Source organism: Nerophis ophidion, linkage group LG04, assembly GCF_033978795.1.
Source record: "Nerophis ophidion isolate RoL-2023_Sa linkage group LG04, RoL_Noph_v1.0, whole genome shotgun sequence".
In the NCBI taxonomy this organism is placed as follows: Eukaryota; Metazoa; Chordata; class Actinopteri; order Syngnathiformes; family Syngnathidae; genus Nerophis; species Nerophis ophidion.
The window spans coordinates 83,612,747-83,684,835 of NC_084614.1; the positions used below are offsets into that span (position 1 = coordinate 83,612,747).

General features: G+C 41.2%; 3 protein-coding genes across 3 annotated transcripts in view; all 3 read right to left on the reverse strand.

Annotated features, from left to right (window-relative positions):
- rpl23a (ribosomal protein L23a) overlaps positions 1-1,341 on the reverse strand; it is an 8,825-nt gene extending 7,484 nt beyond the window's left edge. Inside the window, exon 1 of the mRNA XM_061899389.1 lies at positions 1,224-1,341. Within this exon, the coding sequence (XP_061755373.1) occupies positions 1,224-1,248 (25 nt within the window). The 5' untranslated portion in view covers positions 1,249-1,341. The remainder of the gene's footprint in view (positions 1-1,223) is intronic.
- Positions 1,342-5,797: 4,456 nt separating this feature from the next.
- ddx52 (DEAD (Asp-Glu-Ala-Asp) box polypeptide 52) lies at positions 5,798-53,018 on the reverse strand. The gene is made up of 15 exons (XM_061899383.1): positions 52,865-53,018; positions 50,769-51,009; positions 50,578-50,705; positions 50,324-50,509; positions 30,041-30,184; positions 29,844-29,955; positions 24,376-24,448; positions 15,742-15,945; positions 15,595-15,685; positions 15,417-15,539; positions 15,189-15,339; positions 12,229-12,304; positions 6,305-6,376; positions 5,989-6,236; positions 5,798-5,922 (listed from the first exon to the last, which is right to left on the reverse strand). Exons 1-15 carry the CDS (start codon positions 52,976-52,978, stop codon positions 5,882-5,884), a joined length of 2,004 nt encoding a protein of 667 aa, XP_061755367.1. The 5' UTR covers positions 52,979-53,018; the 3' UTR covers positions 5,798-5,881.
- An 8,789-nt stretch (positions 53,019-61,807) lies between these two features.
- Positions 61,808-72,089, reverse strand: part of heatr6 (HEAT repeat containing 6) — a 53,697-nt gene continuing 43,415 nt past the window's right edge. The window contains exons 18-19 of the mRNA XM_061899390.1: positions 69,662-69,866; positions 61,808-62,874 (exon numbers count right to left, since the gene is read on the reverse strand). Of these exons, the coding sequence (XP_061755374.1) occupies positions 62,339-62,874; positions 69,662-69,866 (741 nt within the window). The 3' untranslated portion in view covers positions 61,808-62,338. The remainder of the gene's footprint in view (positions 62,875-69,661; positions 69,867-72,089) is intronic.

Sequence of the window (72,089 nt, forward strand, 5' to 3'; positions counted from 1 at the left end):
GGCATACATATATATATATATATATATATATATATATATATATATATATATATATATATATATATATATATATATACATACATACACACACAATATTTGGGTATCATTTCTAATGTCTATACTGTAAACCTTGAGTTGTTAAAGTTGGAGTGCACCTCTCTCAAGTGTGTATGAGCGGATAAGTGCCTGTATGAAGGGTTTGCATGAGCAAAGTATGACTGTTAAATGTAATTTTAAATGTAAAATCTAATATATTTGTTCAAATAAAGGCTAAAAATAGTTATTGACATGTAAATAATGCTGTATAATAAACTATTTATATTATTCACGTGAATAATGCTGTACAATAGACTATTTATATTATTCACATGTGTATAATGCTGTATAATAGACTGTATTTATGTTATTCACATGTGAATAATACTGTATAATAGACTGTATTTATGTTATTCACATGTGAATAATGCTGTATGATAGACTATTATTCACATGAGAGCTTAAAGGGAACATCACCATGTCATTTACCATGAATTGATTAACGTGGACCCCAACTTTAACAAGTTGAAAAACCTATTCGGGAGTTATCATTTAGTGGTCAATTGTACGGAATATGAACCATACTGTGCCATCTACTAATAAAAGCTACAATCAATACTGTAAGTATTGGTATCGCCAATATCAGCCTGGATCTTACTTGGTATCGGCTCGGAAAGAAGATCGGTGGTATCGCACATCACAGAGAATCATAACTATGTCGAACTGGGGTTCATCTGCAGACAAGTTATCTCAAAGTGTCGAATTATGAATGACATTCATCCATTTTCTACCGCTTGTCCCTTTTAACTGCTTTTATTTACCACATGCTAGTAAATAATTGTTTTGTCTTCAACTTTAATACAAAGCTTCTAAACATTGGCAGCTTATCCCAGCTAATATAAAGACTTCAATGTTGTGTTACGGTCTTACAAGTTACGTTCATCTTGTAATGGTTTAAAAGGCGAACATTATATTAGCATTAGCTTAGCATTAGCTTAGCATTAGCATGAAGTACACACACGCCGGTCCACTCGTCAGCGTTTTTATCAACTTACACGGACCACACTCCGAAAACAAGCCTGGACTATCGATTAATGGCATTTAATCATTCTTACATGAGCGTCTGACCACGCTATAACGTGTGTTTAGTTCATTTAGAGCAGAAAATGTTTGAAGATACACGTTACCTTCCTTCTTTGCCTTCGGTGCCATGTTGGGAAAGGAAGACGACACGGGGTTTCCTGGCCTATAACGCAAGGGCGCCTCGCTCCTGCGGAAGTATCGCGATACTTGTGCGGCAGCACGGCGTGGAAAAAACCCAAAACACTTTTATTTTTACTGCCATTTTGTATAAAATAATAGTTTTAGTGGTAGTAAAAGAAAACAACTGATGAAAAAAAACAAAAAAAAAACAGCAAGTATTATCGCCACAATTTCAAACGCTTTCACTCGTCATTGCTGACAAATGACACACGGGGGCACTATTGAGTCCAAACGACCAGAGCCAACTATTTTTTTAATTAATTTTTTTTAAACGAGGCACTTATTTTAAATCTATATGCACTAAAAGGAAACAAGAATATTAAAATCAACAACGGATAAATAAATAAATAAATAAACTGCGAGTATTATTGCCACAATTTCAAATGCTTTCACTCATCTGTCGTTGCTGACAAATGACACACGGGGCACTATTGAGTCCAAACGACCAAAACCAACGATTTTTTAAAAACATTTTTAAACAAGGCACTTATTTGAAATATATATGTAGTAAAAGAAAACAAAAATATTAAAAATCAACAACGGATGAATAAATAAATAAAAAAACAGCTAATATTATCTCCAAAATTTCAAACGCTTTCACTCTTCTGTCATTGCTGACAAATGACACACGAGGGCGCCATTGAGTCCAAACGACCAGAGCCAACGATTTTTTAATTATTTAAACGAAGCACTTTTTTAAAATCTATACGTAGAAAAATAAAACAAGAATATTAAAAAATAACAACGGATAAATAAATAAAAAAACAGCGGGTATTATCACCACAATTTCAAACGCTTTCACTCTTCTGTCATTGCTGACAAATGAGTCCGAACGACCAGAGCCAAGGACTTTTTTTTTTTTAAACGAGTCACTTATTTTAAATCTATATGTAGTAAAATAAAACAACAGTATTAAAATCCACAACGGATTAACAAATTAAAAAAATAGCCAGTATTATCGCCACAATTTCAAACGCGTTCACTCTTCTGTCATTGCTAACAAATGACACACGGGGGCGCCGTTGAGTCTAAACGACCAGAGCCAACGATTTTTTTTTTTTTTTTTTTTTTAAACGAGGCACTTATTTTGAATCTATATCTGCTTCCTAACACAAATTAACTTTTTTTTAATTGTCAGTATTGTAAATTGATGTAAATAAAGTAACACAAGAGATAAATGTCTTTACATTTTAAAGCTCTGGAAATATCTGTTCAGATTTTTTACGGGTCTGTATGGTTTCAAAAAACCCTCATCTAAATAACGTTTTTTTTTTTTACATTGTTACTGAAATAAAGATCACAAAAAACTACGATAACAGTGACGACGTACACGAACAAACCGTCTGTAAAAAGAAGTTGACAGGAAGTGACATTCCTTCGCGCATGCGTCCACTAATCGGGTCGTCTACGTAGCGGCCATCTTGGGTAGGACTAAATTCCCTTCAAGAACAATACTTGAATACTGAAAATAATTCATAACCTGCTCATTTCCCAACCGATTTTAATGCAGTTTATTTTACTGTTAACGTCCAAACACGCATATTATGACCATATGTGAACAGTTATTTCTTAGTTTTATTCAAACATTTTGCCAGGCATAGTTGTTTTTTAATTTTAATGCCTTCTACGAGCACGGAATGACCTGAGTTTGATCCCACTCGCTCACCGTAGGTCAAAAGTGAAATTCATATTCATATTTATCTGTATGCTCATCAATTTGGAGCAATGAAAAATTTCTCATTGGCTTACTTTTCACACGAATGACTGAAACAGACTTTTGACTGTATTTGGCAAACATTTGCGCTCTTTATTCATAAAACGTCCTGGAGATTATAGAACGCACATGTTTAGTATTTATATTGTGGTATTTATCATTGCAATAATAATAGCTGCAAAAACATGAGTAAAGTACATAATGCAATTCATTATTCAAGTACAGTGTTGTATTTCCTGTATTCAAACAGTAGCACTGGCCAAACTTATGAAGTATACTTCATCTGTGCCGTGTTTTTAATGACTACTTAGGCCTTCTGTTTTTCATTACCCTGGGATTTGGAGAGCCGAGTGTTTTCTGAGGTCGGACTTGGCGAAAAGAGCCATATTTGACCAAAAATACAAAAACAAATCCGTCTGGAGCCGCAAAAAAATAAAAGCCATATTACATACAGATAGTGTGTCATGAGATATAAATTGAATTATGAGGACTTAAACGAAACTAAATGAGCTCAAATATAGCTACAAATGAAGCATAATGATGCAATATGTACATACAGCTAGCCTAAATAGCATGTTAGCATCTATTAGCTTGCAGTGACCACATATGTCTGTTTAGCACTCCAAACAAGTCAATAACATCAACAAAACTCACCTTTGTGCATTCATGCACAACGTTAAAAGTTTGGTGGACAAAATGAGACAGAAAAAGAAGTGGCATGAATCACGTCTTAGAAAGTCGGAGAAAGTTATACATGTAAACAAACTACGGTGAGTTCAAGGACCGCCAAAATTAGTGGGACAAAACGGCGCTCGGCAAATACTCGAATCAGTGAAGCATGTTTAGTACAAACAATGTGGTTTGTAACAATTAGGGAGGTTTGTGTCATGTTTGTCCTACGGAATCCATATTTAAAGAAAAAATATGTTTTTTTTCCTCATCTTTTTCCATTTTTTATACATTTTTTAAAAAGCTCCAGAGAGCCACTCGGGCCGTGGGTTGCCGAACCCTGATCTAAATGAAGAAAGGAGTCATCAGAGTATGTTCCATCCATCCATCCATCCATCTTCTTCCGCTTATTTGGGGTCGGGTCACGGGGGCAGCAGCCTAAGCAGGGAAGCCCAGACTTCCCTCTCCCCAGCCACTTTGTCCAGCTCTTCCCGGGGGACCCCGAGGCGTTCCCCGGCCAGCCGGGAGACAAAGTCTTCCCAACAAAGCAGAAGGCTAATTCCCACAGAACACCACTTCCCCTCCATCCTGAAGCCGGATTTAAATGGAAGATGCGAGACTACTGGTCTGGGTAAGGAGTCAGTTAAATTAGAACACGTTTTTTCTGCTTTGATTGTTTCAGAGTTGGACATGTGTTCTACTGAGGTGGCTAACTATGATGCGTGCAGTTTATCAAAGCAACAAACAAACAATCGGAAAATTCCCGTCGTATCAATTCCTAGATATGGTCGTAATTATACTAAATGCACTGGGCATAATAAACACAACATTATTAATATTGCTACTACGGATAATTTGATCAAAAAATCCCTAAAACAGCCCACTACCTATAATATAGTTTTTTTTAAACATAAGATCATTGTCTCCCAAAACGTTGTTATTTAATGATATCATCAGAGACAACAATCTTAACGTCATCGGTCTCAGCGAAACCTGGCTTAAAGCAAACAACTTTTTCGCGCTAAATAAGGCATGTCCTCCTAATTTTACACATGCGCATATTGCCCGTCCCCTTAAAACGAAAACTTTAACCTTAGTCCTAACATAAATAATAAATATAAAATCGTTTGAAGTGCTTACTATGAGGTCTGTGACACCGCTGCCTCTACACCTGGCTGTTATCTACCGCACCCCAGGGCCCTATTCGGACTTTATCAATGAATTCTCAGAGTTTGTTGCTGATCTAGTGACACACGCCGATAATATAATTATAATGGGGGACTTTAATAACCATATGAATAGTAAACATTGATTGATTGCTTGATTGAGTGAACGTGTCCTGGGTCTTCCCCGTGGCCTCCTACCTAGGGAGGCGTTCGGGTGGCATTCTGACCAGATGCCAGAGAATATTAATAAATCAAATAAAATGTGTCATATTTTTATGGTAGGGAAGAGGTTGATAATGACCCCTTTTCTGGCTGTGGTGGGTAATCATTTTGTAATGTGGTCTGCTGAAAATAATGGAAAGCACCACGCGACATGGCAACTAACGTTATGATTAAAGTGGGAATTACCACAAAACATATTCCGAGATATTCGACACTCTTTGTGCGGCGAGAGCCCCCAATTCGTCACGTGTCGTGTGTCAGGTAAACCGTGACGAATGGGACAGTGCGACTCTCCGCCCTTCTGTAAACAAGCATTTCAAGTTAAGTTAAAGTACCAATGATTGCCACACGCACACACTAGTTGTGGTGAAATGTGTCCCCTGCATTTGACTCATCACCCTTGATCACCCCCTAGGAGGTGAGGGGAGCAGTGAGCAGCACCAGTGGCCACGCCCGGGAATCATTTTGGGTGATTTAACCCCCAATTCCAACAGTTGATGCTGAGTGCCAAGCAGGGAGGTAACGGGTTCCATTTTTATAGTCCTTGGTATGACTCGGAAAGGGTTTGAACTCACAACCAGACACTAACCACTAGGCCACCGAGTAGGTCATTGAGTCATTTAATTGCTTAAAATTACCGATTTATCTGAAAAAAAGTGACGACATTATGTTTAATATTAGGTGCACTACTAATAATATTCTTCTGGTATTTATTGACAGAAATATAAACATTGGAATATAAAGTTTATTCTTCAAAAGATGAAATATGGATAGAAAAACCTTTTGTAAAGTCCTCGTCTGTCTTCTCAGACTATTTTGTTTTGTCCTCTGCTTGACCTTTCTTCTTCTTTCCTGCGGAAGATGACAAATGTTTAGTGCATTTGTTTTATAAAGTCCATTTTTTTCTTCCCTCCTCACCCAACTTGGTCACTTTGAGTCCTGTGCCGGCGTTTGCAGGTTTTTCCTCACGTTCTCCGTTTTCTTTCTTCTTTTTCTCCTTCCTCTTTTGCTTCCCGGCGGTGTTTTGTGGCGCTTTTGCTGCCTGAGTCCCGCCCGCTGCTTTCTTGGCTGGTTTGGACTTTGGCGCGTTCTTCATGAGGATGCGAGGCGTGGTGGAAATGCTGCTCCTCTCTGGGGGTTTCTTGGTAAGCCGCCTCCTCGTTTTGCTAAACACCAAAACAAGGCGGTTACTTCCAGAGTGGACTACAATAAGTACTAATAGTAGTAGTAGTACCTGTGTAACTTCTTGAAGCCAATCATGTAGTCTGGCACCGGACAGCCAGCTTGTTTGATGATTTTAGCGATGCTGTTAGCAAAGGTAAAAAACGATCCATTTTGAATTTGATGAAATTATTACAAACCCCGTTTCCATATGAGTTGGGTAATTGTGTTAGATGTAAATATAAACAGAATACAATGATTTGCAAATCCTTTTCAAGCCATATTCAGTTGAATATGCTACAAAGACAACATATTTGATGTTCAAACTCCAAAACGTAATTTTTTTTTTGCAAATAATCATTAACTTGGAATGTCAAGGCTGCAACACGTGCCAAAGTAGTTGGGAAAGGGCATGTTCACCACTGTTACATCACCTTTTCTTTTAACAACACTAAATAAACATTTGGGAACCGAAGAAACTAATTGTTGAAGCTTTGAAAGTGGAATTCTTTCCCATTCTTGTTTTATGTAGAGCTTCAGTCCTTCAACAGTCCGGGGTCTCCGCTGTCCTATTTTACGCTTCACACATTTTCCATGGGAGATAGGTCTGGGCTGCAGGCAGGCCAGGAAAGTACCCGCACTCTTTTTTTACGAAGCCACGCTGTTGTAACACGTGCTGAATGTGCCTTGGCGTTGTCTTGCTGAAATAAGCAGGGGCGTCCATGAAAAAGACGGCGCTTGGATGGCATCATATGTTGTTCCAAAACTTGTATGTACCCTTCAGCATTAATGGTGCCTTCACAGATGTGTAAGTTACCCATGCCTTGGGCACTAATGCACCCCCATACCATCACAGATGCCGGCTTTTGAACTTTGCATCGATAACAGTCTGGATGGTTCGTTTCCCCTTTGGTCCGGATGACACGATGTCGAATATTTCCAAAAACAATTTGAAATGTGGACTCGTCAGAACACTTTTCCACTTTGCATCAGTCCATCTTAGATGATCTCGGACCCAAAGAAGCCGGCGGCATTTCTGGATGTTTTTGATAAATGGCTTTCGCTTTGCATAGTAGAGCTTTTACTTGCACTTACAGATGTAGCGACAAACTGTATTTGGTGACAGTGGTTTTCTAAAGTGTTCCTGAGCCCATGTGGTGATATCCTTTAGAGATTGATGTCAGTTTTTGATACACTGCCTTCTGAGGGATTGAAGGTCACGGTCATTCAATGTTGGTTTCCGGCCATGCCGCATTAATGGTGCCTTCATAGATGTGTAAGTTACCCATGCCTTGGGCAATAATGCACCCCCATACCATCACAGACGCTGGCTTTTGAACTTTGCGTGGATGGTTCGCTTCCCCTTTGGTCCGGATGACTTGATGTCGACTATTTCCAAAAACAATTTGAAATGTGGACTCGTCAGACCACAGAACACTTTTCCACTTTGCATCAGTCCGGCCCCAGAGAAGCCGGCGGTGTTTCTGGATGTTGTTGATTAATGGCTTTCGCTTTGCAGAGTAGAGCTTTAACTTGCACTTACAGATGTAGCGACCAACTGTATTTAGTGACAGTGGTTTTTTGAAGTGTTCCTGAACACATGTGGTGATATCCTTTAGAGATTGATGTCGGTTTTTTATATAGGGAGGGATGGAAGGTCACGGTCATTCAATGTTGGTTTCCGGCCATGCCGCTTACGTGGAGTGATTTCTCCAGATTCTCTGAACCTTTTGATGATATTATGGAGCGTAGATGTTGAAATCCCTAAATTTCTTGCAATGTCACTTTGAGAAAGGTTGTTCTTAAACTGTTTGACTATTTGCTCACACAGTTGTGGACAAAGGGGTGTACCTCGCCCCATCCTTTCTTGTGAAAGACTGAGCATTTTTTGGGAAGCTGTTTTTATAGCCAATCATGGCACCCACCTGTTCCCAATTAGCCTGCACACCTGTGGGATGTTCCAAATAAGTGTTTGATGAGCATTCCACAACTTTTTCAGTATTTATTGCCACCTTTCCCAACTTCTTTGTCACGTGTTGCTGGCATCAAATTCTAAAGTTAATGATTATTTGCATTAAGAAAAAAGTTTATGAGTTTGAACATGAAATATGTTGTCTTTGTAGCATATTCAACTGAATATGGCTTGAAAAGGATTTGCAAATCATTGTATTCTGTTTATATTTACATCTAACACCATTTCCCAACTCATATGGAAACAGGTTTGTACATGACATATTGCAGGTGTCCAAACTATTTTTTAACTGGGGGCTGCACACTGACAAATAAAAAATGCGGGGGCCATTTTGATATTTATTTTCAAAACCACTACAATATATGGATGTTTTTTTTATAACCTTTAAGGCTTCCCGGAGGCGCCTCAGTTCTAGAAAAGTATGTCTACCTCTTTTTGTCTGCCGGTAACGTTCTGCTTTTATTTAACGCTGGCCAAGAATTTAAAAAATGACAGATTTTGAATTATCCGCACTTCGAGCAGGACTTGTTTGCGTTGTTTTTGTGACCCACTAATGTGAAAAAATAGCTCTTATATTATCATCTTTTTTTAAATTCCATTTATTCAACACTTAAGTCAAGATCAACTTAAGTGTTTTATGCCATTTTTGCTTTTTATGGCAAAAAATATGTAATATTTCCCCCCCAAAATTTGTCAAAATTGATTTTTTGATTACAAATTGTCAAATAAATATAAATAGCACTTAAAACTCTCACTCGTGTGTCAAAAATACCGTATTTTCCGGACTATAAGACGCAATATGGCTTGGTGGGTAGAGTGGCCGTGCCAGCAACTTTAGGGTTCCGGGTTCGATTCCCGCTTCCGCCATCCTAGTCACTGTTGTCGTGTCCTTGAGCGAGGTACTTTAACCACCTTCTCCCAGTGCCACTCACACTATTTTAAATGTCACTATGTAAAAGCGCTTTGAGTCACTAGAGAAAAGTGCTATATAAATATAATTCACTTCACACCTAACTTCACTTAAAATCCTTTTATTTTCTCAAATCTTGACGGTGCGCCTTTTAACCCGGTGCGCCTTATGTACGTAATCATTCTGGTTTTTGCTTACCGACCTTGAAGCAATTTTATTTGGTGCACGGTGTTAGGATTAGTGTGACCAGTAGATGGCAGTCAAACATAAGATATATGTGTAAAAAGTGCTCCTCCCTCCGGTCAACATATGAAATAACTATGTAAAAGCGCTTTGAGTCACTAGAGAAAAGTGCTATATAAATATAATTCACTTCACACCTTACTTCACTTAAAATCCTTTTATTTTCTCAAAACTTGACCGTGCGCCTTGTAACCCGGTGCGCCTTATGTACGTAATCATTCTGGTTTTGCTTACCGACCTCGAAGCAATTTTATTTGGTACACGGTGTAAGGATTAGTGTGACCAGTAGATGGCAGTCAAACATAAGATATATGTGTGAAAAGTGCTCCTCCCTCTGGTCAACATAGGAAATAACTATGTAAAAGCGCTTTGAGTCACTAGAGAAAAGTGCTATATAAATATAATTCACTTCACACCTCACTTCACTTAAAATCCTTTTATTTTCTCAAAACTTGACGGTGCGCCTTGTAACCCGGTGCGCCTTATGTACGTAATCATTCTGGTTTTGCTTACCGACCTCGAAGCAATTTTATTTGGTACACGGTGTAAGGATTAGTGTGACCAGTAGATGGCAGTCAAACATAAGAGATATGTGTAAAAAGTGCTCCTCCCTCTGGTCAACATATGAAATAACTATGTAAAAGCGCTTTGAGTCACTAGAGAAAAGCGCTATATAAATATAATTCACTGCACACCTCACTTCACTTAAAATCCTTTTATTTTCTCAAAACTTGACGGTGCGCCTTGTAACCCGGTGCTCCTTATGTACGTAATCATTCTGGTTTTGCTTACCGACCTCGAAGCAATTTTATTTGGTACACGGTGTAAGGATTAGTGTGACCAGTAGATGGCAGTCAAACATAAGAGATATGTGTAAAAAGTGCTCCTCCCTCTGGTCAACATATGAAATAACTATGTAAAAGCGCTTTGAGTCACTAGAGAAAAGTGCTATATAAATATAATTCACTTCACACCTCACTTCACTTAAAATCCTTTTATTTTCTCAAAACTTGACGGTGCGACTTTTAACCCGGTGCGCCTTATGTACGGAATCATTCTGGTTTTGCTTACCGACCTCGAAGCAAATTTATTTGGTGCACGGTGTAACGATTAGTGTGACCAGTAGATGGCAGTCAAACATAAGAGATACGTGTGAAAAGTGCTCCTCCCTCTGGTCAACATATGAAATAACTATGTAAAAGCGCTTTGAGTCACTAGAGAAAAGTGCTATATAAATATAATTCACTTCACACCTCACTTCACTTAAAATCCTTTTATTTTCTCAAAACTTGACGGTGCGACTTTTAACCCGGTGCGCCTTATGTACGGAATCATTCTGGTTTTGCTTACCGACCTCGAAGCAAATTTATTTGGTGCACGGTGTAACGATTAGTGTGACCAGTAGATGGCAGTCAAACATAAGAGATATGTGTAAAAAGTGCTCCCCCCCTCTGGCCAACATATGTAATAACAAGTCTGTGTAAGAAATTTAAATGCACCCCCTTTGCCCAAAATTTATTAAAAAAAATGTTTTAAATATGTAAATAAAACATATTGTAATAACTTGAAGTAAATAATGATTAAAAACAAGTTACAAACCCATCCATCCATCCATTTCTACCGCTTTTTTCCCTTGGAATCACGGGAGGCGCTGGTGCCTATCTCAGCTACAATCGGGCGGAAGGCGTTTTACACCCTGGACAAGTCGCCCCCTCATACAAGTTACAAACAAAAATAATAAAAAAATATGATTGAACTAAAAACTAACTTTTTTTATATTTGCATAGTTTGTGTGTATAATAATGTTGTAAATACAAATCTTTATATATCTAGAAAGGGTGGCATTTTTCAGAGGTCCCAAGAAGGTAAAAAATACAAGGATGTGTGTGTGTGTGTGTTCATAGCTAAAAGTTAAATTACCCATGATTGTCACACACACACTAGGTGTGGCAAAATTATTTTCTGCATTTGACCCATCACCCTTGATCACCCCCTGGGAGGTGAGGGGAGCAGTGAGCAGCAGGAGTGGCCGCGCCCGGGAATCATTGTTGGTGATTCAACCCCCAATTCCAACCCTTGATGGGAGGTAAGTGCTCCCATTTTTATAGTCTTTGGTATGACTCGGCCGGGGTTTGAACTCACGGCCTATCGATCTCAGGGCGGACACTCTAACCACTACGCCACTGAGCATGGCAATATGCTCCAAAAAACACGAGCACATCACCCCAGTCCTGGCCTCACTCCACTGGCTCCCTGTCCGTCACCGCATTGATTTTAAATGACTTTTTAATTGTTTTTAAATGGTCTGGCCCTGGCTTCTGCACCATCATACCTCGTCTAGAGCCCTAAGGTAAGCTGACCAACTGATCCGGGCTAAAAGTATATTGTAGCATCTGGGAATAGTTAGTGCTGCAAGGGGTTCTGGGTATTTGTTCTGTTGTGTTTATGTTTTGTTACGGTGCAGATGTTCTTCCCAAAATGTGTTTGTCATTCTTGTTTGGTGTGGGTTCACATATTTGTAACAGTGTTAAAGTTGTTTATACGGACACCCTCAGTGTGACCTGTATGGCTGTTGACCATAATATCTGTGAAATGCCGCAGATATTATGTGATTGGGTCGGCACGCAAAAGTCATACATTTTACTAATTGAAACCGATACCGATAATTTCTGATATTACATTTTAAAGCATTTATCGGCCAATGATATCGGCAGTCTGTTATTATCGGACAATTCTAGTGATTAGAGTCAACATTTTCTTCTAGCACTTCTGTTTGTTCTTTTATTTCACTTTCTATGTTTTTTTTCCCCAGTGATAAGTAATTTTAGAACACTTTGGACACCCTTTGTGTATTTTTCCGAGCGCGTGGTACCTGCGTATGAGCGGCTTGTCGTCCTCGGTGAAGAGAGTGATGGCCTTCCCTTGACGTCCAGCCCGACCCGTACGACCTTGAGGAAGAGCGAGAGAGACGACAATGGAATCATTTCACGTCTTTTATGAAACTTTGGACTGTTTGAAAAGAATGTCGTTATACGCATACTTGCCAACCTTGAGACCTCCGAATTCGGGAGATGGGGGGGAGTATATATATTTTCAAATATTTCTTTGTATATATATATATATATGTATATATATATATATATATATACACATATATATGTATGTATATATACATACATACATATATATATATATATATATGTATATATATATATATATATACACATATATATGTATGTATATATACATACATACATATATATATATATATACATATACATACATACACATACTGTGTATATATATATATTATATATATATATACATACATACACATACTGTGTATATATATATATTATATATATATATACATACATACACATACTGTGTATATATATTATATATATATATGTATATATATAATATATATACACAGTATGTGTATGTATGCATATATATATATATATATATATATATATATATATATATATATATATATACATACATACATACATATATATATATATATATATATATATATATATATATATACATACATACATACATACATACATACAGGTGCTGGTCATATTATTAGAATATCATGAAAAAGTTGATTTATTTCATTAATTCCATTTAGAAAGTCAAACTTGTAGAATGTATACATTCATTCCAAACAGACCGATACATTTCAAGTGTTTTTTTTGCCAAAAAGGAGATGATTATCGCTGACAACCAATGAAAACCCTGAATTCAACATCTCAGAAAATTTGAATATGATGAAAAGGTCAGATATTGAAGACACCTGGTGCCAGACTCTAATTAGCTAACTCACTCAAAACACCTGGAAAAGCCTTTAAATGGTCTCTCGTTTTGATTCTGTATGCCACACAATCATGGGGAAGACTGCTGACTTGACAACTGTCCAAAAGATGACCGTTGATACTTTAAAGAAGGAGGGCAGGACATAAAAGGTCATTGCCAAAGAGGTTGGATGTTCCCAGAGCTCTGTGTCCAAGCACATTAATAGAGAGGCCAAGGGAAGACAAAGATGTGGTAGAAAAAAGTGTACAAGCAAGAGAAATAACCGCGCCCTGGAGAGGATTGTCAAACAAAAATGTGGGGGAGATCCACAAAGAGTGGACTGCAGCTGGAGTCAGTGCTTCAAGAACCACCACGCAGCGACGTATGCAAGATATGGGCTTCAGCTGTCGCATTCCTTGTGTGAAGCCACTCTTGAATAAGAGACAACGTCAAAAGCGTCTCGCCTGGGCTCAAGACAAAAAGGACTGGACTGCTGCTGAGTGGTCCAAAGTTATGTTTTCAGATGAAAGTCAATTTTCTATCTCCTTCGGAAATCAAGGTCCCAGAGTCTGGAGGAAGACGTTGCCTGAAGTCCAGTGTCAAATTTCCACAATGGGTAATGGTGCCATGTCCACTATTAAAGCAAGCTGGGCTCTCATAACACCTGAGGGTGCAACAGACTGGTGGACTCCATGCCACGCCGTATTGGTATTGCTGCAGCAATTCAGGCAAAAGGAGCTGCAACCAAGTACATGCTGAAACTTTCCATGTTCATACTTTTCAGTTGGCCCACATTTCTAAAAAAATATTTTTTGGTACTAGTCGTAACTAATATTCTAATTTTCTGAGATACTGAATTTGGGATTTTCAGTAATTGTCAGTACTAATCATCCATCCATCCATTTCCTACCGCTTATTCCCTTTCGGGGTCGCGGGGGGCGCTGGCGCCTATCTCAGCTACAATCGGGCGGAAGGCGGGGTACACCCTGGACAAGTCGCCACCTCATCGCAGGGCCAACACAGACAGACAACACTCAAACACACATTCACACATCAAAATTAAAAAAAATAAACATTTCAAATATATCACTATGTGTGTAATGAATTGATATAATATGTAAGTTTGACATTCTGAATATAATTACTGAAATAAATCAACTTTTTCATGATATTCTAATAATATGAACAGCACCTGTATATATATGTATATATATATATATATGTCTTGATTGGATTATCCAGAGAATAGTGCTCGATACCGTGGTAGAGCGCAATATGTAGGTGTGGGAAAAATTACAAGACTACTTCATCTCTACAGAACTGTTTCATGAGGGGGACTACTTCATCTCTACAGAAGTGTTTCATGAGGGGTTCCCTCAATCATCTCCTGATGATCGAGGGAACCCCTCATGAAACACTTCTGTAGAGATGAAGTAGTCTTGTGATTTTTTCCCACACCTACATACATATATATATATATATATATATATATATATACATTCCATTCATGAATGAGTATATCCGTTCGGAGAAGTCCGATCTACAAAATTTGCAGGCAGCATACCACCTTCCCCTTCGAGCTGTCCTGGATGAACGGAAATCATTTTTTCCCAATCATTTTGGAACTTGGAAGCGTACTTCTTTTTCGTTCTTTTGTTTCGTTTCTGTCACGTTTTTGGACATTACTACTTGCCGTACTTTTGAAGCAATGCATGTTGGGAATGCGGATGTTGTGTGCCAGTGTATTAACGTGCCGGCTGGAATAAACACACGCTGAGAAATAGCCCCGTGCCCGCCTACTTTATGGGTTATGGATAACGGAGACATACATAATAGTTAACGCTAAATGGTTGTCTGGGTGGAAATCGGAAAAAAATTCGGGAGGGGCACTTAAATTCGGGAGTCTTCCGGGAAAATCGTGAGGGTTGGCAAGTATGGTTATACGCCATATTTTGGACATTGGCCCAATATCATAGGAGTGGGCCATAGAAAAGGCAAAGTAAATAGAGTGGGGCGTGTGGGGTCGACCTATTCTGTGGATGTATTCCACGGCGCTGGCGGGGAAGTCGTAGTTGAGCACCAGGTTGACTCCTTTGAAGTCGATTCCACGAGCCAGCAGCGCCGTGCAGATCAGCACCCAGATCTTTCCGCTGCGGAAGCTCTGGACCACGTTGTCCCGCTACGGCACAAAAGAAGAGGGTTAGCATTTTAATTTTTTTTTTCGTTTCCTGTGGCAGTCGGCCGCACTCGTCGTACTTGCTGCTGCGTGCGGTCGGCGTGGATCACGTCCACGTTGATGCCCTCGTAGACCAGCTCGTGGAAAAGCTCGCGCGCGCGCTCGATGGACTGGACGAACACCAAGACGGGAGGCAGGACGCCCTGAGGGAAGAACGAGGTGAGGATCGGCCTTGGGCGTCGGGCGGGGAGTCCGAACCTTTTTGATGATGTCGCGCACTGCCACCAGCTTGCCGCCCTCCGTCCCCACGAACAACAGCTGCTGTTCCACCGACTCCACCGCCGTGTTCCTGACACGGGGAAAGACTTAGTGACGTGGCGTCCGCCGCCGCCGCGCTGAACTTACTTGGGTCCGATGTTGACAGAGACCAGGTTATCCAGGTTCAGGCGACACCACTGCTCCACGTCCGGCGTGCAGGTGGCGCTGAAGAAGGCCCTGCGCACCTTGGCGCCGGAGCAGGCCAGGAAGACGGTGGCCAGTTGATCCCTGAAGCCGTTCTTGCCGTCCTCGAAGAGCTTGTCCGACTCGTCCACCACCAGCCACTCCACGCTGGAACACAGGGGGCGCCGGTTCACATCCACAACAACAGGGGGCGCCAGAACCTCCATTTAGCTCAAACCTGGGCTGATCAAGGCCACATTATTAGATTAGATATGACCTGCTTTTACTCTCATATGAACTTGAAGTGCAATCCCACTCCTAACCCATAAGGTTCAATATCAATCAATCAATGTTTATTTATATAGCCCCAAATCACAAATGTCTCAAAGGACTGCACAAATCATTACGACTACAACATCCTCGGAAGAACCCACAAAAGGGCAAGGAAAACTCACACCAAGTGGGCAGGGAGAATTCACATCCAGTGGGACGCCAGTGACAATGCTGACTATGAGAAACCTTGGAGAGGACCTCAGATGTGGGCAACCCCCCCCCCTCTAGGGGACCGAAAGCAATGGATGTCGAGCGGGTCTAACATGATACTGTGAAAGTTCAATCCATAGTGGCTCCAAGACAGCAGTGAGAGTCCCGTCCACAGGAAACCATCTCAAGCGGATCAGCAGCGTAGAGATGTCCCCAACCGATACAGGTTGGGGACACCAAAATATGAAGTCGGTCCAACTTTTGCAGCTACTACAGCTTCAACTCTTCTGGGAAGGCTGTCCACAAGGTTGCGCAGTGTCTTTATAGGAATTTTCCACCATTCTTCCAAAAGCGCATTGGTGAGGTCACACACTGATGTAGGCCGAGAAGACTTGGCTCTCAGTCTCCGTTCTAATTCATATCAAAGGTGTTCTATTGGGTTCAGGTCAGGACTCTGTGCAGGCCAGTCAAGTTCATCCACACCAGACTCTGTCATCCATGTCTTTATGGACCTTGCTTTGTGCACTGGTGCACAGTCATGTTGGACAAGGAAGGGGGCCTCTCCAAACTGTTCCCATGAGTTTGGGAGCATGGAATTGTCCAAAATGTTTTGGTGTCCTGGAGCATCCATCCTATCCATCCATTTTCTACTGCTTATTCCCTTTCGGGGTCGCGGGGGGCGCTGACGCCTATTTCAGCTACAATCGGGCGGAAGGCGGGGTACACCCTGGACAAGTCGCCACCTCATCGCAGGGCCAACACAGATAGACAGACAACATTCACACACTAGGGACCATTTAGTGTTGCCAATCAACCTATCCCCAGGTGCATGTCTTTGGAAGTGGGAGGAAGCCGGAGTACCCGGAGGGAACCCACGCATTCACGGGGAGAACATGCAAACTCCACACAGAAAGATCCCGAGCCTGGATTTGAACCCAGGACTGCAGGAACTTTGTATTGTGATGTTGGCCGAGAAGACTTGGCTCTCAGTCTCCGTTCTAATTCATATCAAAGGTGTTCTATTGGGTTCAGGTCAGGACTCTGTGCAGGCCAGTCAAGTTCATCCACACCAGACTCTGTAATCCATGTCTTTGTGCACTGGTGCACAGTCATGTTGGACAAGGAAGGGGGCCTCTCCAAACTGTTCCCATAAGTTTGGGAGCATGGAATTGTCCAAAATGTTTTGGTGTCCTGGAGCATTCAAAGTTAATTTCACTGGAACTAAGGGGCCAAGCCCAACCCCTGAACTACCACTACAACTACCATGAATTGATTAATTATAGGGACGGCATGGCGCAGTGGGAGAGTGAAGTGAAGTGAATTATATTTATATAGCGCTTTTCTCTAGTGACTCAAATCGCTTTACATAGTGAAACCCAATATCTAAGTTACATTTAAAGCAGTGTGGGTGGCACTGGGAGCAGGTGGGTAAAGTGTCTTGCCCAAGGACACAACGGCAGTGACTAGGATGGCGGAAGGGGGAATCGAACCTGCAACCCTCAAGTTGCTGGCACGGCCGCTCTACCAACCGAGCCGCTCTACCAACCGAGCTATGCCGCCCAACACGAGGGACGCCGGTTCAATCCCCACCTAGTACCAACCTCGTCACGTCCGTTGTGTCCTTGAGCAAAGACACTTCACCCTTGCTCCTGATGGGTGCTGGTCAGCGCCTTGCATGGCAGCTCCCTCCATCAGTGTGTGAATGGGTAAATGTGGAAGTAGTGTCAAAGCGCTTTGAGTACCTTGAAGGTAGAAAAGTGCTATACAAGTACAACCCATTTATCTTTTATTTTATTTATTAGATAGTACTTTATTTATTCCGTCAGGAAAATTAAAATTTTCAGCACAATCCCATTCAAGATCAGACAAACATTACAGGGAGACAGAACAGGATCGCTGACGGGTCTGCCGGCTTCCAGCGCCCCTTACAAAAAAGGTGAGATACAAGGGGGGGGGGAATAGGAGAAAAAAATAGAAGATTAAAATAAAATAAAAAAATCGGTCTTAGCGGCATGTTAAAGTCCTACTGAAAGCCACTACTAGCGACCACGAAGTCTGATAGTTTATACATCAATAATGAAATATTAACATTGCAACACATGCCAAGTTTACTAAATTCCAATTTTAAATTTCGCGCCGAAAAATCTTGCTGAAATGTCTCGGTATGATGACGCGTGTAGAGGACATTTTGTTCCAGCATCGTTCCCATCTATTAAGTCATCTGTTTTCATCGCATAATTCCACAGTATTCTGGACATCTGTGTCGCTGAATCTTTTGCAATTTGTTCAATTAACAATGGAGACATCAAAGAAGAAAGCTGTTGGTGGGAAGCGGTGTATTGCGGCCGGTTTTAGCAACACAAACACAGCCGGTGTTTCATTGTTTACATTCCCGAAGGTGAAGCTTTACTATGGAACAGAGCGGTCGAGCGAACACGGTTGGATTGGACCACACACACAAAGTACGGTGCATTATGCAGCGATCATTTTGATGGATCGTGTTTCGAAGAGGGTCCCTTGCAAAGGGCAGAGATGGGCATCGCCACCACCCGTCGACTGGTGCTGAAGAAAGGTGCGGGAACCGACCTTCAGGTTGTACAGGTACGACCATATAACCTCACTAAAACACTAGAAACACAATAAGCAGATAAGGGATTTTCCAGAATTATCCTAGTAAATGTGTCTAATAACATCTGAACCGCTCCCACTGCCCTTGCCTTTATTTTTATTTTTTTCCTTGTCCTTTACTCTTACTTTCCTCATCCACGGATCTTTCATCCTCGCTCAAATTAATGGGGAAATCGTCGCTTTCTCGGTCCGAATCGCTCTCGGTGCAGGTGGCCATGATTGTAAACAATGTTCAGATGTGAGGAGCTCCACAACACGTGACGTCACGCGCACATCGTCTGCTACTTCCGGTACAGGCAAGGCTTTTTTATTAGCGACCAAAAGTTGCAAACTTTATCGTCTATGTTCTCTACTAAATCCTTTCAGCAAAAATATGGCAATATCGCGAAATGATGAAGTATAACACATAGAATGGACCTGCTGTCCCCGTTTAAATAAGAATATCTCATTTCAGTAGGACTTTAAGCTTTTCAATCGGTCAAGTTTCTTAACGTGGAGATATTCTCACTACCTTTCTTTTGTCGAGCAAAAAGAAAAGAACATTTTAGTTAAATGCAAGTTGTGTCTTGGATCAAAGATCCTATCTACTGGCCAAAACAGCAATTCAAATCTGCTGAAACAGCTACAAAAGCAACATGCTTCGACGAAGCCCGTAAAGAGAGACACACAGCGGCTGGATTTAGAACATTGATAAGAGTCATTGCAGCGTGTGTGCTCGAAGACATGCAGGCTATTTCTACAGTGGAGTCCCCTGCTTTCAGGCAGCTGGACACAGTGGACAGTGAGCACATAAACATGAAAAGTGAGCTAAAGAAAACACTCCAAACTCTGCCTCTGCTCATCATTCAGCACTGAAGGCACCCACACTGTCAATTCTCTTATATACTCTTTCATTCTGGCCTTTAGGGTGTTTGATGATCACATTTCTGTAAATGTACAGACTATAAAGTTCACAGACATAAAAGACGGATCCTAGTGGGCCAGTCCAATCTTTCCTTTTATCTAAACTAAAACTGGGGAAATGTGGAGTGTTCTGGGCTTCAGTACACTGTTGATCTTCTGAAGACATGATTTTATTTCACAATTCCTTGAGGGAAAAAAACCCCGCCTGGTTAGGCTTTGTGTATAGTAGTATGTGTGCTGTTTATAGCACACCTGGGCAAATTAAGGCCCGGGGGGCCACATGCGGCCTGTTAAGCGTTTAAATCTGGTCCGCCGGACATTCCCAAATAAATTTTTTTTACATCTTTAAAAGGATTCTGTATTCATTCAATACATAGATTTCAGCAGGATCTACCCCAGTCTGCTGACATGCAAGCAGAGTAGTAGATTAAAAAAAAAAAAAAAAAAGTTTTTATAATTGTAAAGGACAATGTTTTATCAACTGATTGCAATAATGTAAATTTGTTTTAACTATTAAACGAACCAAAAATATGACTTATTTTATCTTTGTGAAAACATTGGACACAGTGTGTTGTCCAGCTTATGAGATGCCATGCAAGTGTAAGCCACTGTGACACTATTGTTGTTTTTTATTATTTTTATAAATGTCTAATGATAATGTCAATGAGGGATTTTTAATCACTGCTATGCTGAAATTATAACTAATATTGATACTGTTGTTGATAATATTAATTTTTGTTTCACTACTTTTGGTTTGTTCTGTGTGGTGTTTGTGTCTTTATTGCAGTTCTGAGTGTTGCTGGGTCAGATTTGGTTTTGGAATTGGATTGCATTGTTATGGTATTGCTGTGTATTGTTTTGTTGGATTGATTAAAAAAAATTAAAAACATTTTTTTTTTTTTTAAATGAGAATCGATTCTGATTCGCACAACGTGAGAATCGCGATTCGTATTCGAATCGATTTTTCCCCACACCCCTAATATATATATATATATATATATATATGTATATATATATATATATATATATATATATATATATATATACATATATATATATACATATATATATATATATATATATATATATATACATATATATATATATATATATACATATATATATATATAATAGGGATGCACCGATTAATCGGTAACCGAATATATTCGTCCGAATATGGCAAAAAAAGCCACATTCGGCCTTCGGTGGAATGAGTTAAAAACAAGGCCGAATAGTGGCGTGTGACGCAAGTTTTTGACGCGGTGACGCAATCAACCAACGTGCAGTGACGTTGGGATATGTTGTGTACCTGTATAAGTGTATGAGGTTACAAGCACACAATGTCAATTGTTGTATCTGCTGCTTTAATGTCTTTAATGTCCTCTGTGTTCTTTGATGTTTGATGTTTCCCTCTTACACACATGGAAGAGGGATGTGTACCATGGCTATGAGTTTTTTTTTTTTTTCCTTTGGCCTCAGTCTGCACCTCCTCTCCAGGGCCCAGGCTAAAACCGATTTTTTTTATTTAATCTTAATCTTCTATTCCCCCGCCCCCCGCCCCCTCTTTGTTTACCTTTATCTCATCTTTTTTGTAAGGGGCGCTAGAAGCCGGCAGACCCGTCAGCGATCCTGTTCTGTCTCCCTGTAATGTTTGTCTAAACTTGAATGGGATTGTGCTGAAAATGTTAATTTTCCTGAAGGAACTCTCCTGACGGAATAAATAAAGTACTATCTAATCTAATCTAATCTAATTGAGATTTACTTGAGCCTTCTGTTTACATTATTAGCCTGTTGTGTAGGCTACCTGTATAAGTGTATGAGGTTACAAGCACACACTTATTGAGATTTACTTGAGCCTTCTGTTTACATTATTAGCCTGTTGTGTAGGCTACCTGTATAAGTGTATGAGGTTAAAAGCACACACTTATTGAGATTTAGTGGGGCCTCTGTTTACATTATTAGCCTGTTGTGTAGGCTACCTGTATAAGTGTATGAGGTTACAAGCACACACTTATTGAGATTTAGTGGGGCCTCTGTTTACATTATTAGCCTGTTGTGTAGGCTACCTGTATAAGTGTATGAGGTTACAAGCACACACTTATTGAGATTTACTTGAGCCTTCTGTTTACATTATTAGCATATCTACTGTGGCTAAGCAGACTTTTGCCAAAAGGACAATCATTCATTTGTTGTGGGTTTATCCACTTTAATGCACTTTGGTTTTTTTTGGAATGCATGTTTTGTTTGAAGGCCTAATATAAATGAAAAACTTTGTGCTTTTTTTGAAAAGCAAAGGCTACTGGAATATTAAAAAAATGTCAATATTCAATAAAAAATTACTTTATTTGAAAAACATGTCTAAATATTTATTCGAGGCTATTTATGCAATATACATTTTTTTTTGAAAAACTGCATTCATTATTCGGTATTCGGCCTTCGGCCAAGCGTTTAAATTTTATTCGGCTTCGGCCACAAATTTTCATTTCGGTGCATCCCTAGTATTTGGGTTAACTCGGCCGGGGTTTGAACTCACGACCACTAAGCCACTGAGTACGCTCCCAATTTCTTTTTTTTTTTTTTTTTTATGGCAAATCAACATCTGTAGATTTTTTTGGTGCATTACTGTAAATGCCAAAAGGGCACCACAGTTTACTACAGTAAAACAAATTAAAAAAAAATTTTATTTAGAGAAATTTCACAATTTTACCTTTAAATCTATTACTACTTTTACGTTGCACAATTTCATAGACAACTTGCTTTGAAACCATTATAATTAGTATTTACTTCTATTTATTTGTATCATCCCATGAGGTGTATATATTTCATAAAGTTTTTGCACTTGTTGGGGTTTTTTTTGTGTGTTTTTTTTGTTTGTTTTCATTATATTTGGATCTATTTGTTTGATATTATATTCGGTATTCGGCCTTCGGCCAAGTGTTTAAATTTTGAATGAATGAATGAATGAAATAAGTTTATTTCGGTCATATAATCAATCAAATCAAATCAATCAACCATTGTGTGTGATCAGTTTTACAGTACATGTTATATGTATACAATAATGCACATTTACACATAAAAGAAAAGAAAAAGAATGACCAAAAAAGGAATAGGCTGAAGCCAAAGCTTATATTTGCCTATCCTATACCTTCACAGAAAATTAGATTGCCTGGAACATCAACATAAAAAAATAAATAAATCAAAAATCAATGGGATGAAAGTAATTGTGACTATATTTTATCATTTTCAATTATTTCACCTTTCAATGTTTTCTTAAACCTTACCAAAGAAGTGCATGTCTTCAGCTCATCACTGAGCTTGTTCCACCATTTAACTCCTAAAACTGTAATACATTTGTATTTTATATTTGTTCTCGCTTTACCCATTTCAAAAATCGATATCCCCCGTAAATTATAGTTTTCTCCTCTTAAATGAAATAGCCTGCGAATACAAGCTGGAAGGCTGTTGTTCTTTACTCCAAACATAATTTCCATTGTTTTTAAAAAACACAATGTCGGAAAATTTTAACACATTTGAACTCATAAATAAGGGATTGGTATGTTCATAGTAGCAGGCTTTGTGTATTATTCTAATGACCCTTTTTTGAAGTTTTATGATTGGGTCTATGTTTGTTTTATAAACATTTCCCCAAATTTCAACACAATACGTTAAATATGGAAAAATAAAAGAATAATACAACATATGCAGGCATGTCTTATTCAGCATGTGTCTTACTTTATAAAGAATAGCAATAGATTTGGATATTTTTCCTTTTATATATTCAATATGCGGTTTCCAACACAGTTTATGATCAATTATTATTCCCAAGAATTTAGTTTCATATACTCTATCGATTTCCACATGATTTAACTTTAATTTTGCTTCACAATTTGTCCTTGCACCACTAAACACCATAAATTTTATTCGGCTTCGGCCACAAATTTTCATTTCGGTGCATCCCTACTTCTTACCCTTAATGCAACTTCTTGAACAAGTGCGGTAGAAAAAAAGGATGGATGGATTCAAATGCATGAGCATGTTTTATATTTCGAACGTTATTTTTAACACTTTGAGTACAAGTGTAATTATTCATTACTTATTGTGTTAAGCAGTGTCAGCTCAGATTTATCCGAGAGCCAGATGCCGTCTGTTTGAAACTATTGTAGTGGTGTTCTGTACAAAAGGTGCACTTTAATTTAGTGTGGTTTTGATATGTCATCTTAGTGACATCATGCACAAAAGTGCACTTGTTTTAAAATGTCTCTGACAATCTTGCACTTTCTGTTTTGGAAAGGACATGAATGTTTGTGCCACTGTGCCAATAACTGTGTAATAAATACACTTTTGCTCAATTGACTTAGTTGTGATTTCCCTCTCTGCATGAAAGTTTAAAAGTACGAAGAAGAATGTTTTAATGTAGACACACAGAATCATCATACTGCTGTGATTATATGCATCAAGTGTTCATTCAAGGCTAAGGCAAAATATGGCGATATATATCGTGTATCGCGATATATCGAGATATTAAAAAAAGGCCATATCGCCCGGCCCTGATATGTACATCATGTCCGCCAGTAGCCATCTTACCTGCTGAGGTCGATGGCGGGAGGGTCCTGCTTGAGGAGGAAGACGAGTCTGTTGGGGGTACTGATGAGGACGTCTGAGTGGGACAGAACAGGAGAGTCAGAAAACGGCGCTTAAATCCGACACATCTCACTCAGCCAAGCAGCAGTGCGCCGTCATCACGCTACGCTACGTGCCTTGTTTTCAAAGTGAGACTGAAAGTCACTCTACTCAGCCTTTGGTGGCCATGATTTTTATTTGGCATGCAGTCCTGTTCGCCATCATTAGGGTCCGCCAGGCCCATGGCAAAGGACCCTATTGAAGCTGCTGTGTTTTATAATTATTCCGCACCTACGCGCTGTAATTTAACCCCCTTAACATGCTTCAAAACTCACCAAATTTGACACACATCAGTCTGGCATGCCTTCCCAACTTATTAGGCAGCCAAAGCAGAAAAATCAAAATTGCGCGCTGCTTGTAACTTCCGTTCGGAATGTCGTAGAACAGGGGTGCCCATTACGTCGATGGCGAGCTACCAGTCGACCGCGGGGGGTGTGTCAGTCGATCTCCAGCCAGGCTTTTAAAAAAAATAGACCTAAAAATGAGTGATCATCAATCTTCACCAAGACGTCACTTAAATGACATTCACGGTACCCGAGGGTCTTGTGAGATGACGCTGGCTGCTGCAAGATCATTATTATGAAAATATGACAGAGAGGAAGGCGAGAAACCCTTTTTATTTCAACAGACTCTCGCGCCGTACCTTCCGTCAAAACTCTAAAGGCCGACTGCACATTTCCTATCTTCACAATAAAAGCCCTGCTTCATGCTGCCTGCGCTAACTAAATACAGAGTCTCGGAAAACTGGCGTGCACAAGCGATCCCTCAGAAAGCTGGCGTGCACATCACTTGTGCACGCCAGCTTTCTGAGACTCTTATTTTGTTAGCGCAGGCAGCATGAAGCAGGGCTTTTATTGTGAAGATAGGAAACGTGCAGTCGGCCTTTAGAGTTTTGACGGAAGGGACGGCGCGAAAGTCTGTTGAAATAAAAAGTGTTTCTCGCCTTCCTCTCTGTCATTTTTTCCTAATAATGAACTGGCAGCAGCCAGCGTCATCTCACAAGACCCTCGGGTGCCGTGAATGTCAATCAAGCAAGCTACGGAATTTGCCGCCAATGTTTTTCTTGTAAAGTGTATGGAAGCTGGATGAATTAGATGCCAAAAACCAACCACTTTCATGTGGTATTGTACAGAAAGGACAACTTTTTTTCTCCTCCATTTGAAAATGTGGGCGTTATCATCATTACTGTCTGATTCCAATCAATGCAAGTCATCAGAATCAGGTAATACACCAACTTATATTCTTGTCTTTGTGAAAGAAAGACATCTATATGTGTTACACATGCTTGTATTATCATTAAACACATTTAATTTGTGTACAAAAATGTCTCTTTCATAAATAAATAAATATAAATGCTATATATAAATGAGGTAGATCCCCTCGAGTTGGTCAATTGAAAAGTAGCTCGCCTGCAGAAAAAGTGTGGGCACCCCTGTCGTAGAGACATGAAACGAAAACCTCTATATAGGGCTGACTTAGACCTAGATTTCATAATTGTACCTTCTAGGGCAAAAATCAACAAAAATTTTGCAAAAACCCATTGAAAGCAAAATTTTCGCAAAAAATGCTATTTTTGCCTCTTTGAGCTGTAATTTGACCCCCTTAAAATGCTTCAAAACTCACCAAACTTGGCACACACATCAGGACTGGCAACAATTGCCATCTGATGAAAAAAACAAACCCCAAAATAAAAAAAAATGCGCTCTAGCGCAATTTTTTAATAAAACACAGCAAAAACTGCTCCTAGTAAGAAAACACAAACAAAATTGCTTGTAACGTCCAGTAGGAATGCCGGAAAGACATGAAACAAAAAATTCTATGTAGGTCTCACTTAGACCTACATTTTAATAACTTACAGCCTGCAGAAAAAATCAACAGGAAGTTGGCAATTACCCCTTCAAAATAAAAGTTTTGTAAAAACCCGTCCCCTTTTTTCAAACTTAAACTCCTCCGAGTGCGTTTGTCGTTTCGCCTTCAAACTGGCACAGGAGAGAGATTGAACCCTTTTGATTAAAACTGTCCAACAAAGTTTTGATTACTGCTCCGGTTTGGATTTTACGCGCCTTCAAAGAACCCCTGCGCAAAGTTTCCTAAAAAATGTCCTTTTTGCCTCTTTCAGCTGTAATTTGACCCCTTTAGAATGCTTCAAAACTCACCAAACTTGGTACACACATCAGGACTGGCAACAATTGCAAGCTAATAAAAAAAACCGAAGCCCAAAACTCAAAATTGTGCTCTAGCGCCCCCTAGGAATACAACACAGACAAACTGCTCCTAGGAAGAAAACACAGACAAAACTGCTTGTAACTTCCAGTAGGAATGCCGGAAAGACATGAAACAAAAACTTCTATGTAGGTCTCACTTAGACCTACATTTTAATAACTGACAGCCTGCAGAAAAAAATCAACAGGAAGTTGGCAATTACCCCTTCAAAATAAAAGTTTTGTAAAAACCCGTCCCCTTTTTTCAAACTTAAACTCCTCCGAGTGCGTTTGTCGTTTCGCCTTCAAACTCGCACAGGAGAGAGATTGAACCCTTTTGATTAAAACTGTCCAACAAAGTTTTGATTACTGCTCCGGTTTGGATTTTACGCGCCTTCAAAGAACCCCTGCGCAAAGTTTCCTAAAAAATGTCATTTATGCCTCTTTCAGCTGTAATTTGACCCCCTTAAAATGCTTCAAAACTCACCAAACTTGGCACACACATCAGGACTGGCAACAATTGCGAGCTAATAAAAAAACCGAACCCCAAAACTCAAAATTGTGCTCTAGCGCCCCCTAGGAATACAACACAGACAAACTGCTCCTAGGAAGAAAACACAGACAAATTGCTTGTAGCTTCCGGTAGGAATGTCAGAGAGACATGAAACAAAAACCACTATGTAGGTCTCACTTGGACCTACATTTTAAAAATTAACATACTTTAACAAAAATCAACAGGAAGTTTGATATTTTCACTTCAATACAACAACTGCATTACTTTCACAATGCATTAGATTCTCAAAATAGTGGCACCAAGGCGTCTTCTACCGCTTATCCGGCCATGGGTCTCGGGGGCAGCAGCCAAAGGCGGACCCGACCAACGCTGCTTGCAGCTTTAATTTTTCTCTTTGCACCAGTAGTGTAGTTGCTGTTGAAGTATGGCGAACACACTAAACAAGGACGTAAAGTAGAGAACTGCGCGTTTGAAAACCCCTTTTTTCCCCACGTTATTGTTCAGCCTTACTCCAAAATGGAATGAATTCACTCTGTCCTCAAAATTCTACACACATTAACCCATAATGACCATGTGAAAATGTTTTTTTAAAAATGTTTTCATGTTGAATAAAATAAAAGTAAAAGTTCTAGTATCGACAAATTCACAGCCATTGCTCAAAACTTATTGATGCACCTTTGGCAGCAATTACAGCCTCAAGTCTTTTTGAATACGATGCCAAACTTTTGGGCACTTTCAACCATTCCTCTTTGCAGCACCTCTCAGGCTCCATCAGGTTGGATGGGAAGTTTTTCATTCCAGGATGTCTCTGCGCATTGCTGCATTCATCTTTCCCTCTATTCCGACTGGTCTCCCGGTTCCTGCCGTGAAAAACCACCCCCACGGCATGATACTGCCACCACCATCCTTCACTGCAGGGATGGTGTCGGCCTGGTGATGAGCGGTACCGGGTTTCCGACAAAGACTTCAATCTTTGTTTCATCGGACCAGAGAATTCACGATCTCATGGTCTGAGAGTCTTTCAGGTCTTTCATTTTGGCAAACTTTGTACTCAAAAATGGCTTCCGTCGGGCCACTCTACCATACAGGCCTGACTGGTGGTTTGTCCTTTTGGAAGGTTCTTCTCTCTCCACAGAGGAACACTGTAGTCATGACAGAATAATTGTATATAAATTGTCACAAAATTTTGTGTTCCAATGAGTTCCCGGCGAGCAGACAAAAGCTGTCATTCATCCTACCAAGAAGAAGGCTTGTAAAACACCACTGTGTAGAGTGGGGAGCAACATGAAACTGTTCAGTTTCTTTGATGCATTGCAATCCACAGAAACATTTTGTCTTGACCCGAGAACTACAAAGTTCCAGGCACCTCTTCTTTGAACTGTTTTACGACCTCTTCTTTGAACTCTTACAACCTTTTCTTTGAACTGTTTTGTAATCAAAGGCGATGGCTGTTTACGACCTCCGACCCTTTAGAAACGGCAGTTGCCATGTAATCAGGGAGAGTCCAAATAAAAGAGGCGTACAACCTTTCGTCAGAGCGTGGTGACACTGTACAAGGGTACAGGTGTACGCTTTTCTCCTCATAGAGCCAAATTTAGTTCTGTCTCTGTTTAATTCCTTGCTTCTTGTCTTGTTTAATAGATGTCTTTAGTCTTTGAGCCTGACAGTGACCATCAGGTTCTCGGTCACATCCCTGACTAGGGTCCTTCTAACCTGATCGTTTAGCTCTAGGAAGAATCCTGGTGGTTCCAAACATATTTTTATTTACGGATGATGTAGGCCACTGTGCTCATGGGGACCTTCAAAGCAGCAGATATTTTTCCGTACCCTTCCACAGATTTGTGCCTGGAGACAACCCTGTCTCTGAAGTCTACGGACAGTTCCTTGGACTTCATGCTTAGTTTGTGCTCTGTCAGGTGTGGGACCCTTTTATATAGACAGGTGTGAGGAGGGAGGAGCTCAACGTAAAGCCGCTGCTCCTCCACATGGAGAGGAGCCAGATGAGGTGGTTCGGGCATCTGGTCAGGATGCCACCCGAACGCCTCCGTAGGGAGGTGTTTAGGGCACGTCCAGCTGGTAGGAGGCCACGGGGAAGACCCAGGACACGTTGGGAAGACTATGTCTCCCGGCTGGCCTGGGAACACCTCGGGATCCCCCGGGAAGAGCTAGACGAAGTGGCTGGAGATAGGGAAGTCTGGGCTTCCCTGCTTAGGCTGCTGCCCCCGCGACCCGACCTCGGATAAGCGGAAGATGATGGATGGATGGATGGTGTGTGCCTTTCCAAATCATGTCTGATCAACTAAATTCCCCACAGGTGGACTCCAATCAAGCTGTAGGAATATCTCAAGGAATCCAGCTTCGTCGTCCTTGTCACTGCCGTTGTGTCCTTGGGCAAGACGTTTTGCCAAATGCAGCGTAAATGTCGCTGCATTTGGCAAAGCGCTTTGAGTCTCAAGAGAAAAAGCGCTATACAAATATAATTCACTTCATAGACTGCAAAGTGCATCAGCGTATAGATTTTAGGACGCCCATCCATCGCCTTATTTAGACAAATACTGCACCGTACTTGTTTACCGAGTGACGCCATGAACACTTCCTGTCCTTCATTTAACTTAGTACACGACTTCTAGCACTCGATTACAACATTTATTACTTACCGTATTTTTTGTTGGACTGAGGTCTGTATTTCTTGGCGGCCAGGGACGCTTTGTCTATGATGTGGATGCGAAACCCCGCCCCCTCCGATAGGCGGAGCATCTCTCGGTAGGTCTGGAAACCAAATTGTGAGGCGAGGACTTTGGGTGGATGGCGGAAGGAAAGGCAACCATGAAATAATCGGACTTTCACGGCGTACCTGGTTGGCGAGTTCCCGGGTGGGCGAGATGACCACGGCTCTGAAGCCCAGCTTGGCGGGCTGTCGGAGGTGGGCGAGGAGCGGGAGACAGAAGGCCAAAGTCTTTCCGGATCCCGTCGGAGCGCAGGCCAGGATCTCGCGGCCCTGAAGGAGACGCCAATAGTCTTGTTACTGTATTAAATCGCAGCTGGCTGAAAACTGTATCAGGTTGAAGTGTTTTACATCGGTCGATATCGATAATTATTGATATTTTTTATGAATTATAGAAAGGACTAGAAGAATACTATAGTAAATGTAATTTTTTTTTTCAATTTTTGTCATATATATATATATATATATAAATAGATATATATATATATATGTGCCCTGACTATATGTATTTTAATTTATTTTTTTACACTTAAATATATTTTGTCAGTTCATTTTCATATGTATTTATTTTTATTCTATATGTATGTATGTATGTATGTGATATGATTTAAAAAATCCATCCATCCACCTTCTTCCGCTTATCCGAGGTCGGGTCGCGGGGGCAACAGCCTAAGCAGGGAAACCCAGACTTCCCTCTCCCCAGCCACTTCGTCTAGCTCTTCCCGGGCGATCCCGAGGCGTTCCCAGGCCAGCCGGGAGACATAGTCTTCCCAACGTGTCCTGGGTCTTCCTACCAGCTGGACGTGCCCTAAACACCTCCCTGGGGAGGCGTTCGGGTGGCATCCTGACCAGATGCCCGAACCACCTCATCTGGCTCCTCTCCATGTGAAGGAGCAGCGGCTTTACTTTGAGTTCCTCCCGGATGACAGAGCTTCTCACCCTATCTCAATCAATCAATCAATCAATGTTTACTTATATAGCCCTAAATCACTAGTGTCTCAAAGGGCTGCACAAACCACAACACAAACCACTACGACATCCTCGGTAGGCCCACATAAGGGCAAGGAAAACTCACACCCAGTGGGACGTCGGTGACAATGATGACTATGAGAACCTTGGAGAGGAGGAAAGCAATGGATGTGGAGCGGGTCTAACATGATACTGTGAAAGTCCAATCCATAATGGATCCAACACAGTCGCAAGAGTCCAGTCCAAAGCGGATCCAACACAGCAGCGAGAGTCCCGTTCTAAACGGAGAGCCCCGCCACACGGCGGAGGAAACCCATTTGGGCCGCTTGTACCCGTGAGCTTATCCTTTCGGTCATGACCCAAAGCTCATGACCATAGGTGAGGATGGGAACGTAGATCGAGCGGTAAATTGAGAGCTTTACCTTCCGGCTCAGCTCCTTCTTCACCACAACGGATCGGTACAACGTCCGCATTAAAAAATATATTTCCATTTTTACATTATATATATTATTTTCGTGAGATCGACAGGCGGATCGGTGCGGCGTCTTCAGTAATGCGGACGTTGGCTCCTCGGCTTCTCTTTGAGACACTTCGTGTTCACCGCAGCCATAAAACATAGCTGCTTCTTGTTCTTTTTGGCATATTCAATAGCTTGGACCTTAAAGGCCTACTGAAATGAGATGTTCTTATTTAAACGGGGATAGCAGCTCCATTCTATGTGTCATACTTCATCATTTCGCCATATCGCCATATTTTTGCTGAAAGGATTTAGTAGAGAACATCGACAGTAAAGTTTGCAACTTTTGCTTGCTAACAGAAAAGCCCTGCCTCAACCGGAAGTCTCAGTCGATGACGTCACATGTTGGTGTCTCCTCACATCTTCACATTGTTTTTAATGGGCGCCTCCAACAAAAACAGCTATTCGGACCGAGAAAACTACAATTTCCCCATTAATTTGAGTGAGGATGAAAGATTCGTGTTTGAGGATATTGATAGCGACCAACTAGAGAAAAAAAAAATGCGATTGCATTGGGACGGATTCAGATGCTTTTAGACACATTTACTAGGATATATCTGGGAAATCCCTTATTTTCTATTCTGTTGCTAGTGTTTGAGTGAGTTTAACAGTACCTGATAGTCGGAGGTGTGTGTGTGTATACACAGGGTGTGTGTGACGCGTCTAGTGCAGTAATAAATAATAATAATAAATGGGTTGTACTTGTATAGCGCTTTTCTACCTTCAAGGTACTCAAAGACACTACTTCCACATTTACCCATTCACACACACATTCACACACTGATGGAGGGAGCTGCCATGCAAGGCGCCAACCAGCACACATCAGGAGCAAGGGTGAAGTGTCTTGCTCAGGACACGACGGACGTGACGAGGTTGGTACTAGGTGGGATTTGAACCATGGACCCTCGGGTTGCGCACGGCCACTCTTTACTCTGCGCCATGCCGTCCCTAGATTAATAAAGTATGTTTGATTCTGATTTATAAGCGCAGGCCTAAATTTACCGCATGCCTTTGTAAAGCGCCGGAGTGAGAAGAGGTTTTAAAATAATTAGCGCATGTTTGCCTTTACCGCATGCCTTTGGTAAGCAGAGGAGTGAGAAGAGGTTTTAAAATAATTAGCGCATGCTTACTTTTACCGCATGCCTTTGGTAAGCAGAGGAGTGAGAAGAGGTTTTAAAATAATTAGCGCATGCTTACTTTTACCGAATGCCTTTGGTAAGCGCCGGAGTGAGAAGAGGTTTTAAAATAATTAGCGCATGCTTACTTTTACCGCATGCCTTTGGTAAGCGCCGGAGTGAGAAGAGGTTTTAAAATAATTAGCGTATGCTTACTTTTACCGCACGCCTTTGGTAAGCAGAGGAGTGAGAAGAGGTTTTAAAATAATTAGCGCATGCTTACTTTTACCGCACGCCTTTGGTAAGCGCCGGAGTGAGAAGAGGTTTTAGAATAATTAGCGCATGCTTACTTTTACCGCATGCCTTTGGTAAGCGCAGGAGTGAGAAGAGGTTTTAAAATAATTAGCGCATGCTTACTTTTACCGCATGCCTTTGGTAAGCGCCGGAGTGAGAAGAGGTTTTAAAATAATTAGCGCATGCTTACTTTTACCGCATGCCTTTGGCAAGCAGAGGAGTGAGAAGAGGTTTTAAAATAATTAGCGCATGCTTACTTTTACCGCATGCCTTTGGTAAGCGCAGGAGTGAGAAGAGGTTTTAAAATAATTAGCGCATGCTTACTTTTACCGCATGCCTTTGGCAAGCAGAGGAGTGAGAAGAGGTTTTAAAATAATTAGCGCATGCTTACTTTTACCGCATGCCTTTGGTAAGCGCAGGAGTGAGAAGAGGTTTTAAAATAATTAGCGCATGCTTACTTTTACCGCATGCCTTTGGTAAGCGCAGGAGTGAGAAGAGGTTTTAAAATAATTAGCGCATGCTTACTTTTACCGCATGCCTTTGGTAAGCGCAGGAGTGAGAAGAGGTTTTAAAATAATTAGCGCATGCTTACTTTTACCGCATGCCTTTGGTAAGCGCCGGAGTGAGAAGAGGTTTTAAAATAATTAGCGCATGCTTACTTTTACCGCATGCCTTTGGTAAGCGCCGGAGTGAGAAGAGGTTTTAAAATAATTAGCGGATGCTTACTTTTACCGCATGCCTTTGGCAAGCAGAGGAGTGAGAAGAGGTTTTAAAATAATTAGCGCATGCTTACTTTTACCGCATGCCTTTGGTAAGCGCCGGAGTGAGAAGAGGTTTTAAAATAATTAGCGCATGCTTACTTTTACCGCATGCCTTTGGTAAGCGCCGGAGTGAGAAGAGGTTTTAAAATAATTAGCGCATGCTTACTTTTACCGCACGCCTTTGGTAAGCGCCGGAGTGAGAAGAGGTTTTAAAATAATTAGCGCATGCTTACTTTTACCGCATGCCTTTGGTAAGCGCCGGAGTGAGAAGAGGTTTTAAAATAATTAGCGCATGCTTACTTTTACCGCATACCTTTGGTAAGCGCCGGAGTGAGAAGAGGTTTTAAAATAATTAGCGCATGCTTACTTTTACCGCACGCCTTTGGTAAGCGCAGGAGTGAGAAGAGGTTTTAAAATAATTAGCGCATGCTTACTTTTACCGCACGCCTTTGGTAAGCGCAGGAGTGAGAAGAGGTTTTAAAATAATTAGCGCATGCTTACTTTTACCGCATGCCTTTGGTAAGCGCCGGAGTGAGAAGAGGTTTTAAAATAATTAGCGCATGCTTACTTTTACCGCATGCCTTTGGTAAGCGCAGGAGTGAGAAGAGGTTTTAAAATAATTAGCGCATGCTTACTTTTACCGCATGCCTTTGGCAAGCAGAGGAGTGAGAAGAGGTTTTAAAATAATTAGCGCATGCTTACTTTTACCGCATTCCTTTGGTAAAGCGCCGGAGTGAGAAGAGGTTTTAAAATAATTAGCGCATGCTTACTTTTACCGCATGCCTTTGGTAAGCGCAGGAGTGAGAAGAGGTTTTAAAATAATTAGCGCATGCTTACTTTTACCGCATGCCTTTGGCAAGCAGAGGAGTGAGAAGAGGTTTTAAAATAATTAGCGCATGCTTACTTTTACCGCATGCCTTTGGTAAGCGCAGGAGTGAGAAGAGGTTTTAAAATAATTAGCGCATGCTTACTTTTACCGCATGCCTTTGGTAAGCGCAGGAGTGAGAAGAGGTTTTAAAATAATTAGCGCATGCTTACTTTTACCGCATGCCTTTGGTAAGCGCAGGAGTGAGAAGAGGTTTTAAAATAATTAGCGCATGCTTACTTTTACCGCATGCCTTTGGCAAGCGCAGGAGTGAGAAGAGGTTTTAAAATAATTAGCGCATGCTTACTTTTACCGCATGCCTTTGGTAAGCGCAGGAGTGAGAAGAGGTTTTAAAATAATTAGCGCATGCTTACTTTTACCGCACGCCTTTGGTAAGCGCAGGAGTGAGAAGAGGTTTTAAAATAATTAGCGCATGCTTACTTTTACCGCATGCCTTTGGTAAGCGCCGGAGTGAGAAGAGGTTTTAAAATAATTAGCGCATGCTTACTTTTACCGCATGCCTTTGGTAAGCGCAGGAGTGAGAAGAGGTTTTAAAATAATTAGCGCATGCTTACTTTTACCGCATGCCTTTGGCAAGCAGAGGAGTGAGAAGAGGTTTTAAAATAATTAGCGCATGCTTACTTTTACCGCATTCCTTTGGTAAAGCGCCGGAGTGAGAAGAGGTTTTAAAATAATTAGCGCATGCTTACTTTTACCGCATGCCTTTGGTAAGCGCAGGAGTGAGAAGAGGTTTTAAAATAATTAGCGCATGCTTACTTTTACCGCATGCCTTTGGCAAGCAGAGGAGTGAGAAGAGGTTTTAAAATAATTAGCGCATGCTTACTTTTACCGCATGCCTTTGGTAAGCGCAGGAGTGAGAAGAGGTTTTAAAATAATTAGCGCATGCTTACTTTTACCGCATGCCTTTGGTAAGCGCAGGAGTGAGAAGAGGTTTTAAAATAATTAGCGCATGCTTACTTTTACCGCATGCCTTTGGTAAGCAGAGGAGTGAGAAGAGGTTTTAAAATAATTAGCGCATGCTTACTTTTACCGCACGCCTTTGGTAAGCAGAGGAGTGAGAAGAGGTTTTAAAATAATTAGCGCATGCATACTTTTACCGCATGCCTTTGGTAAGCAGAGGAGTGAGAAGAGGTTTTAAAATAATTAGCGCATGCTTACTTTTACCGCATGCCTTTGGCAAGCGCAGGAGTGAGAAGAGGTTTTAAAATAATTAGCGCATGCATACTTTTACCGCATGCCTTTGGTAAGCGCAGGAGTGAGAAGAGGTTTTAAAATAATTAGCGCATGCTTACTTTTACCGCATGCCTTTGGTAAGCGCAGGAGTGAGAAGAGGTTTTAAAATAATTAGCGCATGCTTACTTTTACCGCATGCCTGTGGTAAGCGCCGGAGTGAGAAGAGGTTTTAAAATAATTAGCGCATGCTTACTTTTACCGCATGCCTTTGGCAAGCAGAGGAGTGAGAAGAGGTTTTAAAATAATTAGCGCATGCTTACTTTTACCGCACGCCTTTGGTAAGCGCCGGAGTGAGAAGAGGTTTTAAAATAATTAGCGCATGCTTACTTTTACCGCACGCCTTTGGTAAGCGCCGGAGTGAGAAGAGGTTTTAAAATAATTAGCGCATGCTTACTTTTACCGCATGCCTTTGGTAAGCGCCGGAGTGAGAAGAGGTTTTAAAATAATTAGCGCATGCTTACTTTTACCGCATGCCTTTGGTAAGCGCCGGAGTGAGAAGAGGTTTTAAAATAATTAGCGCATGCTTACTTTTACCGCATGCCTTTGGTAAGCGCCGGAGTGAGAAGAGGTTTTAAAATAATTAGCGCATGCTTACTTTTACCGCACGCCTTTGGTAAGCGCCGGAGTGAGAAGAGGTTTTAAAATAATTAGCGCATGCTTACTTTTACCGCATGCCTTTGGTAAGCGCCGGAGTGAGAAGAGGTTTTAAAATAATTAGCGCATGCTTACTTTTACCGCACGCCTTTGGTAAGCGCCGGAGTGAGAAGAGGTTTTAAAATAATTAGCGCATGCTTACTTTTACCGCATGCCTTTGGTAAGCGCAGGAGTGAGAAGAGGTTTTAAAATAATTAGCGCATGCTTACTTTTACCGCACGCCTTTGGTAAGCGCAGGAGTGAGAAGAGGTTTTAAAATAATTAGCGCATGCTTACTTTTACCGCACGCCTTTGGTAAGCGCCGGGGTGAGAAGAGGTTTTAAAATAATTAGCGCATGCTTACTTTTACCGCACGCCTTTGGTAAGCGCCGGAGTGAGAAGAGGTTTTAAAATAATTAGCGCATGCTTACTTTTACCGCATGCCTTTGGTAAGCGCCGGAGTGAGAAGAGGTTTTAAAATAATTAGCGCATGCTTACTTTTACCGCACGCCTTTGGTAAGTGCCGGAGTGAGAAGAGGTTTTGAAATAATTAGCGCATGCTTACTTTTACCGCACGCCTTTGGTAAGCGCCGGAGTGAGAAGAGGTTTTAAAATAATTAGCGCATGCTTACTTTTACCGCACGCCTTTGGTAAGTGCCGGAGTGAGAAGAAGTTTTAAAATAATTAGCGCATGCTTACTTTTACCGCACACCTTTGGTAAGCGCCGGAGTGAGAAGAGGTTTTGAAATAATTAGCGCATGCTTACTTTTACCGCACGCCTTTGGTAAGCGCCGGAGTGAGAAGAGGTTTTAAAATAATTAGCGCATGCTTACTTTTACCGCATGCCTTTGGTAAGCGCCGGAGTGAGAAGAGGTTTTAAAATAATTAGCGCATGCTTACTTTTACCGCATGCCTTTGGTAAGCGCCGGAGTGAGAAGAGGTTTTAAAATAATTAGCGCATGGTTACTTTTACCGCATGCCTTTGGTAAGCGCAGGAGTGAGAAGAGGTTTTAAAATAATTAGCGCATGCTTACTTTTACCGCACGCCTTTGGTAAGCAGAGGAGTGAGAAGAGGTTTTAAAATAATTAGCGCATGCTTACTTTTACCGCATGCCTTTGGTAAGCAGAGGAGTGAGAAGAGGTTTTAAAATAATTAGCGCATGCTTACTTTTACCGCACGCCTTTGGTAAGCGCAGGAGTGAGAAGAGGTTTTAAAATAATTAGCGCATGCTTACTTTTACCGCACGCCTTTGGTAAGCGCCGGAGTGAGAAGAGGTTTTAAAATAATTAGCGCATGCTTACTTTTACCGCACGCCTTTGGTAAGCGCCGGAGTGAGAAGAGGTTTTAAAATAATTAGCGCATGCTTACTTTTACCGCATGCCTTTGGTAAGCGCAGGAGTGAGAAGAGGTTTTAAAATAATTAGCGCATGCTTACTTTTACCGCACGCCTTTGGTAAGCGCAGGAGTGAGAAGAGGTTTTAAAATAATTAGCGCATGCTTACTTTTACCGCACGCCTTTGGTAAGCGCCGGAGTGAGAAGAGGTTTTAAAATAATTAGCGCATGCTTACTTTTACCGCATGCCTTTGGTAAGCGCCGGGGTGAGAAGAGGTTTTAAAATAATTAGCGCATGCTTACTTTTACCGCATGCCTTTGGTAAGTGCCGGAGTGAGAAGAGGTTTTAAAATAATTAGCGCATGCTTACTTTTACCGCACGCCTTTGGTAAGCGCAGGAGTGAGAAGAGGTTTTAAAATAATTAGCGCATGCTTACTTTTACCGCACGCCTTTGGTAAGCGCCGGAGTGAGAAGAGGTTTTAAAATAATTAGCGCATGCTTACTTTTACCGCACGCCTTTGGTAAGCGCCGGAGTGAGAAGAGGTTCTAAAATAATTAGCGCATGCTTACTTTTACCGCATGCCTTTGGTAAGCAGAGGAGTGAGAAGAGGTTTTAAAATAATTAGCGCATGCTTACTTTTACCGCATGCCTTTGGTAAGCGCCGGAGTGAGAAGAGGTTTTAAAATAATTAGCGCATGCTTACTTTTACCGCACGCCTTTGGTAAGCGCCGGAGTGAGAAGAGGTTTTAAAATAATTAGCGCATGCTTACTTTTACCGCATGCCTTTGGTAAGCGCCGGAGTGAGAAGAGGTTTTAAAATAATTAGCGCATGCTTACTTTTACCGCACGCCTTTGGTAAGCGCCGGAGTGAGAAGAGGTTTTAAAATAATTAGCGCATGCTTACTTTTACCGCACGCCTTTGGTAAGCGCCGGAGTGAGAAGAGGTTTTAAAATAATTAGCGCATGCTTACTTTTACCGCATGCCTTTGGTAAGCGCCGGAGTGAGAAGAGGTTTTAAAATAATTAGCGCATCCTTACTTTTACCGCATGCCTTTGGTAAGCGCGGGAGTGAGAAGAGGTTTTAAAATAATTAGCGCATGCTTACTTTTACCGCACGCCTTTGGTAAGCAGAGGAGTGAGAAGAGGTTTTAAAATAATTAGCGCATGCTTACTTTTACCGCACGCCTTTGGTAAGCGCCGGAGTGAGAAGAGGTTTTAAAATAATTAGCGCATGCTTACTTTTACCGCATGCCTTTGGTAAGCGCCGGAGTGAGAAGAGGTTTTAAAATAATTAGCGCATGCTTACTTTTACCGCATACCTTTGGTAAGCGCCGGAGTGAGAAGAGGTTTTAAAATAATTAGCGCATGCTTACTTTTACCGCACGCCTTTGGTAAGCGCAGGAGTGAGAAGAGGTTTTAAAATAATTAGCGCATGCTTACTTTTACCGCATGCCTTTGGTAAGCGCCGGAGTGAGAAGAGGTTTTAAAATAATTAGCGCATGCTTACTTTTACCGCATGCCTTTGGCAAGCAGAGGAGTGAGAAGAGGTTTTAAAATAATTAGCGCATGCTTACTTTTACCGCATTCCTTTGGTAAAGCGCCGGAGTGAGAAGAGGTTTTAAAATAATTAGCGCATGCTTACTTTTACCGCATGCCTTTGGTAAGCGCAGGAGTGAGAAGAGGTTTTAAAATAATTAGCGCATGCTTACTTTTACCGCATGCCTTTGGCAAGCAGAGGAGTGAGAAGAGGTTTTAAAATAATTAGCGCATGCTTACTTTTACCGCATGCCTTTGGTAAGCGCAGGAGTGAGAAGAGGTTTTAAAATAATTAGCGCATGCTTACTTTTACCGCATGCCTTTGGTAAGCGCAGGAGTGAGAAGAGGTTTTAAAATAATTAGCGCATGCTTACTTTTACCGCATGCCTTTGGTAAGCAGAGGAGTGAGAAGAGGTTTTAAAATAATTAGCGCATGCTTACTTTTACCGCACGCCTTTGGTAAGCAGAGGAGTGAGAAGAGGTTTTAAAATAATTAGCGCATGCTTACTTTTACCGCATGCCTTTGGCAAGCGCAGGAGTGAGAAGAGGTTTTAAAATAATTAGCGCATGCTTACTTTTACCGCATGCCTTTGGTAAGCGCAGGAGTGAGAAGAGGTTTTAAAATAATTAGCGCATGCTTACTTTTACCGCACGCCTTTGGTAAGCGCAGGAGTGAGAAGAGGTTTTAAAATAATTAGCGCATGCTTACTTTTACCGCATGCCTTTGGTAAGCGCCGGAGTGAGAAGAGGTTTTAAAATAATTAGCGCATGCTTACTTTTACCGCATGCCTTTGGTAAGCGCAGGAGTGAGAAGAGGTTTTAAAATAATTAGCGCATGCTTACTTTTACCGCATGCCTTTGGCAAGCAGAGGAGTGAGAAGAGGTTTTAAAATAATTAGCGCATGCTTACTTTTACCGCATTCCTTTGGTAAAGCGCCGGAGTGAGAAGAGGTTTTAAAATAATTAGCGCATGCTTACTTTTACCGCATGCCTTTGGTAAGCGCAGGAGTGAGAAGAGGTTTTAAAATAATTAGCGCATGCTTACTTTTACCGCATGCCTTTGGCAAGCAGAGGAGTGAGAAGAGGTTTTAAAATAATTAGCGCATGCTTACTTTTACCGCATGCCTTTGGTAAGCGCAGGAGTGAGAAGAGGTTTTAAAATAATTAGCGCATGCTTACTTTTACCGCATGCCTTTGGTAAGCGCAGGAGTGAGAAGAGGTTTTAAAATAATTAGCGCATGCTTACTTTTACCGCATGCCTTTGGTAAGCAGAGGAGTGAGAAGAGGTTTTAAAATAATTAGCGCATGCTTACTTTTACCGCACGCCTTTGGTAAGCAGAGGAGTGAGAAGAGGTTTTAAAATAATTAGCGCATGCTTACTTTTACCGCATGCCTTTGGCAAGCGCAGGAGTGAGAAGAGGTTTTAAAATAATTAGCGCATGCATACTTTTACCGCATGCCTTTGGTAAGCGCAGGAGTGAGAAGAGGTTTTAAAATAATTAGCGCATGCTTACTTTTACCGCATGCCTTTGGTAAGCGCAGGAGTGAGAAGAGGTTTTAAAATAATTAGCGCATGCTTACTTTTACCGCATGCCTGTGGTAAGCGCCGGAGTGAGAAGAGGTTTTAAAATAATTAGCGCATGCTTACTTTTACCGCATGCCTTTGGCAAGCAGAGGAGTGAGAAGAGGTTTTAAAATAATTAGCGCATGCTTACTTTTACCGCACGCCTTTGGTAAGCGCCGGAGTGAGAAGAGGTTTTAAAATAATTAGCGCATGCTTACTTTTACCGCACGCCTTTGGTAAGCGCAGGAGTGAGAAGAGGTTTTAAAATAATTAGCGCATGCTTACTTTTACCGCATGCCTTTGGTAAGCGCCGGAGTGAGAAGAGGTTTTAAAATAATTAGCGCATGCTTACTTTTACCGCATGCCTTTGGTAAGCGCCGGAGTGAGAAGAGGTTTTAAAATAATTAGCGCATGCTTACTTTTACCGCATGCCTTTGGTAAGCGCCGGAGTGAGAAGAGGTTTTAAAATAATTAGCGCATGCTTACTTTTACCGCACGCCTTTGGTAAGCGCCGGAGTGAGAAGAGGTTTTAAAATAATTAGCGCATGCTTACTTTTACCGCATGCCTTTGGTAAGCGCCGGAGTGAGAAGAGGTTTTAAAATAATTAGCGCATGCTTACTTTTACCGCATGCCTTTGGTAAGCGCCGGAGTGAGAAGAGGTTTTAAAATAATTAGCGCATGCTTACTTTTACCGCACGCCTTTGGTAAGCGCAGGAGTGAGAAGAGGTTTTAAAATAATTAGCGCATGCTTACTTTTACCGCACGCCTTTGGTAAGCGCCGGAGTGAGAAGAGGTTTTAAAATAATTAGCGCATGCTTACTTTTACCGCATGCCTTTGGTAAGCGCCGGAGTGAGAAGAGGTTTTAAAATAATTAGCGCATGCTTACTTTTACCGCACGCCTTTGGTAAGTGCCGGAGTGAGAAGAGGTTTTGAAATAATTAGCGCATGCTTACTTTTACCGCACGCCTTTGGTAAGCGCCGGAGTGAGAAGAGGTTTTAAAATAATTAGCGCATGCTTACTTTTACCGCACGCCTTTGGTAAGTGCCGGAGTGAGAAGAAGTTTTAAAATAATTAGCGCATGCTTACTTTTACCGCACACCTTTGGTAAGCGCCGGAGTGAGAAGAGGTTTTGAAATAATTAGCGCATGCTTACTTTTACCGCACGCCTTTGGTAAGCGCCGGAGTGAGAAGAGGTTTTAAAATAATTAGCGCATGCTTACTTTTACCGCATGCCTTTGGTAAGCAGAGGAGTGAGAAGAGGTTTTAAAATAATTAGCGCATGCTTACTTTTACCGCATGCCTTTGGTAAGCGCCGGAGTGAGAAGAGGTTTTAAAATAATTAGCGCATGCTTACTTTTACCGCACGCCTTTGGTAAGCGCCGGAGTGAGAAGAGGTTTTAAAATAATTAGCGCATGCTTACTTTTACCGCACGCCTTTGGTAAGCGCCGGAGTGAGAAGAGGTTTTAAAATAATTAGCGCATGCTTACTTTTACCGCATGCCTTTGGTAAGCGCAGGAGTGAGAAGAGGTTTTGAAATAATTAGCGCATGCTTACTTTTACCGCACGCCTTTGGTAAGCGCCGGAGTGAGAAGAGGTTTTAAAATAATTAGCGCATGCTTACTTTTACCGCACGCCTTTGGTAAGCGCCGGGGTGAGAAGAGGTTTTAAAATAATTAGCGCATGCTTACTTTTACCGCATGCCTTTGGTAAGTGCCGGAGTGAGAAGAGGTTTTAAAATAATTAGCGCATGCTTACTTTTACCGCACGCCTTTGGTAAGCGCCGGAGTGAGAAGAGGTTTTAAAATAATTAGCGCATGCTTACTTTTACCGCATGCCTTTGGTAAGCGCCGGAGTGAGAAGAGGTTTTAAAATAATTAGCGCATGCTTACTTTTACCGCATGCCTTTGGTAAGCGCCGGAGTGAGAAGAGGTTTTAAAATAATTAGCGCATGCTTACTTTTACCGCATGCCTTTGGTAAGCAGAGGAGTGAGAAGAGGTTTTAAAATAATTAGCGCATGCTTACTTTTACCGCATGCCTTTGGTAAGCGCAGGAGTGAGAAGAGGTTTTAAAATAATTAGCGCATGCTTACTTTTACCGCATGCCTTTGGCAAGCAGAGGAGTGAGAAGAGGTTTTAAAATAATTAGCGCATGCTTACTTTTACCGCATGCCTTTGGCAAGCAGAGGAGTGAGAAGAGGTTTTAAAATAATTAGCGCATGCTTACTTTTACCGCACGCCTTTGGTAAGCGCCGGAGTGAGAAGAGGTTTTAAAATAATTAGCGCATGCTTACTTTTACCGCATGCCTTTGGTAAGCGCAGGAGTGAGAAGAGGTTTTAAAATAATTAGCGCATGCTTACTTTTACCGCACGCCTTTGGTAAGCGCCGGAGTGAGAAGAGGTTTTAAAATAATTAGCGCATGCTTACTTTTACCGCATGCCTTTGGTAGGCGCCGGAGTGAGAAGAGGTTTTAAAATAATTAGCGCATGCTTACTTTTACCGCACGCCTTTGGTAAGCGCCGGAGTGAGAAGAGGTTTTAAAATAATTAGCGCATGCTTACTTTTACCGCATGCCTTTGGTAAGCGCAGGAGTGAGAAGAGGTTTTAAAATAATTAGCGCATGCTTACTTTTACCGCACGCCTTTGGTAAGCGCCGGAGTGAGAAGAGGTTTTAAAATAATTAGCGCATGCTTACTTTTACCGCACGCCTTTGGTAAGCAGAGGAGTGAGAAGAGGTTTTAAAATAATTAGCGCATGCTTACTTTTACCGCACGCCTTTGGTAAGCGCCGGAGTGAGAAGAGGTTTTAAAATAATTAGCGCATGCTTACTTTTACCGCATGCCTTTGGTAAGCGCAGGAGTGAGAAGAGGTTTTAAAATAATTAGCGCATGCTTACTTTTACCGCATGCCTTTGGTAAGCGCAGGAGTGAGAAGAGGTTTTAAAATAATTAGCGCATGCTTACTTTTACCGCATGCCTTTGGTAAGCAGAGGAGTGAGAAGACGTTTTAAAATAATTAGCGCATGCTTACTTTTACCGCATGCCTTTGGTAAGCGCAGGAGTGAGAAGAGGTTTTAAAATAATTAGCGCATGCTTACTTTTACCGCACGCCTTTGGTAAGCGCAGGAGTGAGAAGAGGTTTTAAAATAATTAGCGCATGCTTACTTTTACCGCATGCCTTTGGTAAGCAGAGGAGTGAGAAGAGGTTTTAAAATAATTAGCGCATGCTTACTTTTACGGTAAGCGCAGGAGTGAGAAGAGGGTTTCAAATTAATTAGCGCCCCGCAATTCAAGGAAATACGGTAATTTATTTTTTAAATTTTCCCTTGAGTGTCCTTATAGTTTGTCTGAGTGTAATGTGGGAAGTCTAGGATTAAAACAACTTGGTGGCAAAGGTGTGTCAGTGAACGCCTCACAGTAGAAGTAGAGAGATGTCTGTAGATAGTGCATGGTTGCTTTCTGCTTGCTACTCTCTGCTTACAGCTACCCCCGCCAGCTAGCCCCCCTCAGGGGGTGAAAAGAGGAGTCGAGTGCATAAGTCTCCTCCTGCTGGTACAAAGCCTCTCATCAATCAATCAATCAATCAATGTTTATTTATATAGCCCCAAATCACAAATGTCTCAAAGGACTGCACAAATCATTACGACTACAACATCCTCGGAAGAACCCACAAAAGGGCAAGGAAAACTCACACCCAGTGGGCAGGGAGAATTCACATTCAGTGGGACGCCAGCGACAATGCTGACTATGAGAAACCTTGGAGAGGACCTCAGATGTGGGCAACCCCCCCCCCTCTAGGGGACCGAAAGCAATGGATGTCGAGCGGGTCCAACATGATACTGTGAAAGTTCAATCCATAGTGGCTCCAAGACAGCAGTGAGAGTCCCGTCCACAGGAAACCATCTCAAGCGGATCAGCAGCGTAGAGATGTCTCTCCACCACCAAGACTCCTTCAGTGCCTCCTCGTGGCCACACACGGGTAAGGGTCTTTGCAGACTCCGAACTAAACTGAAGGGGATCTCGGAGCAGCAGTGGGCCCCGGAGATGTGGCGTATAGGCCCACCATTGTGCCCGTCAACCCCGCCCCAACTAGGGGTAAATAGCCCCATTGCCTTGTGGGTCAGCTTATTTAGGCAAAGGCTAAGGGAGCACACCCTAACAGAAAAGCAATGTGCTGGTGGTGCGCAATAGGACCCGGCAACCTCCTGCAGTCATGGCGAGGGACTGGTCGTCATGGGCTCACCTCATCGTGGCGAAGATAGTGCTACTGGAGAAAGCGCACCTCCTTTGGCACTGAAATATCTCCTTGCGCAGGTACCCTTGCTTAATGTCGTCATCGGACTCGATGACGTAAGCAAGTTGACACGCAGAGTCTCGGGGGAGTCGACGGCAGCTTTATGGGCGGCACGAGCTCAGCTGACCTCCGCTAAGAAGCCACTTTTTACCGCAATTTTCTCACCGAAACCTGCTGGTTGACATTGGGTCGGGATCCATGTTCGCTGTGATCCATAATAAAGTTTCTCCTCCGTGAATTTCAAACAGGGCTTCACGGTGGCAGAGGGGTTAGTGCGTCTGCCTCACAATACGAAGGTCCTGCAGTCCTGGGTTCAAATCCAGGCTCGGGATCTTTCCGTGTGGAGTTTGCATGTTCTCCCCGTGACTGCGTGGGTTCCCTCCGGCTTCCTCCCACTTCCAAAGACATGCACCTGGGGATAGGTTGATTGGCAACACTAAATTGGCCCTAGTGTGTGAATGTTGTCTGTCTATCTGTGTTGGCCCTGCGATGAGGTGGCGACTTGTCCAGGGTGTACCCCGCCTTCCGCCCGATTGTAGCTGAGATAGGCGCCAGCGCCCCCCGCGACCCCAAAAGGGAATAAGCGGTAGAAAATGGATGGATGGATGGATGGAATTTCAAACAGGGAATCACCGTGTGTTTGTGTGGCTAAAGGCTAAAGCTTCCCAACTCCATCTTTCTACTTTGACTTCTCCAATAATAATTGAACAAATTGCAAAGGATTCAGCAACAAAAATCTCCAAAATACTGTGTAATTATGCCGTTAAAGGAGACAACTTTTAGCTGTGTTTGTGCGCGGCGTTCATGTTTGCAAACAGCGTGTGACGTGAAGCGTACACGTCATCGTTACGCGACGTTTTCAAGAAAAAAAGTCCCGGGAAATTTAAAATGGCTATTTAGTAAACTAAAGCGGCCGTATTGGCATGTGTTGCAATGTTAATATTTCATCATCGATCTATTCTTACGTTCCACGTAGTGGTGGTTTGTTGTTTGTGTTTCTTCTTCTTTCGTTTGAACAGGTCACACTCAGCCACGACCTCTGCTGCCAATCAACCGGTTTCTGTTCCTCATTTCACCTGCTGATCAACCAGCCAATCCCGGTCCACCATTCATCCTCCTGTGCTGCTTTAAATCACCTGCTCACCTCTGGCCAGGGGAATTCTTTTTCTGACAGGGGGGGGGTTGCCCACATCTGAGGTCCTCTCCAAGGTTTCTCATAGTCAGCATTGTCACTGGCGTCCCACTGGATGTGAATTCTCCCTGCCCACTGGGTGTGAGTTTTCCTTGCCCTTTTGTGGGTTCTTCCGAGGATGTTGTAGTCGTAATGATTTGTGCAGTCCTTTGAGACATTTGTGATTTGGGGCTATATAAATAAACATTGATTGATCGATTGATTGACATGCTGTCTGGAGTTCTGAGAGACCCTACTTTGTCTTTGGCGACACTCTTTTTCTCTTCAGTTTTTTTTGGACCTTTCAACCTTTGTGAGTATCTGCAGCCTAGTCTTGGGAAAGGTTAGACAGAGGCCTCTATACATTACACAAGTAGGATAAATGTTTGTGTATAGAGACACCAGGCTTAGTGGTGACTGTCACCCTTGTATGTTTTGGACCCCCTCTTTGGTTAGAGTAGTTAGGTAGTTTTTTGGTTTATGCTAATTAAATAGCTTTAGTTAGTCAGCTAAAGCTATTTAATTAGCATAAACCAAAAAAAAAAAAAACTACCTGGGTTTCCCTGCTTAGGCTGTTGCCCCCGCGACCCGACCTCGGATAAGCGGAAGATGATGGATGGATGGATGGATAGTTAGTCAGCTAACCTTTCTTTTCTAGAGGTGTATTTTGGTATGTTTTGTTCATTTCTTTGACAGCACCAGTAGTCCCAAGCTAGGCTAGCATTGAGTCCTTGTTGTACCCGCCCCACCACCTGCTCACTTTTCAATACACGAGTTTTTGTTTTCAATTCTTGGCTTCAGTGTCTTTAATTTACAACTCATTTGATTTATACACTTTTACGTTGCGTTCCCTTATGATCCCTAGACTTCGAGCCATCTGGAACGTAACATATGTAAACTATCAGACTGCGTGGTGGCTAGTAGTGGCTTTCAGTAGGACTTTAAATCCTACTGAATAGCTCTTAATCTTCTTCCCTTTATGCGATTTCAAAATGATGACAGGTGAAGTGTCACTTGTGACGTGACGAGTTTGACCCGGCAGTAATTCTAGTCAGGCGCATACTTTCTCTCTGGCACTCACCGAGGGTGGACGCTCCCCTTTCCTGTCCTGTTTGCTTCTTTGTTTTGTCTCGTCTTAACTTTCTTCTTGCCTCTTTTTGCACTGCTCTCCAAATCTAAACATTGGAATTATTTAACTGGCCTCAACAAAATTGACAAGATCTTGGGTTCGGGGGGGAACCTGTTGTCGTGACGAAGCGGTTGTTGCTGGACACAGGACGGACTCTTGGGAGAAGAAGGAGGGCCAAGTGCCTGGCGACACTTTTCTGTCGAGGACGTGAAGATATCTGACAACAGGACATCTGCTGATTGGAGTAAGCGTTGCTCTGGTTTGTCGACAAATTGGAAGTTGCTGGCCAGTTTTGAAAGTAGCCCAAAGCTGCCACAAATGATTGGAGGATGCGGGAAGAACCGTGGATTACATCGGACTGTCTACCCCGCAGTTTTTGAGGACCAGTCGTAGACAATTTTAGAGTGAAAAGCAAATTTTCACTCGCATACAAATCATTTTAACTTGGATTTTTTAAATAATAAATGGGTTGTACTTGTATAGCGCTTTTCTACCTTCAAGGTACTCAAAGCGCTTTGACACTACTTCCACATTTACCCATTCACACACACATTCACACACTGATGGAGGGAGCTGCCATGCAAGGCACCAACCAGCACCCATCAGGAGCAAGGGTGAAGTGTCTTGCTCAGGACACAACGGACGTGACGAGGTTGGTTCTAGGTGGGATTTGAACCAGTGTCCCTCGGGTTGCGCACGGCCACTCTCCCACTGCGCCACGCCGTCCCCTAATAATTTTTTCCCCTGGCTTCGAGACTCTCCCGCAGATCACTGCAGGAAGACACAACAAACTCGCTTTTTTTGTCTCTCATGGACACACAACTGTTGTTGTGAACTTTGGACTAGCGACGGCGGAACAGAGACACACTACAGCAGGGGTGGGCATTACGTCGATCTCGGAGGGTGTGTCAGTCGATCCCAAGCCAGGCATTAAAAAATAGACATAAAAATGAGCAATCATCAATCATACCAAGACTTCACTTTCGTCAGTTGTTTGACATTCTCGGCACCCGAGGATCTTGTGAGATGACGCTGGCTGCTGCCAGCTCATATTTAAGAAAAAAATCACTAACAGGGCGGACGCAGAGAAACACATTTTATTTCTAGAGACTCCGTACCTACTGTCAAAACTCTAAAGACCGACTGCACAGTTCCTGTCTTCAGCATAAAATACCTGTTTCATCCTGCCTGTGCTAACAAAATAAGAGTCTCAGAAAGCTAGCAAGCTACGGAGTTTGATGCCAATGTATTTCTCCCCCGCCCTCAGCGACCGCTTTCTCACTTGCTTGCCCACCCGCACACTCACTGACGTCACTCACCTGCTGCCAGACATTAAAGGGCCACACACATATGCTACTCTCATAACAAAGTGTTTAAAAACGAGTATGCAAGTTGGACAAATGAGATGCCAAATCCAACCACTTTCATGTGGTATTGGACAGAAAGGAGGACTTTTTTGTCCTCCATTTGAAAATGCGGACGTTATCAGCACCACTGTCTAATTCCCATCAATGCAAGTCATCAGAATCAGGTAATACACCAACTTATATCCTTGTCTTCATGAGATAAAGGAATCTATGTGTGTTAAACATGCTTGTATTATCATTAAACACCATTAACTTGTTAACAAAAATGTCTCTTTCATAAATAAATATAAATTATAAATAGGAATGAGGTAGATCTCCTCGACTTGGTCAATTGAAAAGTAGCTCACCTGCAGACAAAGTGTGAGCGCCCCTGCACTACAGGCTTATACGCACACATACACCCTCCTGTCCCCCAATCCAACACCCTCGATGCAATCCCGTAGGGGTGATGAATAGATGGTCAGCGCCTGAGAGCTGCGACCTACCACCATGACCTTTACATACCTTCCCTCTGTTGCTAAATATCTGGAGATGTATGTTGTAATATGTATATGTGCTTTGCTTACGTATAAAATACTACACGGTCTAGCTCCATCCTATCTTGCCGATTGTATTGTACCATATGTCCCGGCAAGAAATCTGCGTTCAAAGGACTCCGGCTTATTAGTGATCCCCAAAGCCCAAAAAAAGTCTGCGGGCTGTAGAGCTTTTTCATTTCGGGCTCCAGTACTCTGGAATGCCCTCCCGGTAACAGTTCGAGATGCTACCTCAGTAGAAGAATTTAAGTCTCACCTTAAAACTCATTTGTATACTCTAGCCTTTAAATAGACTCCCTTTTTAGACCAGTTGATCTGCCGTTGCTTTTCTTTTTCTCCTATGTCCCACTCTCCTTTGTGGAGGGAGTCCGGTCCGATCCGGTGGCCATGTACTGCTCGCCTGTGTATCGGCTGGGGACATCTCTGCGCTGCTGATCAGCCTCCGCTTGGGATGGTTTCCTGCTGGCTCCGCTGTGAACGGGACTCTCGCTGCTGTGTTGGATCCGCTTTGGACTGGACTCTCGCGACTGTGTTGGATCCATTATGGATTGATCTTTCACAGTATCATGTTCTCATAGTCATCAGTATCATCAGTATCACAGTATCACGTTCTTATAGTCATTATTGTCACCGATGTCCCACTGGGTGTGAGTTTTCCTTGCCCGAGGATGTCGTAGTGGTTTGTGCAGCCCTTTGAGACACTAGTGATTTAGGGCTATATAAGTAAACATTGATTGATTGATTGATTGATTTGCTATGGAGGTTTTTCCTCACTCCAAACGGGACCCCCTTAGGAGCCCAGTCTGGATTGTATTTTTTTACTCATCCTTCCCCAACGTTTACCTTTTTCCCATCTTTTACGGGGCGCCTTATGGCGACACATCAGCGTTCTTGTTCTGTAACCCTGGACACTGTTTGTTTGTCTAATCTTGGACAGGTTTGTGCTGAAAACAAAGTTTCGTTGTACTTGTTGCCATGACAATAAAGACTTACCTACCTTTATTATATACCCGGTGGCAATTCAAGGAAATACGGTACACAACATTGTGTGTGTGTGTGTGTGTACTCACATGCATCATGACCGGGATGGTCTGCATCTGAATAGGCGTGGGTGACGTCAAGCCGGCATTCCGGATGTTCTCGAGGATCCTCGGGTTCAGTCGGTACTCGGACTGGATCTCCTCGAACGTGCACACGGGTTCCGGCATGTCGCTGCCGTGCACGTTGATGCGGTGCCGAGCGCGGACGCGGTTCACCTAAACCCGGCGACACAAGACTGGCGTGAGGACACGGCGTATCCCAGCGCGGACGAAAGAAGCGGGACCTTCTCCTGATGAAGCTGCTTCAGCCTCTTTAGCGCTGACTTCTCCTTGCCGTCGCCCGGAAGGTTCTGGATCTTTCCGTCCAGCGAGGACGTCCAGGTGATGCCCGCGTCGTTCAGCGCATTAGCACCTGCAGACGTTACTTTTTAAATGGCGTCATGTCACCTGGAATCACTTTGCAGATTGTTGTTACCTTCTGGCGCCACCTGCTGGTTAGTCTCGGTCGTTATTCCCTCGTCATCACATCGTTTTCTCTTGGCACCCACATTAATTTCACTCTCCTCTTCTTCTTCATCATCATCATCTGTATCATCTTCCCTCTCCTCCAATCGATCCTTCGCTTTCTTCACAGCTTGACTCGTCACACCTGTGCCGAAGTAATCGATCGCAGAGAGCCGATCCGACGACGTGTCTCCCTCGTGCGTCCGTGCAACCTTTACATTCAACACACGTACACGTTTGAGACATATAAATGTGTTAGTTAATAAAAAATATAACAAACCCCGTTTCCATATGAGTTAGGAAATTGTGTTAGATGTAAATATAAACAGAATACAATGATTTGCAAATCCTTTTCAACCCAAATTCAGTTGAATATGCTACAAAGACAACATATTTGATGTTCAAACTCATAAACTTTGTTTTTTTGGGCAAATAATAATTAACTTAGAAATTCATGGCTGCAACACGTGCCAAAGTAGTTGGGAAAGGGCATGTTCACCACTGTGTTACATCACCTTTTCTTTTAACAACACTCAATAAACGTTTGGGAACTGAGGAAAGTAATTGTTGAAGCTTTGGAAGTGGAATTCTTTCCCATTCCTGTTTTATGTAGACCTTCAGTCCTTCAACAGTCCGGGGTCTCCGCTGTCCTATTTTACGCTTCACACATTTTCCATGGGAGACAGGTCTGGACTGCAGGCGGGCCAGGAAAGTACCTGCACTCTTTTTTTACGAAGCCACGCTGTTGTAACACGTGCTGAATGTGGCTTGGCATTGTCTTGCTGAAACAAGACGGGACTTAGAAGGCAGCATATGTTGTTCCAAAACCTGTATGTACCTTTCAGCATTAATGGTGCCTTCACAGATGTGTAAGTTACCCATGCCTTGGGCACTAATGCACCCCCATACCATCACACATGCTGGCTTTTACACTTTGCGTCGATAACAGTCTGGATGGTTTGCTTCCCCTTTGGTCCGGATGACACGATGTCGAATATTTCCGAAAACAATTTGAAATGTGGACTCGTCAGACCACAGAACACTTTTCCACTTTGCATCAGTCCATTTTAGATGATCACGGGCCCAGAGAAGCTGGCGGCGTTTCTGGATGTTGTTGATAAATGGCTGTGCTTTGCATAGTAGAGCTTTAACTTGCACTTACAGATGTAGCGACGAACTGTATTTAGTGACAGTGGTTTCCTGAAGTGTTCCTGAGCCCATGTGGTGATATCCTTTACAGATTGATGTTGGTTTTTGATACAGTGCCGTCTGAGGGATCGAAGGTCACGGTCATTCAATGTTGGTTTCCGGCCATGCCGCTTACGTGGAGTGATTTCTCCAGATTCTCTGAACCTTTTGATGATATTATGGAGCGTAGATGTTGAAATCCCTAAATTTCTTGCAATGTCACTTTGAGAAAGGTTGTTCTTAAACTGTTTGACTATTTGCTCACGCAGTTGTGGACAAAGGGGTGTACCACGCCCCATCCTTTCTTGTGAAAGACTGAGCATTTTTTGGGAAGCTGTTTTTATACCCAATCATGGCACCCACCTGTTCCCAATTAGCCTGCACACCTGTGGGATGTTCCAAATAAGTGTTTGATGAGCATTCCTCAACTTTATCAGTATTTATTGCCACCTTTCCCAGCTTCTTTGTCACGTGGTGCTGGCATTATTATGCCTTTGATTGTATGTAAATGTTGAATATTATATATAAAGGTTTGGAAAATCAAAAAAATATTATAATTAAAAAAAAATACTGGGTTCAAAATGATCACCTAAATCTTGGAAAATGACTGAAAGTGTAAAAGCCCTTAAATTGATATCTTTGTTGAAAAAAATTAAAGTGATTTAATTAGAAAAACAAAAATGACATTCAATATACGTACACATATGAGACATTTCATGTTGTTGTTTTATATAAATATCCCATTATAACACCGCCAAACATGGACGCATGATGACGATAACCACGCTGTTCCACCGACATTAGCTAACCATGCTCCCGCCGTTGTAAAAACTACATAGTTCAGTCAATTAAGTCCCAAAATACCAATATTAAATGTACCTTAAAGCGAGCAGCATCCTGACCGAACCTTTTTAGGTCAAATTTGGCTCCGGCTCCGAGTTTCCGAAACAACTCGAAGGCGTCCATCTTGGAAGAGGCGGAAGTGACGGACATCGATCAACATCCGGGTCATACATCCACATCCGGTTCATCGAGCGTACAACTTTACGACTTCGACATTATTTTTTTTTTTATCCAAATGGGAAAATACCCAACATTACACAACGCAGTATGAAAATATTGACACAATTAACCTAATTTATTGGAGAAATAAATATAATAATATGTCAGTCACGTGGTGTCCCCGCCAGGTAAGGGGGAAGGGCCAAGTGGGACGAAAGCCGCCGAACTTCGCCTTGGTCGACTATCGAGTGCGGGGATCCATCCATCCATTTCCTACCGCTTATTCCCTTTTGGGGTCGCTGGCGCCTATCTCAGCTACAATCGGGCGAAAGGCGGGTTACACCCTGGACAAGTCGCCACCTCATCGCAGGAGTGCGGGGATCATACTTGCCAACCTTGAGACATCCGTTTTCGGGAGGTGAGGGGCGTGGTCGGGGGTGGGGCAGAGGCGGAGGCGTGGTTAAGAGGGTTCTATATTTACAGCCAATATTTTTATATTGACTGTAATTAATATATATATATATATATATATATATATATATATATATATATATATATATATATATATATATATATATCCATCCATCCATTTCCTACCGCTTATTCCCTTTTGGGGTCGCGGGGGGCGCTGGCGCCTATCTCAGCTACAATCAATATATATTTAATATATATATATACTGTACATATATATATAATTCATATGTATATATATATATATATATATATGTATATATATATATACATATGAAATACTTAACTTTCAGTGAATTCTAGCTACGCCTTCCGCCCGATTGTAGCTGAGATAGGCGCCAGCGCCCCCCCGCGACCCCGAAAGGGAATAAGCGGTAGAAAATGGATGGATGGATGGAAATATAAATAAAATAGTTGAATTTCAGCCGGCACCTATCAAATACACAGTAATAAAAACACATTTGTTCTACTAACTGTACTGTGTTTGCTGGTTACTAAAAAAACAACAACAACACTTACCTTTCACTATTTGAGTAACGTCACTTCCGAGTTTCCAGAAGATGGCGCCACTGATATGACCAACTTCGACGTTGGTTTTTCGACGTCCCAGTCAGCTTTTTTCATTCCTGCCTTCCTTTCCCGCCTCGTGGCTCCTCTCCCCCGCCACCTGCGGGCTGTGTGTCGGGCCCCACCTGGATTAGCTGCGCCCTTGGACGTGTTGGCTCCTGCCGGGTTCGGTCTTGTGAACGCAAGAGCTTTGACAAACAAAACGTTTATCATGAAGTTAAAGTAAAGTTACTAGATGTGGCGAAATTATTCTCTGCATTTGACCCATCACCTTTGATCACCCCCTGGGAGGTGAGGGGAGCAGTGAGCAGCAGCGGTGCCACGCCCGGGAATCATTTATGGTGATTTAACCCCCAATTCCAACCCTTAATGCTGAGTGCCAAGCAGGGAGGTAATGGGTCCCATTTTTATAGTCTTTGGTATGACTCGGCCGGGATTTGAACTCACAACCTACCCATCTCAGGGCGGACACTCTAACCCAGGGGGTCACCAACGCGGTGACCGCGGGCACCAGGTCGCCCGTAAGGACCAGATGAGTCGCCCGCTGGCCTGGTCTAAAAATAGCTCAAATAGCAGCACTTACCAGTGAGCTGCCTCTATTTTTTAAATTGTATTTATTTACTAGCAAGCTGGTCTCGCTTTGCTCCACATTTTCAATTCTAAGAGAGACAAAAGTCAAATAGAATTTGAAAATCCATAGAAAATATTTTAAAGACTTGTTCTTCTCTTGTTTAAATAAATTCATTTATTTTTTTTACTTTGCGTTTTATAACTTTCAGAAAGCCAATTTTAGAGACACATATACCTTTTTACCTTTTAAATTCCTTCCTCTTCTTTCCTGATTAATTTAAATCAATGTTCAAGTATTTTTATTATAGTAAAGAATAATAAATACATTTTAATTTAATTCTTCATTTTAGCTTCTGTTTTTTCGACAAAGAATATTTGTGAAATATTTCTTCAAATTTAGGATTAAAATTCCCAAAAATTATTCTGGCAAATCTACAAAATCTGTAGAATCAAATTTAAATCTTATTTCAAAGTCTTTTTAATTTCTTTTAAAATTTTTGTTCTGGAAAATCTAGAAGAAATAATGATTTGTCTTTGTTAGAAATATAGCCTGGTCCAATTTGTTATATATTCTAAAAAAAGTGCAGATTGGATTTTAACCTATTCAAAACATGTCTGTAAAATTTAAAATTATTCTTAATCAGGAAAAATTATTTTTAAAATTTTTTCAAAAAGATTCGAATTCGCTAGCTTTTCTCTGCATTTTTTTTCGGTTGAATTTCGAATTTTAAAGAGTTGAAATTGAAGATGAACTATGTTTAATTTTAATTTAATTTTTCAATTGTTTTCTCCTCTTTTAAACCGTTCAGTTAAGTGTTTTTTCATAATTCATTCTCTAGAAAAAACCTTCCATAAAATGAAAAAAAATGTACGACGGAATGACAGACAGAAATACCCATTTTTATATATATATATATATAGATTTATTTATTAAAGGTAAATTGAGCAAATTGGCTATTTCTGGCAATTTATTTAAGTGTGTATCAAACTGGTAGCCCTTGGCATTAATCAGTACCCAAGAAGTAGCTCTTGCTTTCAAAAAGCTTGGTGACCCCTGCTCTAACCACTAAGCCACTGAGTGGGTGCGGGATTTCTTCACTTCCCGCGGGCGTCGGACTTGACTTCCTCTGTGTGACGGAAACATGGCTGAGAGCCGGTGACTCCGCCCCTCTTAATGAACTTCTTCCTCCAGGAGTGTTCCTACTTTAATTCTCCGCGGTCGTCCGGTCGAAAAGGAGGACTAGCAGTCGTTTTTAAAAATGACTTCAGATGCCGCCAGACCCGTCTGCAATCCTCCTTTTCACGCTTCGAACTGTGCATGCTTGAGCTGGAGGGGGCGTGGCCTCCAGCTCCAGCTGAATTTCGGGAGAAAATTTCTTCCGGGAGGTTTGGCAGTGATGCCGGTGACCTTTGGGGTCGTCACAGCGGCTGATCCAATATGGGCACCACCTGAACACGCTTTTGCCTCTACATTTCAACCAGATGAGCCACAAATCCAAACTCGGTGTCTATTTCATGTTTTTTGACAATTAAAAATATGATGGAAAAATCATCTTTATGATTGGGTGTGTCTGGATGCCTAATTAGCATATTTCCAAGATGGCGGTTATGTAAAAATTAGGTGTACCTTAACTATTTTTAAGCATCAGAAACATACTGGAATAATTACATTTATGATCATTCATTTTTTAGAGCACTTTAATTTCCATATGTCATGTAGTTGTGATCATGTTTTGTTTTGTTGTGTTGGATTACTTCAAGACTCCATTAGTTCCTGTTTTTTTCACTCCATTGTTATGTTTCCATGCCTACCAATCAGTTCATCTGTCCTCACGACTCACACACCGGATTCATTTGAACTCATGCACCACAGCTGTATTTAAGCCTGTAGTTGCCAGGCAGTCAGTCTGGCGACATCATCCTCTACACACCCTTGCTCCGTGCTGATGCTACCAATCAGTTCATCTGTCCTCACGACTCACGCACCGGATTCATTTGAACTCACGCACCACAGCAGTATTTAAGCCTGTAGTTGCCAGGCAGTCAGCCTGGCGACATCAATCAATCAATCAATCAATCAATGTTTATTTATATAGCCCCAAATCACAAATGTCTCAAAGGACTGCACAAATCATTACGACTACAACATCCTCGGAAGAACCCACAAAAGGGCAAGGAAAACTCACACCCAGTGGGCAGGGAGAATTCACATTCAGTGGGACGCCAGTGACAATGCTGACTATGAGAAACCTTGGAGAGGACCTCAGATGTGGGCAACCCCCCCCCCTCTAGGGGGTTGATGATCCATGCTCTTTTATTGTTCCCTGTAAGTTTTGTGATTCATGCCATAGTTTGCAAGTTTTGTTTTATGTCCATAGTTTATGTTGTAGTAATAGTTTTGTTTCATAGCCAAGTTTTTGTACCTCCTCTGTGAGCGCCTTTCGTTTGTTCCTTTTTTGAATTAAGATTAAAATATGTCGTTACCTTCACCACACCAAAGTCCAGGCCTTGACACCACATTGACAACATAGCCATGTTGCAGCAGGTTTTACTAATAACAAAGCCCAAGTTACGTCCAATGTCTTCAGAATAGCAAAACGCCACTTGTAAATATGCAAATTAGGGGTCTAGACACACTCCCCCCAAAAAAGTGAGCATTCCAACATATTTCTAATGGTCAAAACATGAAATAGACACCAAGTTTACTTTTGAAGCTCATCTGTTTCAAATGTTAGCGACACAAGCTATTATAAGTGGCGGCCATATTTGACAACCTCAAAGGTCAACGGCACGGGCGCCCTAGCGAAATCGTTTAAGTATGCCCTGAGCTACAACTGTTCCAAATTTGGCGCTTTTAGACAAAAGTGAACGAAAATATCCCTAAGGGCCTCCACTTAATAGCTGATTTTTCTCCTACTAACATGTCATTTAACTTTGAGTTCCTGCCGTCTGCTTTTGATGTTGTTCAGTGCCAGCTGACAGAGAAATCTAATGAAATCAAACAATAGATGTCTGCTCATTTTTTGCAACTTAACGCCAAGAAAACGGAAATGCTGATTATCGGTCCTGCTAGACACCGACCTCTATTAAATAATACAACTCTAACATTTGACAACCAAATAATTAAACAAGGCGACACGGTAAAGAATCTGGGTATTATCTTCCACCCAACTCTCTCCTTTGAGGCACACATTAAAAGCGTTACTAAAACAGCCTTCTTTCATCTCCGTAATATCGCTAAAATTCGCTCCATTTTGTCCACTAAAGACGCCGAGATCATTATCCATGAGTTTGTTACGTCTCGCCTCGATTACTGTAACGTATTATTTTCGGGTCTCCCCATGTCTAGCATTAAAAGATTACAGTTGGTACAAAATGCGGCTGCTAGACTTTTGACAAGAACAAGAAAGTTTGATCACATTACGCCTGTACTGTATATACCTTTATATACATATATACATACATATATACCTATACTGTATATACCTTTATATACATATATACATACATATATACTGTATATACCTTTATATACATATATACATACATATATACCTATACTGTATATACCTTTATATAGATATATACATACATATATATACCTATACTGTATACACCTTTATATACATATATACATACATATATACCTATACTGTATATACATATATACATACATATATACCTATACTGTATATACCTTTATATACATATATACATACATATATACCTATACTGTATATACCTTTATATACATATATACATACATATATACCTGTACTGGCTCACCTGCACTGGCTTCCTGTGCACTTAAGATGTGACTTTAAGGTTTTACTACTTAAGTATAAAATACTACACGGTCTAGCTCCAGCCTATCTTGCCGATTGTATTGTACCATATGTCCCGGCAAGAAATCTGCGTTCAAAGGACTCCGGCTTATTAGTGATTCCTAGAGCCCAAAAAAAGTCTGCGGGCTATAGAGCGTTTTCCGTTGGGGCTCCAGTACTCTGGAATGCCCTCCCGGTAACAGTTCGAGATGCCACCTCAGTAGAAGCATTTAAGTCTCATCTTAAAACTCATTTGTATACTCTAGCCTTTAAATAGACCTCCTTTTTAGACCAGTTGATCTGCCGCTTCTTTTCTTTTCCCCCTCTGTCCCCCCCCTCCCTGGGTCCGGTCCGATGACCATGGATGAAGTACTGGCTGTCCAGAGTCGGGACCCAGGATGGACCGCTCGCCTGTGTATCGGTTGGGGACATCTCTACGCTGCTGATCCGACTCCGCTTGGGATGGTTTCCTGTGGACGGGACTCTCGCTGCTGTCTTGGATCCGCTTTGAACTGAACTCTGGCGGCTGTGTTGGAGCCACTATGGATTGAACTTTCACAGTATCATGTTAGACCCGCTCGACATCCATTGCTTTCGGTCCCCTAGAGGGGGGGGGGGGTTGCCCACATCTGAGGTCCTCTCCAAGGTTTCTCATAGTCAGCATTGTCACTGGCGTCCCACTGGATGTGAGTTTTCCTTGCCCTTTTGTGGGTTCTTCCGAGGATGTCGTAGTCATAGTGGTTTGTGCAGTCCTTTGAGACATTTGTGATTTGGGGCTATATAAATAAACATTGATTGATTGATTGATTGATTGATTTCACATGGTAGACGTCTGCCATTGAACATTCCAAAAATAACTGCTCTTAAGGTTGGTGGTGAATCAAAATAACACAAAAACTATAATAGTTGAACTAAAAACACTTTTGTGATTTTTCTCCTACTAATGAGCTCCTGCAGTCTGCTTTTGATGTTGTTCAGTGCCAGCTGACAAGAAAAAATCTAAGGTGATGTTATTTTCACACGGTGATTGTCTGCCATTGAACAATCCAAAAAATAATAAGCGTGAGGTTGAACTTGAAACAGTCACGACATTTAAGTGTTATTGATGAGAACTTGTCTTTAAAAATCTCACTTGAACTTAAAATTATTTGAGTCCGACAACTTTTATGCTTTCACTAGATTATGGAGAGTTGTCCCTGCGATGAGGTGGCGACTTGTCCAGGGTGTACCCCGCCTTCCGCCCGATTGTAGCTGAGATAGGCGCCAGCGCCCCCCGCGACCCCAAACGGGAATAAGCGGTAGAAAATGGATGGAGACTTGTTTTTTTGTTTTTTTAAGAATGCACTTGAAAAATCTGTTTGTTATTGTTTCTGCCAACCTTGTCCTCCATTGCACTTTGTATGAAAAGATAAACCGTCCATCTTTGTCAGTCCGCACATTTTACCGATGGTTGTTTTTTTTTTTTTTATGAATAAATCGCCTCTTGGTCTGGTTCCCCCTTATTTACATGCAGAGACTCCAGTCACATGACATCCATGGCGCGTTGGTTCCTGGAGCCGATACAATTTCCGGCAAATTCCAATGGAGGGAATAACAAAAAAGATCTGAGGTTACCTGAACGCATCACTTTGGGAGAATTTCAGGCTGTTTTGAAGGATCGAAAAGATGTTTTTATTGGGCACTACACTTGTTTTTATTGACATTTTTTTTTACCTATTGCCAGTTTTTATGTTTACGTTGTACAAAACCTATTTCCATATGAGTTGGGAAATGGTGTTAGATGTAAATATAAACAGAATACAATGATTTGCAAATCATTTTCAAGCCATATTCAGTTGAATATGCTACAAAGACAACATATTTGATGTTCAAACTCACAAATATTTTTTTTTTGCAAATAATCATTACCTTTGGAATTTGATGCCAGCAACACGTGACAAAGAAGTTGGGAAAGGTGGCAATAAATACTGATAAAGTTGAGGAATGCTCATCAAACATGTTGCATGTAGCTTCTGCGAACACACTTTAGTGAATGCAACGCATACTTGGTCAACAGCCATAGAGGTCACACTGAGGGTGGCCGTGTAAACAACTTTAACACTGTTACAAATATGCGCCACACTGTGAACCCACACCAAACAAGAATGACAAACACATTTTGAGAGAACATCCGCATGGTAACGCAACATCGACACAACAGAACAAATACCCAGAACCCCTTGCAGCACTAACTCTTCAAATAACTATAACTGGTTAGCGCCTTGCATGGCAGCTCCCGCCATCAGTGTGTGAATGGGTGGATGTGGAAATAGTGTCAAAGCCCTTTGAGTTCCTTAAAAAGGTAGAAAAGCGCTATACAAGTGTAACCCATTTATTGGGGACATCCCACAGGTGTGCAGGCTAATTGGGAACAGGTGGGTGCCATGATTGGCTATAAAAACAGCTTCCCAAAAAATGCTCAGTCTTTCACAAGAAAGGATGGGGCGAGGTACACCCCTTTGTCCACAACTGTGTGAGCAAATAGTCAAACAGTTTAAGAACAACCTTTCTCAAAGTGACATTGCAAGAAATTTAGGGATTTCAACATCTACGCTCCATAATATCATCAAAAGGTTCAGAGAATCTGGAGAAATCACTCGGCCAGAAACCAACATTGAATGACCGTGACATTCGATCCCTCCCTATATAAAAAACCGACATGAATCTCTAAAGGATATCACCACATGGGCTCAGGAACACTTCAGAAAACCACAGTCACTAAATAAAGTTGGTCGCTACATCTGTAAGTGCAAGTTAAAGCTCTACTATGCAAAGCGAAAGCCATTTATCAACAACATCCAGAAATGCCGCCGGCTTCTCTGGGCCCGAGATCATCTAAGATGGACTGATGCAAAGTGGAAAAGTGTTCTGTGCTCTGTCGAGTCCACATTTCAAATTGTTTTTGGAAATATTCGACATCGTGTCATCCGGACCAAAGGGGAAGCGAACCATCCAGACTGTTATCGACGCAAAGTTGAAAAGCCAGCATGTGTGATGGTATGGGGGTGCATTAGTGCCCAAGGCATGGGTAACTTACACATCTGTGAAGGCACCATTAATGCTGAAAGGTACATACAGGTTTTGGAACAACATATGCTGCCATCCAAGCGTCGTCTTTTTCATGGACGCCCCTGCTTATTTCAGCAAGACAATGCCAAGCCACATTTAGCACGTTACAACAGCGTGGCTTCGTAAAAAAAAAGAGTGCGGGTACAGACCTAGCCTGCCTGTCTCCCATGGAAAATGTGTGAAGCGTAAAATAGGACAGCGGAGACCTCGGAATGTTGAAGGACTGAAGCTCTACATAAAACAAGAATGGGAAAGAATTCCACTTTCAAAGCTTCAACAATTAGTTTCCTCAGTTCCCAAACGTTTATTGAGTGTTGTTAAAAGAAAAGGTGATGTAACACAGTGGTGAACATGCCCTTTCCCAACTACTTTGGCACGTGTTGCAGCCATGAAATTCTAAGTTAATTATTTGCAACAACAAAAAAAGTTTATGAGTTTGAACATGAAATATGTTGTCTTTGTAGCATATTCAACTGAATATGGCTTGAAAAGGATTTGCAAATCATTGTATTCTGTTTATATTTACATCTAACACCATTTCCCAACTCATATGGAAACAGGGTTTGTAAGTCATTTGTACTTTTAGTGAGTGACTGCTCCTCTTTTAGTTCTATTTATTGATAAAAACCTGTTTTTGCTGCCCTCTTGGTCACTCTCATCCCAAACGCTCGCTCCAGTGGAACAACACAGCTTAAGTATCCGAAAACATAATTTTTTTTTTAATCGGGCATTTAATTGGGACAACTACGTGATAAAATGAATTAGAGGAGTGTTTTGTTCAAGGCACGGTGCGTTCAAGGTCTTCAGTACCTCATGGCTCCTCGCAGGCCTGCAGCAAATTCTCCAAGAAGACAAGCAGCAGGTCTTTGCTGGGGTCCTCCATGGTCTTGAGGCGGGTGGCGGTCTGCCGCAGAGTCCGGACTCTCTGCTGAGGGTCGGGCGCGTCCCCGCCCGCGTCCTTCTCCCCCTCGGCTCCGCCCTCGGCTTGGAGGTACTTGATCAGGTGCGCCCGGACGCCCCGCCCCTCCTCGCCGGCCAGCGAGGCGGCGATGGCGGGCAGGTCCTGCGGCAGGCTGAGGTGGAGCATGTGCAGCAGCGCCTGGGAGAGCGTGTGGCGCAGGCTGGCGCTGTAGCGGTACTCCAGGAAGTCCTGCGTGTCCTCGCTGGTCTCCAGCGCCGCGGCGAGCGAGCGCCACACGCCGCCGAAGCGCGCCGCGTCGCCGTAGCAGCGGCGGTGGGCGGGCATGGCGAGGGCGGCGGCCGACTTGATGCGCACCTTGAAGTTCTTGCAGGACGTGACCACGTCGCAGAGGGCGGAGAAGGCGTCGCCGGACCAGGAGGCGGAGTCTGCGGGGACAAAAGGCAGCGGCTAAATTAGACGAAGAATGAAGAAAATAATCCTTTTTTTTTTTGTCACGTGTTCATTTGCAGGGATCAAGGAGGCTGGAGCCTATCCCAGCTGACAGAATTGCCACATAGAGCAGGGGGTCGCACAATTGTTAGCATTCTAGTGTTAGCATTGTAATGTTAGCATTTTTGCAAATTTTGCATTTCCACTCTGCAGCGTCAAATATTTTGTCACTTGACGATTAATATCTATTAGCATGCTAGCTTTTTTTGCCAATCTTCCAGCTATTCAACGCAGCGTCAAATTTTGTCACTTGACGAATGATGTCTGTTAGCATTTTAACGTTAGCATGCTAGCCTCTTTTGAGCAAATTTTGCATTTCCACCCTGCTGCATCAAATATTTTGTCACTTAACGAATATCTATTAGCATGCTATTTTTTTTGCCAATTTTCCAGCTATTCACCACAGCGTCAAATATTTTGTCACTTGACGAATGATGCCTGTTAGCATTTTAACATTAGCATGCTAGCTTTTTTGTGCAAATTTTGCATCGCCACTCTGCAGCGTCAAATATGTTGTCACTTGACGAATGATGCCTGTTAGCATTTTAACGTTAGCATGCTAGCCTCTTTTGAGCAAATTTTGCATTTCCACTCTGCAGCGTCAAATATTTTGTCACTTAACGAATATCTATTAGCATGCTATTTTTTTTTGCCAATTTTCCAGCTATTCACCACAGCGTCAAATATTTTGTCACTTAACGCAGTGGTCCCCAACCACCGGGCCGCAGAAGAATTTTTATTAATTGAAAAAAATATATATGTATATTTTTTTATTATTATTATTATTTTTTTATTAAATCAACATAAAAAACACATAATACACTTACAATTAGTGCACCAACCCAAAAAACCTCCTTTTTTCATGACAAAAAAAAATAAAATTAAAAATTTGCCATCTCTACTGTGCAGCGTCAAATAATCAGTCATTTGATGAATAACAGCTGAGCATGCTAGCTTTTTTGTAAATTTTCCAGCTAATCACCGCAGCGTGAAATATTTTTTCACTTGAAGAATGATACATGTTAGCATTTTAACGTTAGCATGCTAGCTTTTTTGTGCAAATTTTGCATCTCCACTCTGCAGCGTCAAATATTTTGTCACTTGACGGATAATATCCATTAGCATGCTAGCTTTTTTGTGCAAATTTTGCATCTCCACTATGCAGCGTCAAATATTTTGTCACTTAACGAATAATATCTATTAGCAGAATAGCTTTTTTTGCCAATTTTCCAGCTATTCAACGCAGCGTCAAATTTTGTCACTTGACGAATGATGTCTGTTAGCATTTTAACGTTAGCATGCTAGCCTCTTTTGAGCAAATTTTGCATTTCCACTCTGCTGCATCAAATATTTTGTCACTTAACGAATATCTATCAGCATGCTATTTTTTTTGCCAATTTTCCAGCTATTCACCACAGCGTCAAATATTTTGTCACTTGACGAATGATGCCTGTTAGCATTTTAACATTAGCATGCTAGCTTTTTTGTGCAAATTTTGCATCGCCACTCTGCAGCGTCAAATATGTTGTCACTTGACGAATGATGCCTGTTAGCATTTTAACGTTAGCATGCTAGCCTCTTTTGAGCAAATTTTGCATTTCCACTCTGCAGCGTCAAATATTTTGTCACTTAACGAATATTTATTAGCATGCTAGCTTTTTTTGACAATTTTCCAGCTAATCACTGCAGCATCAAATATTTTTGCACTTGACGAATGATGCCTGTTAGCATTTTAACGTTAGCATGCTAGCCTCTTTTGAGCAAATTTTGCATTTCCACCCTGCTGCATCAAATATTTTGTCACTTAACGAATATCTATTAGCATGCTATTTTTTTTTGCCAATTTTCCAGCTATTCACCACAGCGTCAAACATTTTGTCACTTAACGCAGTGGCCCCCAACCAGCGGGCCGCAGAAGAATTTTTATTAATTGAAAAAAATATATATGTATATTTTTTTATTATTATTTTTTTTTTTTTTATTAAATCAACATAAAAAACACAAAATACACTTACAATTAGTGCACCAACCCAAAAAACCTCCTTTTTTCATGACAAAAAAAAAATAAAATTAAAAATTTTCCATCTCTACTGTGCAGCGTCAAATAATCAGTCATTTGATGAAAAACAGCTGAGCATGCTAGCTTTTTTGTTAATTTTCCAGCTAATCACCGCGGCGTGAAATATTTTTTCACTTGAAGAATGATACATGTTAGCATTTTAACGTTAGCATGCTAGCTTTTTTGTGCAAATTTTGCATCTCCACTCTGCAGCGTCAAATATTTAGTCACTTAACGAATAATATCCATTAGCATGCTAGCTTTTTTTGAAAATTTTCCAGCTATTCACCGCAGCGTCATACTTTTTCACTTGACGAATGATGCCTGTTAGAATTTTAACGTTAGCATGCAAGCCTTTTTTGAGCAAATTTTGCATTTCCACTCTGCAGCGTCAAATATTTTGTCACTTAACGAATATCTATTAGCATGCTATTTTTTTTTGCCAATTTTCCAGCTTTTCACCACAGCGTCAAATATTTTGTCACTTAACGCAGTGGCCCCCAACCACCGGGCCGCAGAAGAATTTTTATTAATTGAAAAAAATATATATGTATATTTTTTTATTATTATTTTTTTTATTTTTATTAAATCAACATAAAAAAACACAAAATACACTTACAATTAGTGCACCAACCCAAGAAACCTCCTTTTTTCATGACAAAAAAAAAATAAAATTAAAAATTTTCCATCTCTAATGTGCAGCATCAAATAATCAGTCATTTGATGAATAACAGCTGAGCATGCTAGCTTTTTTTGAAAATTTTCCAGCTATTCACCGCAGCGTCATACTTTTTCACTTGACGAATGATGCCTGTTAGAATTTTAACGTTAGCATGCTAGCCTTTTTTGAGCAAATTTTGCATTTCCACTCTGCTGCATCAAATATTTTGTCACTTAACGAATATCTATTAGCATGCTATTATTTTTGCCAATTTTCCAGCTATTCACCACAATGTCAAATATTTTGTCACTTGACGAATGATGCCTGTTAGCATTTTAATGTTAGCATGCTAGCTTTTTTGTGCAAATTTTGCATCTCCACTCTGCACCGTCAAATATTTTGTCACTTAACGAATAATATCTATTAGCAGAATAGCTTTTTTTTTGCCAATTTTCCAGCTATTCACCACAACGTCAAATATTTTGTCACTTGACGAATGATGCTTGTTAGCATTTTAACGTTAGCATGCTAGCTTTTTTGTGCAAATGTTGCATCTCCACTCTGCAGCGTCAAATATTCTGTCACTTGACGGATAATATCTATTAGCATGCTTGCTTTTTTTGCCAATTTTCCAGCTATTCACCGCAGCGTCAAATATTTTTTCACTTGACAAAGCATACCTGTTAGCATTCTGTTGTTAGAATGTTAGCTTTTTCGTGCAAATTTTGCATCTCCACTATACAGCATCCAATATTTTGTCACTTAACGAATATTATCTATTAGCATAATAGCTTTTTTTGCCAATTTTAGAGCTAATCACCGCAGCGTCAAATATTTTTGCACTTGACGAATGATGCCTGTTAGCATTTTATCGTTAGCATGCTAGCTTTTTTGTGCAAATTTTGCATCTCCACTCTGCAGCGTCAAATATTCCGTCATTTGACTAATAACACCTGAGCATGCTAGCTTTTTTTGCTTATTTTGCAGCTATACACGCAGCGTCAGATATTTTGTCACTTGACGAATGATGCCTGTTAGCATTTTAACGTTAGCATGCTAGCTTTTTTGTGCAAATTTTGCATCTCCACTTTGCAGCGTCAAATATTTTGTCACTTGACGGATAATATCTATTAGCATGCTAGTTTTTTTTTTGCCAATTTTCCAGCTATTCACCGCAGCGTCAAATATTTTTTCACTTGAAGAATGATACCTGTTAGCATTTCAACGTTAGCATGCTAGCTTTTTTGTGCAAATTTTGCATCTCCACTCTGCAGCGTCCAATATTTTGTCACTTAACGAATATTTATTAGAATGCTATTTTTTTTGCCAATTTTCCAGCTATTCACCGCAGCGTCAAATATTTTGTCACTTGACGAATGATGCCTGTTAGCATTTTAATGTTAGCATGCTAGCTTTTTTGTGCTAATTTTGCATCTACACACTGCAGCGTCAAATATTTTTACATTTGACGAATAGTATCTATTAGCAGAATAGCTTTTTTTTTGCCAATTTTCCAGCTATTCACCGCAGCGTAAAATATTTCTTCACTTGAAGAATGATACCTGTTAACATTTTAACGTTAACATGCTAGCTTTTTTGTGCAAATTTTGCATCTCCACTCTGCAGCGTCCAAAATTTTGTCACTTAACGAATAATATTAGCATGCTAGCTTTTTTTTGCAAATTTTCCATCTCTATTGTGCAGCGTCAAACAGTCATTTGATGAATAACACCTGAGCATGCTAGCTTTTGGGTTAATTTTCCAGCTATTCACCGCAGCGTCAAATATTTTTTCACCTGACGATTGATGCCTGTTAGCATGCTGGCTTCTTTTGAGAAAATTTAGCACTTGACAAATGATTCCTGGTAGCATGCTAACTTGAGCTTTTTTTTTTGTTGCCAATTTTCTAGCTATTCACCGCAGCGTCAAATATTTTTTCACTTGACGATTGATACCAGTTAGCATGCTAGCTTCATTTGAGCAAATTTTGCACTTGACAAATGATTCCTGGTAGCATGCTAACGTTAGCGTGCTAATTTTTGGGGCCAATTTTCCAGATATTCACCGCAGCGTCCAATATTTTTTTCACTTGACGATTGATAGCTGTTAGCATGCTAGCTTTTTTTGAGCAAATTTTGCACTTGACAAATGATTCCTGGTAGCATGCTAACGTTGGTGTGCTAATTTTTTTTGCAAATTTTCTAGCTATTCACCGCAGCGTCAAATATTTGTTCACCTGACGATTGATACCTGTTAGCATCCTAGATTCTTTTGAGCAAATTTTGCACTTGACAAATGATTCGGGGTAGCATGCTAACGTTAGCGTGCTAATTTTTTGGGCCAATTTTCCAGCTATTCACAGCAGCGTCAAATATTTTTTTCACTTGACGATTGATAGCTGTTAGCATGCTAGCTTCTTTTGAGCAAATTTTGCACTTGACAAATGATTCCTGGTAGCATGCTAACGTTGGTGTGCTAATTTTTTAGGCCAATTTTACAGCTATTCACCGCAGCGTCAAATATTTCTTCATCTGACGATTGATAACTGTTAGCATGCTAGCTTTTTTTGAGCAAATTTTGCACTTGACAAATGATTCCTGGTAGCATGCTAACGTTAGCGTGCTAATTTTTTGGGTCAATTTTCCAGCTATTCACAGCAGCGTCAAATATTTGTTCACCTGACGATTGATACCTGTTAGCATGCGGGCTTCTTTTGAGAAAATTTAGCACTTGACAAATGATTCCTGGTAGCATGCTAACTTTAGCTTGCTAATTTTTTGGGCCAATTTTCTAGCTATTCACCGCAGCGTCAAATATTTCTTCACCTGACGATTGATACCTGTTAGCATGCTTGCTTCTTTTGAGCAAATTTTGCACTTGACAAATGATTCATGGTAGCATGCTAACGTTGACGTGCTAATTTTTTGGGCCAATTTTCCAGCTATTCACCGCAGCGTCAAATATTTTTTCACCTGACGATTGATACCTGTTAGCATGTTAGCTTCTTTTGAGCAAATTTTGCACTTGACAAATGATTCCTGGTAGCATGCTAACGTTGACGTGCTAATTTTTTGGGCCAATTTTCCAGCTATTCACCGCAGCGTCAAATATTTTTTCACCTGACGATTGATACCTGTTAGCATGCTAGCTTCTTTTGAGCAAATTTTGCACTTGACAAATGATTCCTGGTAGCATGCTAATGTTGGCGTGCTAATTTTTTAGGCCAATTTTCCAGCTATTCACCGCAGCGTCAAATATTTCTTCACCTGACGATTGATACTTGTTAGCATCCTAGATTCTTTTGAGCAAATTTTGCACTTGACAAATGATTCCTGGTAGCATGCTAACATTAGCTTGCTAATTTTTTGGGCCAATTTTCTAGCTATTCACCGCAGCGTCAAATATTTCTTCACCTGACGATTGATACCTGTTAGCATTCTAGCTTCTTTTGAGCAAATTTTGCACTTGACAAATGATTCCTGGTAGCATGCTAACGTTGGCGTGCTAATTTTTTAGGCCAATTTTCCAGCTATTCACAGCAGCGTCAAATATTTCTTCCCCTGACAATTGATACCTGTTAGCATGCTAGCTTCTTTTGAGCAAATTTTGCACTTGACAAATGATTTCTGGTAGCATGCTAACGTTAGCATGCTAGTTTTTTTTTGTTTTTTTTTTAGCAAAATGGCCGTTGCATCCGTCGATTTGTCAGTTGGTGACCCTCAGTGGAAAAGTTAGGCCACCCCTGACATAACTCAACCTCCAAAACAAGTGAAGTGAATTCTATTTATATAGCGCTTTTCTCTAGTGACTCACAGCACTTTACATAGTGAAACCCAATATCTAAGTTACATTTAAACCAGTGTGGTTGGCACTGGTAGCAGGAGGGTAAAGTGTCTTGCTCAAGGACACAAAGGAAGTGACTCGGATGGCAGAAGCGGGAATCGAACCTGGAACCCATAAGTTGCTCTACCAACCGAGCTACGCCGACAAGCGCTCCACCTACCGAGCGGCAGGGCGGGGTTCCTGAAGGCGTTCCCCAGGGCGTAGCAGGCGTTCCATCGGACCTTCATGGTGGCGACGGACTGCACGGTCTTGACCAGGGCTCGCACGGCGCCCTCTAGCGGCTGCCGGAAAGCAGCGCGGCTCAGCTGACCGTCGCGCAGGAAGTGGAGCAGGTTGCCGAGGGCTCGCACGGCGTTGCACTTCACCTGCGCGGGAGGAACATATGCCACACTTTGGACGTCTGCACCCGAAGGGGGCGGGGCTAGACACGGGGGCCATTTGCGGCCCGCAACACAACATTCTAAAAATACTAAAATATATATTTTTTTTTTAAACATTAAAAAGTGGAATAAAAGAGCAAATAGGTGAAATGCAACGAGAAAAAGTTGCATTGTTGACTCTAATAACACCATTTATTTAATCATTTAAAAAAAAAAAAATAATGAATAAAAATCAATGTTGCTATAAATTATTGATTGATTTAAGGACAAAAAGGACATAAATACAACAAACATAAAAACGTGAAAAATATGAAAATTAGAAGAAAAAAAATGTCCATACTAATTATACTAATTATCCTATTGATTGTTATAAATATACTAAACCAATTACAGTATATTATCTGAAGCTGATATAGAGATTTAAGTGTTGAATGAAAAATAAAAATAAAATAAAAAAACATGACCTTTTTATGAGTGGGGCACTTTTGGATCCCTAAGGATTTTAGTGGAATTTAATAACTGTCTTTGCTAAAAAAATATATATATATATTTATATATATATATAATAGTAAATTCAAACAAAAACGTGAAAAATATGAAAATTAGAAAAAAAAATTCTATACTAATTATATACTAATATTAATTATCCTATGGATTGTTATTATAAATATACTAAACCAATTATAATATATTATCTGAAGCTGATATATAGATTTAAGTGTTGAATGAAAAATAAAAATAAAATAAAAAAGCATGACCTTTATATGAGTGGGGCACTTTTGGATCCCTAAGGATTTTAGTGGAATTTAATAACTGTCTTCGCTAAAAAAAACAACAATAATAATACATTCAAATAAAAACGTAAAAAATATGAAAATTTGAAAAAAAAAATTCTATACTAATTATATACTAATATTAATTATCCTATGGATTGTTATTATAAATATACTAAACCAATTACAATATATTATCTGAAGCTGATATAGAGGTTTAAGTGTTGAATGAAAAATAAAAATAAAATAAAAAAGCATGACCTTTTTATGAGTGGGGCACTTTTGGATCCCTAAGGATTTTAGTGGAATTTAACTGTTTTTGTTAAAAAAAATAAAAATAAAAATAAATTCAAATACATTTTTCTATGAATTGACGTATTTAGGGATCTAATTAATTCACCTTAAATATTTCACTTTGAAAATCTTTTTGAGAAAAATATTGAGCATTTTGTATTTTGCCTCCAAAAATAGGGTTTTGACAAAAAGCTCGTAAAAAGTAAAACAAATAATGAAGTAGAGTTAGCGATTCAAGGGTTTTATGAAAAAAATAATGTATGACTTATTTTGAACCTTGTTTAAGACTGAAACCCTTCTGGGTCCTTAAGACCAGTGGTCCCCAACCACCGGGCCGCAGAATACATTTTAATTCATTTTTATTTAGTATTATTTTTATATTTATTTATTTATTTTATTGCACCTTGTTTAAGACTGAAACGCTTCTGGGTCCTTAAGACCAGTGGTCCCCAACCACCGGGCCGCAGAATACATTTTTATTAATTTTTATATTTATTTATTTTATTGCACCTTGTTTAAGACTGAAACCCTTCTGGGTCCTTAAGACCAGTGGTCCCCAACCACCGGGCCGCAGTATAAATTTTAATTAATTTTTATTTAATATTATTTTTATATTTATTTATTTTATTGCACCTTGTTTAAGACTGAAACCCTTCTGGGTCCTTAAGACCAGTGGTCCCCAACCACCGTGCCGCAGAATACATTTTTATATTTATTTATTTTATTGCACCTTGTGTAAGACTGAAACCCTTCTGGGTCCTTAAGACCAGTGGTCCCCAACCACCGTGCCGCAGAATACATTTTTATTAATTTTTATATTTATTTATTTTATTGCACCTTGTTTAAGACTGAAACCCTTCTGGGTCCTTAAGACCAGTGGTCCCCAACCACCGTGCCGCAGAATACATTTTTATATTTATTTATTTTATTGCACCTTGTGTAAGACTGAAACCCTTCTGGGTCCTTAAGACCAGTGGTCCCCAACCACCGGGCCGCAGTATAAATTTTAATAATTTTTTTTTTAATATTATTTTTATATTTATTTATTTTATTGAACCTTGTTTAAGACTGAAACCCGTCTGGGGCCTTAAGACCAGTGGTCCCCAACCACCGGGCCGCAGTATAAATTTTAATTAATTTT

Excerpts from the sequence above, each read along its gene's own strand:
- ddx52 (XM_061899383.1), bottom strand. The coding sequence starts at position 52,978 with ATGTCCGTCACTTCCGCCTCTTCCAAGATGGACGCCTTCGAGTTGTTT. Across the intron at positions 51,010-52,864 it reads AGGATGCTGCTCGCTTTAAG|GTTGCACGGACGCACGAGGG; the intron begins GTACATTTAATA and ends TTGAATGTAAAG. Across the intron at positions 15,540-15,594 it reads TGCGCGACATCATCAAAAAG|GGCGTCCTGCCTCCCGTCTT; the intron begins GTTCGGACTCCC and ends TTCTTCCCTCAG.